At 31.8% G+C, this 72089-nt stretch overlaps 4 protein-coding genes across 9 annotated transcripts; 2 read left to right on the forward strand and 2 right to left on the reverse strand.

The window, feature by feature from the left end:
* Positions 1-2081: 2081 nt before the first annotated feature.
* LOC109806336 (proline-rich receptor-like protein kinase PERK9) lies at positions 2082-15888 on the forward strand. 4 transcript variants are annotated; one of them, XM_083063971.1, is made up of 11 exons: positions 2087-2499; positions 3169-3305; positions 4892-4992; positions 7529-7860; positions 9483-9935; positions 10045-10217; positions 10700-10773; positions 10868-11009; positions 11159-11308; positions 15348-15435; positions 15520-15886. In XM_083063971.1, exons 1-10 carry the CDS (start codon positions 2331-2333, stop codon positions 15417-15419), a joined length of 1803 nt encoding a protein of 600 aa, XP_082920097.1. In that variant the 5' UTR covers positions 2087-2330; the 3' UTR covers positions 15420-15435; positions 15520-15886. The 4 variants fall into 4 exon arrangements, with proteins under 4 accessions (XP_082920100.1, XP_082920099.1, XP_082920097.1 ...); XM_083063972.1 differs by having other exon boundaries at positions 2090-2499; positions 10057-10217; positions 15520-15883; XM_083063973.1 differs by lacking the exon at positions 15348-15435 and having other exon boundaries at positions 2086-2499; positions 15520-15888.
* Positions 15889-29596: 13708 nt separating this feature from the next.
* Positions 29597-32053, reverse strand: LOC109805893 (uncharacterized). The gene is made up of 2 exons (XM_020368167.3): positions 31116-32053; positions 29597-29959 (listed from the first exon to the last, which is right to left on the reverse strand). Exons 1-2 carry the CDS (start codon positions 31898-31900, stop codon positions 29893-29895), a joined length of 852 nt encoding a protein of 283 aa, XP_020223756.1. The 5' UTR covers positions 31901-32053; the 3' UTR covers positions 29597-29892.
* Positions 32054-42852: 10799 nt separating this feature from the next.
* Positions 42853-52952, forward strand: LOC109806548 (small RNA degrading nuclease 1). Of its 3 annotated transcripts, XR_014429546.1 has the most exons (13): positions 42854-43085; positions 44092-44274; positions 44354-44437; positions 45166-45234; positions 45319-45459; positions 45600-45716; positions 45795-45864; positions 46002-46106; positions 46408-46544; positions 46641-46748; positions 46924-47028; positions 47353-47787; positions 48199-52952. XR_014429546.1 is itself a non-coding variant. In XM_083063371.1 (12 exons), the coding sequence occupies exons 1-12, from the start codon at positions 43053-43055 to the stop codon at positions 47716-47718; spliced, it is 1518 nt and encodes a 505-aa protein (XP_082919497.1). In that variant the 5' UTR covers positions 42854-43052; the 3' UTR covers positions 47719-48113. The 3 variants fall into 3 exon arrangements, 2 of the variants coding, with proteins under 2 accessions (XP_082919498.1, XP_082919497.1); XM_083063371.1 differs by lacking the exon at positions 48199-52952 and having other exon boundaries at positions 47353-48113; XM_083063372.1 differs by lacking the exons at positions 44354-44437; positions 48199-52952 and having other exon boundaries at positions 42853-43085; positions 47353-48113.
* A 17236-nt stretch (positions 52953-70188) lies between these two features.
* On the reverse strand, positions 70189-70716 carry LOC145951941 (uncharacterized). The gene has a single exon (XM_083064136.1). It carries the CDS (start codon positions 70714-70716, stop codon positions 70189-70191), a length of 528 nt encoding a protein of 175 aa, XP_082920262.1.
* Between the last annotated feature and the right edge of the window lie 1373 nt (positions 70717-72089).

Consider the following 72089-nt stretch of genomic DNA (forward strand, 5'->3'; position numbering starts at 1 on the left):
TGGCCTATAGATCAACATATCAAGCTCTCAACCATCCATAAATAGTCTACAGTAGCTCTTGGCCACCTTCTCACGCTAATATTTGTTTTCTCCAATGTTAGAGACGATCATCACAGTCAACACACAAATAGTAGGTTAAGTTTGATAACAAGCAAAGAACAAATATATGGAAATGCATAACAATATTAATATAATCATCCATACACACCACATTGAGCATGAAACCAGATCTCAACATCATTTCATCACTAGAGAGATAACAAGCACAACCATAATGTAACAACGAATGAAATGCATACACATCATCACGTGCCTACTTGTGACATGGGTTGTCATGCACTATCAATTTATTTATCTACCACAATAAATGGTTTAGTTAAGTCAACCCTAACAAACCTTAACAACCTTAGTCACTTAGATATTGTCAACTTAAGTCCAAAGGGTTTTGTATCACTATCAGGTATTGTCAACCCTACAAAACCTTAGCACTAGTGCCCGCCAAATGACCACAAGAGACTTATGTGCCAACTTAACATCTAGGTTTCAATAAACATAACATGACCATTTATGAAAAGTATGTAGTGGCTCACTCCATACTATTTTCAGAACATATTTAAAGAAGAACCATTTCCTTTAAACATATCAATAACTTGTACAGTGAAGCTCTAGGATTCCAAAAAACCCAATCATCTAGTTTCTCCGATGAATAACTCAACAAAACACTCCTCTAGGGATCCATAGCATTCCCTTTAAAACCATTTTGAAATCATTTTCAAACCCATAGTGAAGTAGTAGCGCTAACAATGTTGAAGAAAGAGTAAATGGAACACAAGGTATTTTTATATTGATTTGTTTTAAGTACCAAGACTACGTCTAATTCTCAATCCAACCAGATTGGGTTCTACTATCTTAAACAAGATATAAGTGTTTTTTTAACTAACCACTTTTAACTCAATCCTAAGTGTTCTTTGAATAGTCTCTTCAAACAATCTATACCCAAATATTCTTTTTACATAAAGTCTCTCCAAACTTTAATAATAAGTATTCTTTCATAAATAAATCTCTTCAAACTCAAATAACAAGTATTTTCTCACAGACAAACCCCTTCAGGCACAAATAATAAATATTTTTTTTACAAACAAGTTTCTCTAGATCCACATCCAATAATATATAAACTATTTTTCAAGTAAACTCTTATGCAAAAATATCTAAATATATAGTAAAAACAATAATAAATATAATTAGTTATATTAATACTCTTGAGGTTTCCATGATTCCTATGCCTTTTTAACATTTGTAACAACTACCCTTACAGAGTCCGAATCCTAATGTAATGATTTTTAAATTATTACAAGAGAAATAAATGTAATGTTTAAAGAATGTTGTTTGTACGTTAAACACTTAAGGAGTTAGTATAAGGGAAAAAAATGTGGGGAATATGTGCACAATTTCACAAAATCTGGAGGATCATCTATGCACTGTACCCCGTTAGTTCTCTTTAATAAGTAATAAAAACCATACATGTTTTGTTTTCAAATATGAATAAATATATATCAACTTCATTTAATGATAGTCTTCTTGATTGACTCTTTGATTGTATCACTTTTTTTTAAACATTTATAATAATAATAATTTTATATATATATAATATATATATATATATATATATATATATATATATTGATATTAATAAAATTTAAGACAATAATTAACTAATTTTTTAATGTGTAAAATCGGTTTATTTTTATCATGTAAAAGAACCGGAGTAAATTATTTTAAAACAACTAATTAAGAAAGTAATATGATTCCTGAGTAGGATAGATATGGAGAGGAAGGGAGGGTCGAATAGAATCTGGAATATAAAGAGAGGATCTGCGAGTAAGAAAGACCAGGATATCTGACGTGGTTCTCTTACTTGGGACAATCTTTGCCGGCTCATTTCCCGCGAAATCGGTCTTAGAATATTCTCAAGCATATTATCTTAGGAATTTTCGAACGTTTTTCCCTCATCCAATGGAATGTAGAGAAAAAAAAAAAAAAAAAAGTATTGTTATAGCAGCTGACACAAAATTTTGATAGCGGAGCAGGAACCTCCTGTACGTACGTCTTGAAATCATTGGACATTGAGTCTCAATCTCAATCTTTAATTGGCAATTACGTAATTAATAATTATGTACCTTTATGCCATGTTTACCAACCCCGTGTTCTCTAAAATCCAGATTGTACTTAAAAGCCGCGTACATTTCAAGGTACATTGGAAGCAAATTAAGGAGTTCATGATCATGAGTATGATTCGAAATTGAAATACCCAATTGTGGGTTTTGCTTGGTATGGAAATTCCTCTCCCTTCATACGTTGTGGTTGCATGTGATGCCACGAAAGATCGCAATGAGCACGAGATCAAGCATGTCGTTGATCGCCTTCGAAGAAGGGGTGACATTCTCTCTGCAAGTCATAGTCTGCTTGTGCTTGGTGCCTTGCATAAGGTGCCTCACCCAAGTAAGTGTATAATCTTTTGTGATCCATGAAAATCGGTACCAAAAACTTTACAACAACTTATATATCATATTCAACGACCAACTGAACAGGACCTCTTGATATATTTCAAGAATCCAAGCGTATATATATGTGCATGAAAGGACTTCTCCAATGTGCCTTATTATGGAATGAGTATAATGGAAATTTTCCCCAATGTATACACTTAAGGATACTCCTTATATCTTGTTGCAATCGTATCATCTATTATATATTTACATTTCTCTCTTATATTTTTATCTATCTCTGGAAAAATAGGATAAATGGAAATATAGCTAAGTGTCTAGTCCCTAGAAATTTCAGTTGGTCTAAACGTACTAAATGTCTATGTGTCTGTTAGTTTTAGAGTTTAATTACAAATCATGTTGAGATTCATTAGAGCATTAATATTTAATACCATCTAATAATTTATCCTATAGTAGCACGGTGTCCATGCGTCATTTTCCTAATGAAATATCAAATATTGTGTTCAGTGAAACTCTTACTGATTTTTCATTTTGTGTTAGTACCTCTCTCTGGTTCTTTGTCAGAGAATTGCAATGCTATGCGGTCTTTACATATACAGGATGGGTCTTTCTAGAAATTTCTTAAAGAGTTTTAATAAATGTTACTTTTTCACCTTTCAATCGACAGTGGGGTACCAGACACTAGCATGCCCGGAGTCCTTTGCTGGCGCCAATATTCGTGCAATGGAGGAAGAAGTTAACAGAAAAGTTGAGGCATATAAAAGTGTGCTTGCAACAAGTTATCAACAACATGAAAACAAAGGGGTAAGTTCTAAGAAATTATTGCAAATGTCTTACCACGGTGCCATCTCCTAATGAACAGAAAATGCTTATTCATATGCATATACACTACAATAAAGGAGCTTTACACAATATTTAAAAAAATACTACGTTATGTATAAATAATGTTAATTTATTTTTGTGATATATATTATTAAATATTGTATATATTATTAAATATTTTTAATAATAATTTTACATAATTAAGCAATATTTTTTAAATGTTACCAAAATAATATTTTTTTTAACATTTTAATATTATTAAGTTTTAGCTAATTTTATAAAATAATAATTAATTTTAATATAAATGTTATTATCACTTATATTTTATGACTTCTAATTTTCAACAAAGGTTGAAGATTTTGTTAATTAGTCACCGTCGAATTCATATCAAATATTAAAATTCATTTATATTAAACCATTCATTTACTAGATGTGAGATTTTAATTTTGAAAAATAATAATTAGAGATTAAAAAAATACGCTCTTCAAGTAATTTTTTTATTCAATGTGGATTTTTAATTTTGAAAAAAAAAATAATATTGAAATAAAAAAAAAGGCCATACTCAATCTATAGTAATATATTTTTAAAAAAAAAATATTTAACATAATCTATTAACTCAATTTATAGTAATATTTTAATAAATATAACTAAGTAAATGTTATTAAAGAAGTAAAGTAATGATGAGATATAAAGATAATAAATCTAGATTAACTAAATCAAACACTTTAATTTATTGATAAGTTTTTTCATTATACAATATCTCTTTCGAAATTGAGAATGTATCATATTGCATCCTTCATCACTTTAAATTTTTAGACCCAAATGCTACTATTTATCATCTAAGAGTAAGAAGGAAACTAAATGAGTTATAATTTTGATTAGCGGTCTCTATCTTCCTTTGTCATTAAATATTAATTATACAAAATAATTCATCTGTAAAATTGTTTTATTAGTTTAAGTATTTAATTAGCTATTTAGAATAGTATATTCTTGAATATATCAGTCTATATATATATTCAACATATGACGAGCTATGAATATACTAATTGTGGCATAGAAATGCTTTTGTTTCTTTTAATTATGCTAAGTCACTCTTTATCCCGTTAGCTAACAGTGGTGGAGGGATTATAAACAATATATTAATTTAATCAAATAATTCATGGGATATGGTAGCCTTTTTATTGCTACGAACATTCTGCAGAAATTTCAGCAGGTAGAACAGCTTTTGGAACTGAATATTTCTCGTTTCATTCTTCCTTAAATTATGGCAGTATATACATATATATGAATTTGTAGATTAAGTTCTGACGCTTATATTATTACTAGGAAGGTGACAGCACATTACTGATTTACTAAGTTATATAGATTTTAAGTTAATTAGTGTTTATCATAATGTGTTTCCTTCTGTATTACAAATCTCTCATGAATGATGGGGTCACGTTTTCTTTGTTGGGTTTTGGGTATTAAGTTGCTGTAAATCAGTATCACTATAGATCTAGACTACAATTGTTTATAGTCTATAATGACCCTTTTTTTGTTTACCATTTTAATTATAAATTTCTGTCCAGGTCAGCAGAATCGAGGTTAAAATCACTGCAGGTTTTCCAATTAGACAGGTTATTATACAAGAGGTTACGAACTATAATCCATCTTGGGTTATTCTTGATAGGTATTACCTTCCCTACACTTCTAAATAACCATTTCATGTGCTAATTGTTTTCTATAAGGCAAAGATTTTATTAGTTGTCTTGTCTAAGTGGGATAGCATTATATATATATATATATATATATATGAGAGAGAAATGATTTATTTATTTTATTTAAATTTACTTTGTTGAATAACTTATATTTTATATCAAATTTTAACGATTTAATATTGAATTTAAAGTTTTTAATGTATAGATATATAAAGTCAGCAAATTTTTAAAAATTTTAAAAATTATTTGATTCTTTATTTTATTAATTTAAATTAACATATAAAATTATTTTATGATTATTAATCAATACGATTTAATGAAACGAAGTATTAAATAATTTTTAAATATTTTAAAAATTAATTTGTAAACCTTATCTATGTATTAAAAATTTTAAATTCAACAGTTGTATCGTTAAAATTTAATTTAAAATATGAGTTGTTGAATAGAGTAAATTTAAGTAAACTTACTCGCAGAGTAAACAGATCCCTTTTTTATATATATAGAGAGAGAGAGGGAGAGGAGATCCATTTACTCTAGGAGTAAATTTATCTAGATTTACTCCCTTCAATAATTCATGTTTTACATCAAATTTTAATGATCTAACCATTAAATTTAAATTTAAAGTTTTTAATGCATAGATCAAATATGCAAATTTTTAAATAATTTGAAAATCATTTGATATTTTGTTTCATTAATTCAAATTAATAGATAATCATAAAATCATTTTATACATTGATTTGAATTAATAAAATAAAGTATTAAATAATTTTTAAATTTTTTTAAAATTTATAAACTTGATTTATGCATTAAGAACTTTAATTTCAACAGTTGAATCGCTGAAATTTGATGTAAAATATGAGTTATTTAAAGGAATAAATCTAAGTAGCTAGACTCATGCCTAAAATAAACAGTACCATTCTCATATATTTACTAAAACACTCTTTAATTGAAAGTTAAGCAATAAACTTTTGAAATGCTAAAATTTATTTAATGGTTAACCTATCCAAACAAATATTTTTTATATACATCGATTATGGATCAAAAACAGAATAACACCAAAAGTCCTACCCCGTTCTGAGAATTCGACTAATAAATATCATTACACGTTGCCATCTATTGCTCCTAAAAGCTAATAAGAGTTCCTGGCTTGCATGCAATTAAAAGGGGTTCCCAGCTTGCATGCATTGTGTGAGAAGAGAAGGTGACAAGAATCCTCTATGTCGGGCGTAGGGACAAGGATTTGGGCACAATGTTTTCCCTTTTCATAAAGTCCAAGCCAAATAATGTAGCAATGCTCTTAGTTTGTCCCTCAATATTCAGGGGTGTGAAAAAAAATCAAATGAACTGATATGAATTTGGAACTGAACATGCAAATTTTTTTAATAAAATAAATAATTTTCTACCTTATATAATATATTTGTCTATTTAATTAGTCTTCAAATTAAATATATAACTAGTAAAAGTTTTTTAATTTATTTTTAAAGATTGTATTAATCATGACTTTGTTCATAATTTTGAAAGAAAAATATTTTTTTCTTAAGAAAATCAGCTTAAAATTCATTTAGTTCTTAAAACTGGTACCTAAACTACTTTTGAACATGTTTATATAAATAGTTTAATTATGAACTAATTTAATGATGTGATTTAAATGATTTATATACTGATTGAGCATATTTATTTTAAAAAAAATTAAACCATACACACCCCTACATACAGTTGATTATTTGTTCTCCAAGTCTTTGAAGATGTTAGGCCATTGGGTTTTAGATGTTAAGGAGGTGTCCCGGACTTTTTCTTTTCTTTGTTTCTTTCCCTATTTTTTTTCCTTAGTTGTATGTATGGACTTAGCTAGAATTTTAAAGGGTAAATCATCCTTTTAACCATTGAAACTAAATATTCCAAATAAATCTCTCAAAACTATACCAGTCATTTTTATAAGTCCTAAAATTAAACTTCACAACTTATTGTCATTTTAATCTCCAAATTAATATTAGCAAGTATTATCATTGTATGTATTTGTTGGACTAACATCATTCACAAATTATAGTTTGAGCAACTTCTTTTCAATTTCTTTAGTTTTTGGAGCTAAGATGACCATGCTTGACACCTTCAAGGAAAAAATAGGTGATTTTCCCATAACATTAGGAAAATAAAAATAAAAATTGGTCCTCATCCTTTAGAGAGAAATCTGCCCTCAATCTATTTTTGACTTGAAGCTTGGATGTGCTCATGTTCTTAATAATTTGTTGCATAATTTATATTCTTTTATGAAATCCAATTTCCAGCAAAGCAATAAATTAAATCAAATTCTTCCTATTGTATTTCACCAAATTATTTTTCTCATTGAAAAAAGAATATACTACTGGAACTTAAGCTTCTCTAGCATTTGTGTTATGAAAATATATCCAGTTTTGTATTATTTGAAATGAAGAGTATAATTTCACTATATACTTAATTTTCTTATATTTTTCCTAACTATTTCTAATTACAACAAAAAAATTTGAACAGACATCTTCGACGTGACTTGAGATTTTACAAGAACAAGATATCATGTAGAATTGGATTGGTTAAAGATGACTTGTCACTGGATATTTGGAGATCTCATCATATAACTGAAATAGAAGTCACCGAACAAAAGCTTATTTATTCTTTGAACAAGAGTGTTTCACTATCAGGTTCTCAAAGTATTCGAGATGAAGAGCAATCTATCATGGTTTGCAAAAGTTATCCTCCTTCCATTACTTCTGAAAGCTCTAATATGTCAAAGAGAAATATCAAACATTCAAATGCTAATAAGTTAGAAGATCACAATTCTTCAACAGATTTTCGATCTTCTTCAAGTAAGAAATTTGTTTTAATTTTTCTTGTACATTCTTATAGGTATTATTCATACATAATATATTTTTCCAATAGTAAATATATACTCACCTTTTTTCACTGTCGTTATTAATTTCGTCAATAATGTTATCAAACACTTGTCTTTCTTCTTTTTCTTTTTCTTTCATGTGTGTAAAAATTGTTGTATAAAAATACATACAATTAATTACTTTATTATTCATATTGCACATCCTCAACTAGTCTTACCAATTCTATGTTTCTTGCATGCAATTTCCCTTACAATATTAGTTTGTTGTGCAACAAAAGAGACATTTTTTTTCCCCAAGATGCACGGATCATCAATAAAATATATATTCCTGGCACAAATGTGTGAGAATGGATGATTATCAATTAAGGTCCATAGAAATAAATGCTTGACAAATAATAAGACTAGTATAAAGATGAAGAAGAAAATTGTAATGTATATTTTAACTATGAAGTTCTAGAAAACTCTTTACAATGTTACCATGTTGAATATGGATCCTAAGTGCTCTTTCTACGAAGAAGCACACTCACCCCAAGGCAAAGCTTTTCCACCACTACTTGACTTCTCGACTTTCCCCACAAATCCTCTACCTCTCCATTATATGGAAATGATTCCTCTCTCTCTCCCTCCAATCCAATTGTCACTTGCCCTTTATGATATGTCCCCTTTTTACTATGTCTACCTTTCCCTTCTTTGTTGTTGTTATGTTTTCCTTCCTTCTTGCATATACTTGCGGGCCACTCTTACCAAAACCATCCTTTAGCTCACTTTCTCCTTTTGTTCCATTTCTATTCCTTTTGTCATAGACTTTTTCATATTAAGTTTATCAATACCCCCAATGAATTTCATTTTGTCCTCAAGGTGGAAATCGAGAAATTAAATCTCATGATTTGGTAGGTGTTGCCATCTAATGGGCAATTGTTATGAGTCATTGGCCTTATTTTATTTTATTTTATTTCAGAAAACACATAGCCTCGTAAGATTCTCACTCAAAAAATAAAATACGGAGTTGTTGAACTAGTATTGTCTTCATTACAACTTCTTCAATTGGAAAAAGATATATAAATCTAGTAGTTAGTGGTAGAATCGATAATGACATAAAGAGCTTGTAAGATCTTATAGATGGTGATTCGATTAATGAATAAAATATTTTTTCTTATGTTCATTATTCATGTGTTGAATGTTTAGTTTTTGTCTTAGAGGCGTAAACTTTTATGATTCGGTGTTTATTCGTTTTGTTTTGGGAAACTTTTATTCTTCTCACCAACTTATTAATTATCTTCACATAAATTACATGAACATTTTCATTGAGTTGTTGGTGATGAATATATAAAATTTTGGTTACTTTTTTCTTTCTTTCCAATTTTGAGTATTTATAATATGTACGTATTATAATATATTTGCATTGTATCTGCCACTTTCAGCAGTGCTACTTAATTTGTGTCACTACCTACTATAAAACAAAGTGATTTAACCCAAGAGGCTAATTAACTTGTTTGTTACATTGAATGTCCAATATTGTAGGGCACATGATTAACACTCATTTGTTACTCTTATAGAATTCTTTCCACTAAATAAGTGTTTTAAAATATCTTTCAGGCATAAGCATTAATGAAGAATATAAGCATCCCATTGGTTCTCAAATTTACCAAAAGCAAAGCATATATAGCTTTTTACCAAATTCTTCAAATGCTCCAATTCTTTGTACTTCTTGTGGGACACAAACTGCATTATATACCAATGACTTGAAAAGGTTCAGCTATTCTGAGATACAACATGCAACAAATGATTTTTCAAAAGAAAACTTACTAGGTGAAGGTGGATATGGCCATGTATATAAAGGAATGCTTAAAAATGGGCAGCAAATAGCTGCTAAGGTAAGGAAAGAAGAAAGCAAACAAGGGTTTTCTGAATTCAATTCTGAAGTTTACGTGTTAAATTTCGCTCGGCACAAGAATATAGTGATGCTTTTGGGTTATTGTTTCAAAGAAAGGCTAAATATTTTGGTATATGAATATATTTGCAACAAGTCTCTTGATTGGCATTTATTTGGTAAGTAACATATATAGTTTTTTCTTTTCCTTCTTTTTCTTGTTTGTTCATTCTGGGTCTCAAAAATATTTTGTTTAATCAATGATTTAGATTTTATGAATCTGGTAAGACATTTTTGCAGATAAAAATGCTGCAGTTCTCGAATGGCACCAAAGATATGCTATTGCCATTGGAACTGCAAAAGGATTGCGTTTTCTACATGAGGAATGTCGTGGAGGCCCTATAATTCATCGTGACATGAGACCAAGCAATATACTCCTCACTCATGATTTTGTTCCCATGGTAAAATCTTCATTTTTTTATTTTTTTGTCAATTGACGGCTATATTTTACCAATTTCATTTAATAAAATTTACCAATTGTCAAAGCATCATAATGCAACTTACTTAACCGTGTATCTTATTATGCTTTTTTTAGTCTTACATTGTCACATCAAGTTAAGCAACTGGATCACATTTTTAATCTAATGGTAAAATTTAAGCAAACTTTACTAAATATATTGTTGGTTATGATTTATTGGTTTCTTTAATTGTTCTTCTTTTTCTCGATTTGATGGTGGTTAGTGGTGTAAAAATGTTTTTTTTTTTTATTTCGTATCTTATATGCAACTTGAATTCAAGATACCATTTGTCTCACGTAAACTGACTCTAATGGAAAAAAAAATAGATAAATAAGACACGTATGGTTGCTTAAAAATAAAATAGCAATAGGATACTAACTTTGTTGATTCTTTTGTTAATCGAAAGGAGATGCATACCAATGCAGGTAGGTGACTTTGGTCTTGCTAAATGGAAGACTAGTGATAAGACTCTACACACAAGAATAATGGGCACATTAGGGTGAGCCTTTCTTCAAATTTCTTATTGCTAGAATGTAAAACTAATAGTAAACAAATTATTATTATTATTATTTTTTTTTTTCCTTTTTATGTAGATACCTTGCCCCCGAGTATGCCGAAGACGGTATTGTTTCTGTGCTAATAGATGTGTATGCTTATGGCATTATTCTGTTACAATTGATAACAGGACACAAGGCAACTTCTAGTCCAGAGCAACATCTCTCCCTACGACAATGGGTATTATTTTCTCCTATGACTTTTATATGTTTGTAGATATTGCATGTTCTTGGCTCATTATTTTATTCACGTATACACAGACACACGAGGCCCTTTATCACTAGATTTCAACTTGACTAATTTTAAAATATTATTAATGAAAATTTTAGGCTGAGCCCAAGATTGAGAAGTTAGAATTTCATGAACTTATAGATTCTCGTCTAGGGGATTCATATGACTCAAATGAGCTATATATCCTGGCCAAGGTAGCATATTACTGCGTGCAAAGAGATCATAAGAAACGCCCGTCTATTGGAGAGGTAATTGTAACATTGTAGCCATTATATTTATATATGTTGACATGGTTTACCAAATTATGAAACAGTTTTTTTTATTTCTTATTAAGACAAAGGGAGTCTAATATATAACTGAATTGACAAAGAAATGGTGTCTTATTAGCACAACAGAGGCTAAAGTAAAATTGAATAAAAGGGCATATATAGTTGTTCTAATTAGAAAATGGCTTAGGTTTGTCATTGCTACCTAATTATAAATCAAACACATGGCATACTTAATTAATTGGTTGCTCCATTAATTTATTCAAACCTAAGTCATATATATAGTTCTGGTCGGACTTGCACTTAAAATTTTGATATATTCTAATACGTGTGATCCTAGTTTTACCAATACATTAGCAATAACACAATTTTTTTTTATTATTATTGTAAATAATAAATATTACCTAATTAACAATATGCATATTACTAGTAATGGAAATGATTTATCAATGTTATCATGTACTTTGACCAGTGATGTAAGTATAACTTGTACAATAAAGAGATCTTATTTATATCATAAAAAATTTAAGTTTTATGTTAACTAAAGATAAGATAAATAAGAGTAATCTTCACTTTATAAATCGGTTTATATGGTTGATTTAGGCTCATAATTTATTTTCTAGGATGTGTAGTATCAGATTTATCTAGATCCAGTACTTACCATTGATACATACATCAAGTCTAATAATGTTAGATGCAATGGGATGTATTGAAAAAAAATTCAAATTTTACCTATCTTAGATAATTAAAATAAGTCCTCCATCATTTATCTATGTAACAAATTCAATAGTACTAAACATGGATGAGTGTATTGGCAAAAACTCAATTCCTACGTCGATTAGATATAAGACAAATAAAAACTTAATAAGTGAAGAAAAACCATCACTTTATAAGATGTTTTTGTATGGTTGAGTAAAATCCACAACCCATTTTTTAAGACTTCACAAATTAAAATCTAAATTTATAAAATTATAGAATTTGGATATGAATCTAACTTAATTCTAAAAATATAGTTAATAATATCATGGTTGTCTGTCATAATACGTTATTTTAATCACATTGTTAGTTAATGTGAAATCTTTGATGCACCCCTTCATGTTGGAGACTAAACATTACTGAATGAGTAATGGTTTCATAATAGTTCATTAATTAATAGGTGGCGTAGTAAACCTAACAAAAGTTACTAAAGTAGATTCTTAATTATGATTTCTTAAATTTTGAGTTTGAATCTAACATCTAATATATTAAAAACTCACGAATGAGACAAGAACTATCTCTCACTTATATATATTATTTAAATTATTATTATTATTATTATTATTATTATTATTATATATATATATATATATATATATATATATATATATATATATATATATATATATATATATATATATATATATGTGTGTGTGATTACCAACTTTTCTATAGCACAAAAATTTCTAAACAATAACTAAACACATTCAAGTGAAAAACAAATATCTTCAAAACATACCGCCTTGAGGTTTCGACCTTTAAAGACATCATTCCAAACTTTACTAATCATCTGTATCATTAGTTTGACATCCCGCCAATTGCAATATATCTAATGTTTGCATAAAATCTTAAGCAATTTTTATATTTACCAAAAAGAAAATTTAAGATTTTTTGTAAGTATTAAAAATAATATAGAGTTGATATTAAGTAACAAAGTTGTGTTTGAAAGATTTCCTTTTGACTTCAACCATGTTCTAAACTAGATAAGGGGCATGTCGTGAATATAGTTTAAGGCGACAATGAGCTCAGTGTTCTTTTATTGGTGTATTAATCCTGTAGTTTGTTTCTATCTTTTCAATTAAAATGTGTTTCTGACAAACTTGTATTTGAGTTAGAGTGCATCTTATACTTTTTTATCAATAATTTTCACTTATAAAAAAAATATGGTTTAAATATATTTTAGTCTCTATATTATAGTTATTTTATGATTTTAGTCCTTGTAATTTTATTTTTATTTTTTTTTGGACCCTACAAGATTTTATGGTTTTAAACCCTATCATTATTTATTGAAAATATGACAATCATATATTTAAAAAAAAAAAAGGAATAAAATCATAACACAAAATTTTATAACCCATATCAAAAGTTTATAATTTTATAATTTAAAAAATAACATTAGAGGCAAATTATAAAATAAGAGTTTATAAAGACAAAACTATAAACATATTTAAGCTAAAAATTGCTTAAATAGAATGCATGGTAAAACTTACTTTAACAATGTACTATAATTAACTTATTTAATCTTAATACATGCCTTAATTATTGAGAGGGTCTAGCACAGTTTATTTAGAAGGATATGTTGAAAACTCTTATAGTACTAAGTTCGATTCTCATGTATACAAGAAATTAAATAGCTTGATTCAACACTTATAATTAATAAATTAATTAAACAAAAAATATATTAACTTTTTTATATTTTTAATATTTCAACTAGATTTCTTAAATTTAAAAAAATTACATAATATTTACAATATTTTGTGTGTCTCAAAGGAACCATGGAAGAATATTGTAACGCCAAGTTTCTTGGTAGTAGTTTTTAGAAAGAAAAAACAAATCCTTTTATATGCGCTTGCCCTCTTAGTAGGGAACTTAGGTATTTGAGCAATGACAAGGTGAAAATAACCTTGATTTTTTTTTGTGTAACTTATTTTCACTAAAATCTCCACAAGTTTATTAAGAGTGAAATGTAGGTCTCCTATCCTTTAGTCTGGTGAGACACTTGTAAAAAAGACTTTGACGCTAAGTGAAAAGTAGTCTCACAAGCAATAATTAGGATAAAATATATTTAATTTAAATAAGTTGTAACAAATAACTTCAGATGAGATAAGATAAGACAATTGTTTAGTGATTACAAACAAATCTAAGATATTCAGCATGTGTGGGATGACTTTTGTGACACCTTCTACTCCATATATCATAATACATATTATAATATAAAACTGAAATACCTGAATATAAAAAATATAAACTCAAAATCCATATAAGTAACAAGAATCATATTTTAACATAAATTAGACTTAACAAAAATAACAAATTGCAATGAAAATAGAACAACATGTGACTTGTCCTTTGATGAGTGAGGCTAGAACAACATGTGACTTGCCTTCTATGTCTTAGCTCGACACAGCCGAGTTATCCTCGGTTCAGGTAATATATAACTTGTCTTTATTATGTATTCAATAATCTCATAAATCAATTACCTAAATTGAAAAAAAAAACTTAATAAAAATTTCAACTACAAACAAAATGAATGAAAATAATCTAATTAACTTCATCTAAAGCACTCATGTGTCGCACAAAACATTAAAAAAAAAATAATAAAAAAAATATATAAAAAAACACCAAATATTAAATGAAACATATTTTAAAAGCTTAATTTAAACATTTTTTTCGATGTTTTGCTAAAGAGAAAATCTTTTAGCTTAGTTATCAGGTATGTATTTGAAAATCGTTATGTTGTGTCAATATATTTTACAAGCAAATATATTGGAGCAGTAAAAGTTTATGCATATATGGCTTGTAGATGCGTATAAATCATGTTACATGAAACATGATTATATATTGTACCAAAAGGATAAGGAAAAAAGAAAAAGAAGCTTGTAATTATCAAAATATTATATATATATATATATATATATATATATATATATATATATATATATATATATATACAAAGATTTAGACACGAGGGGCAACAGTTGGGGTGAAATTGTGAGAGAGTCGCGTTCTCTAACCTTAATGGATCTACCAAAAGTTTAAACTTTAATATATAGGTATATAAGGTAATTGTGAGAGAATCATAATTCCAACAATGCTCAAATAGTTTTCTAATTGATTCTATGACACTAACAAGACTATAATTTATTTTATGAAGTTTCCACATTATTAGAAATTGTAGGCTTGTATAGCATTATTGACCTTAAATGTTATACCTTCAATTTGTTTCAATTCAGTCCTTAATTCCAATAAACAACTTGTAATTTAGGTTGTGCGCTGTCTTGAAGGACGAAAAGACGTTTTCTATTCCATTAATGCAGAAAAATTCATACCAAATTAAAATATGTGTAGAAAAGGTGGGACTTGCATCTGCTTAATATGTTTATATTTCTTTTAGCACTCAACATTCAATATGTGATTCTCTTGTTTCAATATTGCAGGAATATTGCTCCGATATCTCCCAATTTTGGTAGTTTTCCTGTTGTTATTGTCATGTACAACCTTTCATATATATCGTGTTACTACTTTGACATAGAAGGCACTTTGCCTTACAATAACCTACATATGTGGGGTTGCAAGTAATAGTTGTATATTGTAGGCTAAATTTGAGATTTTAATATTATATGATATAATTTATTCATATTTTAGTTTTATATACAATAAAAAAAGGGTTTAATTTCACTTTTTTACGGACAATTTTGGTTCCCTATAATTTAAATATTTGGTTTCGGTCCTCTATTTTTAAGAATGAACAATTTTAGTTCACTAATTAAGTTGTCATTCAATACTTAATAGAGATACTTGTTGGAACCAGATGCTTGTTATAGAGATACTTGTTGGAACCAAAAGCTTAACAAGCATCTAAAACTTCAAGATAGTGTTTTGGTAATAACTAATAAATAAACTTGATAAATTTTGTGATAAAAGCTTTAAGAAAAGTATTTGTCGAAATCCTGTTTGGTTAATGAAGCGTCTAGGGTTCATCATTTTACCATAAGTGTGGGTTCATCTTTTTATAACATAAGTGTCCAAAGAATGTTATTTATAATGTAATCAATGTCTAAATATATTTTCTAGATGAAGCGGCTCACGTTTTTAAATTGAATATCTTTGATAAAAAAAGTTTTTCTTAAACTGTAGTTCTTTATCTATCAGACAATGCTTTTTATCTTAGGAAAATGTATACATAGTACAAATCAAATGCTCTGGAATATATCTTTATATTTGCATGAAATATCTTTTGGAATATTTATGTATTTATTGATAAGAAAAAGTTTTGTTAATCTCAGAACTTGTTCAAAAATTCCTATCATCAACAAAGGAAAGTAAGTTAAAAGTAGTGATAGTAGGGACATTCATTATGCTGATTAATCAGAAGAGAGAATACCTTGATAGGTATGAATTTGTCACTTGTATTGCTAGGTTAGACTTTCTCATCAAAAGTTATGTGAAGGTTCATTTATACATTGAAAGTATTTCAAACAGGAAGAAAATTCTTTCTCTGAATGGATCTCTCACTCCCATCTATATAATGAAGAATTGGAGATGATACAAGAAGAACTTTTGATGATCAATATGTTTAAATCTATACTCTCTGTATAAAGCTTTATTGGAAGATCCTTACACACTTGTAAAACTTGTTTTATTTGATATCAAGTATTTTAATTGTGCTTAAATTGGAAGCTCACTTCTGTGAGTATCTTATCTTTTTACACTCGTTGTAAGTAATCTCAATTAAGGGTTTACATATTGTCAACTCCCTTTTTATGTATTTGTTTTCACTTTATTAATAAAGAATAATCAATGTTGAAGTGGGATACTCTCAGTTTGACACGTGCGAATTTCTTTACCAGCATATGACCCTAATTTTTGAATTATTTGTGATTGAATCCATTCTAATACACATTTATCCTAAAATAATCTAACTATGACATTTCCCTAAACCTATCATCATTCTAATGTTTTCATCATCTTCTAATACTAACAACAAAAGTCAACAAAGTTAGGAACCAACTTTTAGTCATTAGACCATTAATATCAATCCCCTATATCGTGTTGATTCATATCCCATTCACTAACCAAAAACACAACAAACCTTTTTTTTTTTTTAGATCAATCATACCTTTGTTAGAATCCATCACACTTACCTCTTTGTTGTTTTCCCACTTTTGTTTGACAATTACCATATATATAAAGGTCCTCACCTCATACATGTTTTTGATCATCTTCACCTAAAAAAATTATTGAATAACTATGAAGCACCATTTCAAAGCCAATCATTATTGACATAAAACCCAAAATTGTTTCAATCTATGAGCAAACTCAACACCCTACGTGTAACATCATGTTTCTTCAAATTAATAAATATGAATTAAATTAGAATAATTAGAAATAAAAATAAATATATTTTTTTTATTAAAATAACCATGGAGAGCTCATCAAAGGAGGCTGTAGGGAAATGGTAGATTGATGATAGAAACTATCAAAGGAACATCGCTTCTTGAGACTCGTCACTCCAGGTAGGAGGAGCAAAACCATCAAATCCTATGCATATATGAGGGATAAGGGTAGGGGACGATCCCTAAGCCCCTTAGATTGTACGTCTACGTTGTGGTATATGTATAATGCCTTTATAGTCTTGTTGATATTCTAATAATGAATATGATAGGATTTAAAGTTAGGATTTTATGAATGATTTGAGAATCTAGAGTTAAATGAGATGATTCTTGAGCAATTAATAATATGCTGATATCTTTGAGATACTCGTTAATTGTTTGATCAATTTGATATTAAATTTATGTATTATGAGGGTTAAGATCAATATGTATAAATTTTGAGGGTTTTGGATATTGAAATTTGATAAATTGAGGATGGAATAATGATGAATTGAAATAATTGATGTGTTTATATGAAAGTTTGAGAAAAGGATAATGATTTATTTTTTGTAATTTAAATAATTATTTTTTACGTATTTAATAATTATTTGTACAAAGATTATTGAGGAGTCGAAAGAAGATGTAACATCCTAATTTTTGCAATTAAATTAATTATATATGTTTTATTGTAAAATTTAAGGGGTTGATTTTATAGGATATTTTGATATCGAATTTATATTCTTATATTTGTTTTAGTTAAAGTATTTTAGAATCATGATATAATATATTTTTTATATTATTTTACTATTACTATTATTATTATTATCAGCATCATCATCATCATTATTAAGGGAAGGGAAGGGAAAAGATATGTAATTAGAGTTAAGACTAAGTAATCATGGATGGATTATAGGGAGATTGAGTAGGTTTCAAATTAAAAAGAGAGATGCGTCAGGTGACACCTTCTACCTTGCATGCCATAATACATAAATAATAAAAATTGAACAACATAACTCTTTATAAATAAAACCAAACGTGTTTAAGTATAAAGTATCACATTGTTAACTTAACAAAATAATATAAACAACTTGAATTACAAGGAAATAAAACTAATGTTTTTCAAAATAATTCAACAAACCAACATCCTAATCTAGTTCTAGAAAGCTCCTATATGCCAATGTCACATGTCCTATCAAAGCAAGCCAAAATGAAGCCTAATCCTCATTCTAAATCTTATAGTTTCCTATCAATCGTTAGAGTACCATTAAACTTCACATGGATAGATTCTTCTACCATAGAGGTTCTAGAGTTATAAACTCTATATGCCTTTGAGGTTTCTTAGTATCCAAGGAAGATACTCTTATCCTCTTTAAAATCAAACTTACCAAGTTGATCTTTAGTGTTTAGGATATAACAGTCACATCCAAAAGGAAGAAAGTATGATATGTTGGGTTTCCTTCCTTTCTACAGCTCATAGGGAGTTTTGTTTATTAGTAATGGTCTTATCAATATTTTGTTTTGAATATAAGATGTTGTGTTCACTACTTCAGTGTAGAAGTGTTTTGGGAAATCATTTTCACAAAAAAATGTTTTGGCTATTTCTTATAAAGTTTTGTTCTTTCTTTCAACTACCTCATTTTTTTTAGGTGTTCTTGGTGAAAAGAAGTTGTGAAAGATACTATTTTTTTTGCAAAAATTTTGAAAATCAACATTTTGAAATTCAATTCCATGATCACTTCTGATATTAGTTATGCAAAAATATTTTTCATTTTGAAAACGCTTACAAAATATCTCAAAGACATTAAACAACTCATATTTATGGCCTAGGAAGTATACCCATGTATATCGAGAATAGCCATCCACTATAACAAATCCATACTTTTACCTCCAAAAATTATATATTATCCTAGTTGGACCAAACAGATCTATATGTATCAGTTCTAGTGGTCTTGAAGTGGAAACTTCCTTTTTAGCTTTGAAAGATGATTTCATTTGTTTACCTTTCTGGCATACTTCACGAAGAAGATGAGTTTTCCAAGAAATATCAAGCAATCTTCTTATTAAACCCTTTTTGGTTATTTTTGAAATTTGTTTCATATTGACATGCCCAAGTCTTTTATGTCAAATAAATTTTTCATCTTCTTTGGAGACTGAACATCTTACATTCTGTTTGCTCAAACTAGTTAGATTAATCTCATAGAAATTATGTTTTCTTTGAGTAGTAAAAAACATAGCTTTATCATTATACTTGACTATGCATGTATCTTTGTCAAAGATTATAGTATAACCACTATCACAAAATTGACTTATGATAAGTAGGTTATACTTAAGACTTTCAACATATAAAACATTATGTACAATGGGTACAAAGACATTACCTATCTTACCTATAACATTTATCTTTCCTTTGTCGCTTCCAAAAATACATAGACCTTTCATATGGTTGGAGGTCTAGGAACATAGATCTTTCTCCCATCAAGTGTCGTTAGTAGCCACTATCCAGGTACCAGCTTGAATCCTTTCTTTTTCCCACCAAGGAGATCTACAATGGGAATAATTTGTGTTTTTGGTACCTAGATCTTTTTAGGTCCTCTTATGTTAGTCTCACTAGCCTTAGTTTCCCTTTCATTTGCCTGGAGGTTTTACTCTTTTTTCACTACATAAGTGATAGATTTTGGCCTTTTAGAAGATGTCTTTGGACTAGAATCAAAGCCAAGACCACTTTTGTCAAATGATAGTCTTTTGTGTTTTAAAAGCATGTTTAATTTATAAAACCCATCTACAAATTTTGTTAAGTCCTTCTTGAGTTGTAAGTTTTCAGTTTTTAAAGCTTCTATCTCAGGTAGAACATAACTAGTGATGTCTTTAAGATCTTTGACTTTTTCCTCAAAACTCATTAGATTTTTCTTGAGTTCAAGATTTTCATTTTCAAGAACTTTCTTTTTATTTAAGCTTCTTATACTCAAGAGAAATCATATGAGAGTTGGTAAGTAAAGTGTCATAAGACATTTTCTCTTTTTCAGAGTCAGATGAACAAAAGCTAGATTGAGAGCTCACCTCAATTTTTATCTCAACATCTGCCATTAGACAGAGGTTTGCTTTCTCTTCATCTGAGTTACTACTTTTATTATCAAGATTTTCCCAAGTGGCCATTAGACTTCTTTTAGTCTTCTTTTTGCTTGACCACCTTTTCTTGAGAGAGGGATAGTTTGTCTTTACGTGTCCAGGTTTGTTACATTTATAACAAATGACCTCTTTACTCTCAAAGGATCCAGGCTTCTTGGATTTCTCCTTCTTTATATGAAAGGTCCTCAACCTTTCGTTATCCTTCAACATGTTCTTGAACTTCTTGGACATGAGAGAAATCTCATCGTCTATTCAGTCTTCAAAACTTTCATTTGAGTTGGACTCAAACTTAGCTTTCAACACTTTTCCTTTTTCTCTCCTCTTGCTGGATTCACCACCCTTTAAAGCAATGGTGTTGTTTGCTTTAGGATAATCTCTATTAGTTAAGTGAACCTCATGAACTCAAAAAGCTCTAAGAAGTTCATCAAGAGTAAGAACTTTAAGATCCCGCGCTTCAACAATGACAGTGCCTTTTGGCTCCCAAATCTTGGGTAGATTGTCTAAGATCTTTAAATTGTTCTGAGCTCTTGAAAACTAAGTTCCCATGGATTTCAACCCATTAAGAATCGTTTGGAATCATCCAAATATCTCATCAATGGTTTCGTTCTCCTTCATGGATAATAACTCATAGTGCCTCTGAAGTGTGGTAGCTCATCTAATAAGCTTAACATCTTTAATGCCCTCATGAGTTACCCTGATGACATCCTACATTTCCTTCGCATTTGAGCAGCTATAGAGCTTTTTATATTCAATTCTTGACGAGGATCAAGCAAGTATATATCTTGCTTTAGTATTTAACTGCAAAGTGTTGTAATCATCTTGAGTATACTGACTCTCAAGCATAATGATTGCTTTATCACCTTGAGTGATAATTCTCCAGAGTAGGTACTGGGTGGATTTGATGAACATCTCCATCCTGTCCTTCTAGTACGGGTAATCTTCTCCATTGAAGGTAGGAGGTCTTGTGAGAGAAGCTTTTTCTAGTAAGTATTGTCTTTCACTGCTTCCCATTTGGATCTTTTTCCTTTAGCATGATTAGATGCTTAACCTTGTCAAAGGTTAAGCTCTAATGCACCTATGGATATTGAAGCAACTATGCATACAATGTCACTCAATGTTCCTAATGGAAATTAGTATATGGATACCAGGGCAACATCTCGTATGATGGCATCTTAAGGTAATCTCTCATCTTATTTTAATACAAGCAATTTATATCATAATATTATTATTGGTAATGGATAAAGAATCCCCATTCAAGGATATGGACAATCATCCCTTTCCCCACCATATCCACCATTAAATTTTAAAAATGTCCGACATGCCTTGAAACTTATCAAAAATTTGATTTATGTGCGTTGTTTCTTAACTGACAATAATGTTTCCATTGAATTTGATCCTTTTGGATTTTTTGTGAAGGACCTTCAAATAAGGATGTCAATAATGAGATGTAATAGCATTAGGGATTTATATTCTATCACCTCAACCGTCAGCCGACCAACCACTTTTACAAGTATTACTCCTATTTTATGGCACAATAGATTGGGACACCTAGAAACATCTATCTTACGCTCCCTTAGTAAGAATAAATTTATTTTTTATATTTACACTTATCATCCTCTATTGTTTGTGAGTCTTGTGTTTGGAAAACATGTTAAATTACCCAATTATGCTTCATCTTCTAATACTTTGATACTATTTGACATTGTGCATAGTGATTTATGGACCTCTCTAACGTTAAGCACAACAAGACATAAATATTATATTCTTATTTTGGATGATTATTCTAATTTCTTGTGGAATTTTTCCATTACCAAAAAATCCCAAGTATACTCGATATTTTTATCTTTTAGTGTTTTTATTAAAGACAATTTGAGAAGAATATTAAATGTTTCCATTGTGACAATGGGAGGGAATTTGACAATGAACCATTCAAAAAATTTTGTGATAAAAATGGTCTTATTTTTTGTTTTTCATGCCCCCATACTTCTCCACAAAATGAAAAATTCGAACAAAAAATATGAACTATCAACAACTCAATTCGCACCATCCTAGCTCATGCTTCCATGCCCCCATCATTTTGGCATTATGCACTAGCAATAGCAACATATCTTTTGAATATTCTCCCAAAAAAATCCCTTAAACACAACTCTCCAACTCAAATTCTATATCATTGGGACCCCACTTATACACATTTACAAGTTTTTGGTTGTTTATACTACCCTCTCTTCCTTTCTAGTACAATAAATAAATTACAACCTCATTTTATCCTTTAGGTGTTTTGGGGTTACAAATGTAATCATAGAGGATATAAATGTTATGATTTGTCAAGCCAAAAAATCTTCATTTCGCTGCATGTCATTTTTTATGAGTCTCTATTTCCATTTCCTAAACTACATATGCCTTCTTCTACTACATTTGATTCTTTTAGTGATGGATTAAATCCATTTTTTTTACATCAATGGCAAAATAAATCAATGCAGCCACCAACACAACCAAATTCTTCTTTTGCAATTCACACCCAACGTGCACATACTACACCTCCAAGGCCTAGCCCAATTCCTACATCTGCCATCCATCCTACCTCTCCACCCAGGCCCAACTCACCAAAACTAAAACCCATTTCTCCTCACCACCAAATAAACCTCCAACCACCCAGCCAATAGAAGGCCCAACGACCCATATGGAGCATGACAACTAGAAGCATGCATGACATTTTTAAACCAAAACAACCATTAAATTTGTACACTTCAATTACCTGTGTTACTCCATCTCCTCTTCCTACAAACCCAAAATTAGCCTTGTCCAACCCGAATTGAAAATCTGCTATGTAGGATGAATACGTTGCTCTTATTAAAAATAAGATATGGGATTTAGTACCACGACCTTCCGATGTTAATAGTATTCGTTCTATGTGGATTATTTGGTGTAAAAAGGAATCTGATGGTTCTTTTGAGCGACATATGGCCCATCTTGTTGGTGATGGCAAGTCTTAGATGATTGGAGTAGATTGTGATGAAACTTTTAGTCCCATGGTGAAACCAGCAACCATTTGATCTGTTCTTAACATTGCTTTATCTAAATCATGGTTGATTCATCAATGGGACGTCCAAAATGCATTTTTGCATGGTTAGATAAATGAGACCATTTATATGCATTAGCATATGGGATTCAAAGATCTGGTTCATCCAGATTATGCATGTCTCCTAAAAAAGTATCTTTATGGCCTGAAACAGACCCCTTTGTGCCTTGTATCAACAATTCGCTGACTTTGTATCCACCATTGGTTTCTACCATAGCAAATCAAATCATTCATTATTTATCTATAGCAAGGGTAATGGCATGGCACACATTCTTTTATATGTTGATGATATCATCCTTACTGCCTCTTCTAATGATCTTTGTAAGGTTTATTATGTCACTCCTAACTCCATAATTCGCTATGAAACATTTGTGCCCCCTCAACTATTTTTGGGGCATTAAAATCACAAGACATATAGGTGGTTTATTTCTTTGCCAACAAAAATATGTTGAAGAGATGATAGATAGAGTCGGTATGACCTCTTGTAAATATGCTCCAACACTAGTGCAATAGGTATGTTTACACATGCATGCTCTTAAACGAGTATTATGTTATGTACAAGGCACACTTGACTTTGGCTTACATTTGTATACCTCATCGATTTCTAGTCTCGTCTCTTACACTAATGTTGATTGGGGTGGATGTCCCAACACTAGATGGTCCACTTCTGGTTATTGCATTTTTCTCGGAGATAATTTGATCTCCTGGTCCTCTAAATAACAACTCACTTTGTCTCTTCAAGTGTCAAAGTCAAGTACAGAGGGGTAGCAAATGTCATTTCTGAGTCTTGTTGGCTTCGTAATCTGCTACTAGAACTTCATTGTCCAATCCATAAGGGTGCAATTGTGTACTGTGACAATGTGAGTGCGATATATCTCTTTAGTAACCCTATACAACATCATTGCACTAAACACATTGAGATGGATATACATTTTGTACGTGAGAAAGTGGCTCGTGGGCAAGTTCGTGTCCTTCATGTTCCCTCCCTCTATCAAATTGCTAACATTTTTACTAAAGGGATTTCGCGCATACTCTTTGATAATTTTTGAGCCAGTCTTAGTATACGAGAACCTCCTACTTTAACTACAGGGTTGTGATAGAATCTATAAATAATATTATTGTAAATATTTTTAATATCTTTTGTAATCTAGTTAGTCAATATCCTTAGGCAAGTTAGTGTGATTGTGTCACCTAATTTGTAGTCTTGAATTGTGCTTATACTCTTGTATATTATTTACTGTTTGAATAAAATAAGGCATAGAACAATTTCTTTCAAATTTCAATTTCTTTCTTTGTTCTTCTATTAGTTCTATAGATAAACTTTGTACAGGGTAGTGCTGATCACTTTTTCTTTTCTTCTGTAATTAGAATGTGATTTACATAAGATACTCCATGTCTAGTCATTATGCGAGTAGTTACTTTATTTGAATGATGTGATTTTTATAATACATGGGGTTTTAGTGATACGATTTTTATTTGAAATATAAACTAAGGAATGAGATCAAATGTTTATTTTATGTCTAATGCTATCCATCATTGAAAGAAGAAACCAAGATGTATCGATATGATTTATAGTTTTCAGCCATAGATTAAGTGTTCCATTAGTAGTTAAATCTTGCAGTTCTTGACTTGGGAAGGGCAATTTTTAGTTGTCTCTAACAGTGTGGATGGCCAGCATCACCTCTTACAGCACCTTGAATCTAAGTTGATTTCTGTGAAGCATCTAATTACTTACTGATTACATTTGAAGCGAATTGCAAGATATATAGTTTCTTCATTCTAGTGACCTCAAAAATTCGTCTGGAGATTCTTTTGAACCACCACTTTTGCTAGATTACTATATTTGTCCTCCTTAGGCACACTAACAGTATCTCCATACTTTTTGTGCAAATCTTAGATTAATACTTTTCATTTCATTAAAAATTTCTATCTATTTCTTTATGTACCAATAGAATTGGATACTCATATTGGTAATGAGAAAAATGATATAACAACTTTATGGACCATAAGTTGACAACATATATATATAAGTTTTGTCTTTTTCTTTGTTGGTTCTCTTGAATGAATGCTTGTGATTGGTTCAAATTCAATGGCTTTCATGCTGATGGTGGAATTGTGTAGAATAGTGTTCAACTATGGATGGGCGAGCATTATTCTCTACTTCAACTAAAATCGATGATGGAAGCCAAAAAGCCAAAAGGATGCTTCTTCCACCATTGAGTCAAACATAGTTCAACTATGGATATGTTTTCTAATTAGTTTTACCTATTTTTTTATGTATGCAATGATATATACCAAGAGTTAATCACTTATACACTGTCAGTATAAAGTTTTTTCATACTGACAACCAATTATATCTTTTAATTGTGTCATGTCACTGTTAAAAGTAAATGTGTTTATAGTGATATAGCACAATTAAAAGATATAATTGGTTGCCAATGTAAAAAAACTTTACACTGACAGTGTATAGATGATTAACTCATTTACCAATTAAAATCCTTATGTTTGCTATAATCTAAATGCTTTTCAAGATGAGTACTGCTATGTGACTTGCTCTAAGCTTGGAGAACCTAGAGTATCCAATCAATCAGTACTAGTCCATTATAATTTGTGGGTCAAATAACAAAAAAAATTGAAATTTCTATTTTCTGTTGTATTATGCGTACTATATATTAACTGTTTTTGGTTTTTCTTATACATATTTCTGCATTAGGTTGAGAAACATAGAGCTGCTAATTAAAGAGCCAAACAAATTTTACATATGCTTGATGGGTGATTCTGATGTTGCCAAGAGTTAACTTCTTAAAAACATCATCAACGTAGCACGTACAAGGGTGTACACCACTGGCACAAGAAATAATAAGTGGCATCAAATTACTTCTTTAGCCCCTGTATCAATACAATATATGTTACTTCTTATACACAGAGTTTTAGTTTATTTTATTTTATGTCAGAAACTCTTATTAATAACTACATATTCTTTTTAACTTGGTGTTTATTAAAAAAAATACAAATTCCACATCGACTAGCAATTAACTAATATATAAGTGAAAAACAACCCTAAGATAGTATCAAAATCATCTAGATCCACTTTAAATGGGTCACCCACCATTTATCCACGTATCAAAGTGGAAAACAATTCTCATCTTAGAATAATGAATTTGAGTCTAACTCAATCCTACAAAATCAACCTGTAAGGTGAAGGTTACTTTTCACTTATATATTATTAATAGTCTAATCTCTAGTCGATATGTGACTTGGATTTTTTTCAATCATATTTTTGCCTTCTAATATATTTTGGCCGAGGTGTATAAAGTTGGCCATTAAAATTATATATATTAGTTAATTCTTATACCGGTATAAGCTTGATTTTGTAATTTAAACTTTTAATAATTATACTAAGGGGGGTGTATTGGATTAGGATTTTAAAGGACTTTTTTAGTTAAAAAAAATCTTGCGAATTTTAAAAGACTTTGCAGGATTTTCATGACTTTTAAGATTTTGCAGGATTCTATAAGACTTAAAATCAGGATTTTAATGGATTCTGCAAGACTTTTAAATCAGGATTTTAATAGATTCTGTGGGATTTTGTAGAATTTTTGTGGAGTTTTGACATTTGATAAGATTTTAAAAAAAAATTCATACATTCAAATTTAAAAAGAGTCAAAGACAAAAATAATTAAAAAAAATAATGTCTAGATAAATAATAATAATAATAATAATAATAATTGTCCATAATATCCTATCCTTTTTATATAGCATCTACTATCAATTGTAACAATTCATCGGAATCCTCCTTATTCCAAGCTTCATATTTTTTCTCTTTTCCTTTTCCTTTATTATTTCCTTGTAAATCTCCCATTTGAATTACTAAAACAATATATGTTGAAAACTAGTTATATAAATAATTATGGATAAGAGACAAAATCAATAAAATTATATTATTATTTTTAGAAGCACACCAATCATACAAGATCAAATATATCTTGGCTATCCCAATGGATCAAATACCTCAGCCATTATAAAAAAAAAACATGCAAAAACAGAAATATAGAAACATAAGATAATTTTTTATATAAAAAAAATCAGTATATTTGATACTGGGAAAATATTTAGATATATAATTTTTTTTTATATAAACAAAAGTATTTAGATATAGAGAATATATATATATATATATATATATATATATATATATATATAATTTTAGTTATATATTATATGATAATTTTTAACGATATTTATAAATGTAAATTATTCTAACAAATATTTTAACAATATTTCCTTTTATTAAAAAAAATAAGCTAATGAAGGCATAAATCCTAAACCCTAAAAAATTAGATACTACAATGTCTTATGTTAATTTTCTTTTTTTAAAATATAAAAAAAATCCTAATTTTACAATATAAAAATAAAAAAGAAAAATTCATAGTAAAAAAAATAAAATAATTGTTGAGTCATAAAATGAGGAAGGATAAGAGTAACAAATTAAGGGAAGGAGAGAGATCGCAATTTTTATGCTGAGAGGGTTCTTCTCCCAATTAAGATCCATTTTCATCTCATTCTACTCACAGAAATCCTAACAAATTCATCTTATATATATATATATATATATATATATATATATATTGTAGAGATTATGATATCAATTTCATCTTTCACCTTTTTCTTTTCTTGACGTGTGTTATAAAAAAAATTATCACTTGAAAATTAAAATTTCAATCGTTTTTTTGTGTTATATAAAGGAACAAATTCAACTACATAGAATAAAATAAAGCAAGTCAATTAAAGAGAACTAACAGAAAAATATAACAAGTCAATGACACTATCATTTACATATCAGAGTTTCACAAAATAGGGGAATGAGATGAGAACAATACTACAATATTATATATGAGCAATGAATAATAGTGTAGTATTATTAGTAGAGAAAAAAATGGAGAAGACAGGAGCATAGAAAAAAAATATGAAAAATTCACTTGAAAATTCTTGAAACACTTGAAAAGTCACTTCAAACAATCCTTCAAAATCCGATGGGTTTGGATGGGATTGTTTTATGAATCTGGTATTTATAGATAACACTAGAAAGTCCTTCAAAATCCCTCTCATACAACAATCCTTTAAAATCTTTATATTTTTGAATACCAATGGATTGTTTTTAAGTTGTAAAAAATCTTAAATGAATACCAGTGGATTTTAATGGACTCTTTGAAAAATCTTGAAAATCCAGATTGAATACCACTGGATTGTTTTTAAGTGACATAAAATCCTGATTGAATACCAATGGACTTTTTTACTCAAAAAAAATCTTTTAAAATCCTACGAAATCCTAAACCAATACACCCCCCTAAGTATTTAATGATGAGTTGTAGGTTATGGGCTGAGAGGAACGATGAGTATGGGCTTCCTCATAATGGGTAAAGCTTTTTTTATTTTTTGTTTTTTCTACAAGGTAAATAAGTAAATTAAACAACAATGATCGTATTAATAAGAAGAAGAAGAAAAAAGGTTCAGGCAATATTAAATGTTAAAACAGTTGAGACATCTATGATATATATTTCAAATCGATGAATAAAAAGTTTAACCAAACGTCAAATTTTTAAGAAAAATCATTTTTAAATCTATTGTATCCATTTTTTTTCTTATACACATCTTTTATAACGTGCTTATTAACATCATCATTTTATAAAATTATAAAAAAAAATTAATTCAAAATGTTAATTTAACATGAAGATATTTTATATATAAAAATCATTTCTCATAAAGACCCTAATTAGAAAAATCATTAATTTTTTACCATAATATGGTAATTAGTTACAAAAATCATTTCTCATACCCCAAGTAAAAGTAAGTTAAGCCTTAAACGGCACAAAGTGTAAACATTTTCATAGTCGACCTAATTTATTTTGTCTCTAATATATATAATACGCAAAACTATTAACACTGTAACTTTAAGCCTTTAAGCTTCATATTTTTCACACTGCGATCCAGCTCATCACAAAAACGATATCTGAGGCAGATCTATGTTCATCTTTACATAAAGAGCATCAAAAGAAAAGGGAAAAAAAATTACTACGATGTTAAAATTTCTGAAGAGAAAATATACATGACCACACTCCTGGCGTTACATACTAATTTTATGTGCCTCGTCATGTCTATAAACGAATAAAACTATGATTTCATTGCATATATGTATTTCATAGTTTCATACAGTACTCTGGATCACATCTGGCTTAATTTTGTGATAGGCTTTCAGGTCTTCGTATAAAAGGCCAACAACTACTAGCACTCACTTCATGCCTGCAATAAAATAAATTGTTACTTACAACTAATAATAATATAATAAACACATCAAATTATAACATAATATTAAAGTGAATCTCGTTCTTGAATAACATATGTTATCTTTTTGAAGAAAAAAAAAATAGTTGTTGTTTATGATTTGTTAGGTAATTTTAGCTTTCTGATTCATTGGGTCAATAAAACTTGATTGTTACACAACAAATTAAATCAACGATTATTGTTGTTAATTTGATGTGTGGGATAAAATTGTACCTAGTAACAAACAAGACCTCCCTGTATTACTTTTTTTTTTCACCCACCACTAACAACTAAACGCATTTTGATTTGATTAAAAGTTCTTAAAAGTTACGCCAGAAAAACTTTATCAATTAAAAGACTACAATAAGCCTTTAACCTCCGTGAAGTAAGGCCAATAAACCCGACAATTGGTGCATACTTTTGTCTACCTTCATTGACTATGTCATTTACCAGAAACAACGTGAAATCGTGAAGATTTCAAGCACGTATTTCCCAAGAAAAATTATGAAAGAGAAAACAAACAACCACTGTTCTAAATTTATTTATGAATTTACAGAGTTCAAATAATAATAAGAAACCATGGATACCACATGCCAACAACTTTTGCTTTTAAATTAAATATCTGCTTCAAGATCAACACGAGGGAGAACTTCTATACTTAGAAAAAACAATTGAGTGTACTGAATAGAAAAAGAATCAGAGAAGCATCTGAAATCTACAAAGGTTCAAAATATAAAAGAAATCATGGATGCTAATTGTCAATAACAACTTTAGCTTATAAAGTTATAAATAAACTATGCATCTCTTTCAAGTGCAACCAAAGGACTTCAATTTGGTTGATAATATGAAAGTCTTTAAATTAATTAACAGTGAATCAAAATCAAATTCTTATTCAAACCTACCAAATACCTTGCAAAGTAAAACCAAATTGAAGATTTCAATTGAGTTTACTAATAAAATCCAGACCTATAGTAACTTCGGTTCTGCATTTCAAAATCTTATTAATTAATTAGATCATCATACTAAACAAATCAAAGCCTACCATTTTGAGAATCAAATGCAATTAATTAGCTTATTGATTTCATATAACTCCATCACATAAACTTAAAAATCATTGACTTTAGTTTGAGCATACCTGCTATTACTTCTTCTGCTACTGTTACTACCACTACTGCTGCTGCTACCAGAACTCTTCATGCTTCCACTATTAATGCTGGATACACCACTATCACTCTCTCCACCAGAAGAACCTGAAAGACTCTTCTTCCACCACTCCTTATCAAGGCCTTTGTTGGATCCATCACAAACCGATGTTCTAGGAGACACCTTGTTGGAACTATTAGACTCATTATTCTTGGTTTTCTTCTTAGACCCCAAAGAAATTGGAAACACCATTTTGAGATAAAACCCCCCACTATCAATATTCACATGACCCTTTTCTCTTCTATCATCAACCTTTCTATTAGGCACGGTTTTCTTGCTGCTCAATTTCCTCTCTTCTACCCTTTTCTCTTGTGCAACAACATGGGGGTGTTCCACGAGATCTTTGAGAGAAAGCTCGTAGCTTGACTCAGGCATGTTGTTAACCATTTCCATGAGTTCCCTTTGGCCTCTTGCAATGGCTTGAGTCTTGGACGCAGGGGAAAGGCACCGGTAGTAGTTTCTGCGTTGATGGGGACTCTTTGGTGGGCTTGTGGACCACAAAGGAGGGGAACAAATACCAGAATCATCTTCCACCTTCGATCCTGCAATTCCCAATTGCACTTCCATGTCACAATTCTTGTAGTTTTTGGGTGGTCTCTTTGAAGCAACCAAACCAGTGTTTGTGCCTCCCCAAGTGTCATAACTATGACTAATGTGTTCAACTTCATTGGAAAATGGAAAAGAAATTGTGGGGTGGTCTCTTTGTGCATCAAGCATTGTTTTTTTTTTCTTGAAGGGAAAATGATGAGTATGATTGTGGTTGTGTGTGTGTGGTTGGTTTTGAAGTGGGAGGGTTCAAGGGATGTTCTTTCCACTCTACACGTTTAGCTTCAAATGGTGATAAATGATAATGCTCTTTCTTTAATTTCTTGGTGATTAAGATTTTTAAAGGAGAAAAAGAAAATGATTGGGAATAGAGAGTGAGAGCGTGTCCTAAAGTCAAGGAATTCTAGATGATGTACTGCCACGGTAGGACCATTCCCCTCCTCGTTTGTTTTTGTCTTTCACCACGCCTCTGTCTTTTGCTTTTTTTGTCTAGTCAATAAATGCCTTAAAAATAATTCATTAACATAATTAAAACAAACTTAAATATGTTTTTTAAGTGAAATAAATTTATTTTTAGTTCGGTAAATTTAAAATCAGTTTTTTAATTTGTAGTTAAAAAGATATTTTAGTCCTATGCTAAAATATTACTAGTGAGTTTGCAAGAAAAAATTCAATTACCATTAAATATCGCACAAAATTATATAAAAATCAGTTGATAATTGTATAATTTTAAAATTTACAAAGAAAACAAATTTATCTTAGAATTAAAAATATTTTTAAATTTTAATAATATAATATTATTATGAAAAAGTATGTTAAAAGCAAATTTAAAATCAGACAAAGATAAATAAATAATAGTTTCAATAAAATATCTTACTTAGAATATTTTCTTAAAAAAGATTTTACTTAAAATTCTTTAATTATTATTTTAAAGAGACCCTTTAACATTTGTCTTTTATTTGCGTGGAGGAAAAGGCGGTAACCGCGTTTGTCCGTCATCGTATGGTTCCAACTTTGTTAAAGAGACAAGACATGACGCACGCAACTTTGCTATTCATTCAAGTATCAATCAATTACACATTTACAAATAAAAATTAGGATTGTCATCAAATAAATTATTAATTATTTATTAGAAAAATGTTAATTGAAATAACTAACAAGGTTTAATTAAGACGGTCAGTAAATAACTAAATTTCTTAAACATATATATTAATATTGATTTGATTTTTGAGGGTGAAACCTATTTAGTGATTTTTAGTCTTGAAAAGAATTAACTTTTGGTTATTAGTTGGAGGTATTCGTAGTGATTAAAAAATTGACTAAAATTAAATTTTTTTTACAGCAATAAAGTTACAATTAGATAAATGTATAAAAATAGATTATATAACATCTTATTTTAACTATTATTTTCTATACTAATGGCTATATTTTTTACTTCAAATTTTGAAAGTTAATTTCTACTTCAAAGAAACTAAATCTAAAAAAGTTAAATTCTCATATACAAGGAAGACTTGCGAGCCACATAATTGAGTCAATCAGGCTAATATAAAAGATTTAGAAGCTTATTGGATCAAAGGGTTTGTGCTCTTTTTAGTAGGGACTTTGTTCTTGTTGTGTACCTTCTTCTCCTTTGGCTTTTTCAGGTTTATTATTCCTTTTATTCTTATGAGATGTTACAAAGAAATTTGATGAAAGCTTTCCTCACGAGGATCTGGTTGTTGGAATTAATTGCTTCTATGGTAAACGTGTCAATGCTTCCAAATTGAAAGGACCACAAATAATTATTGCCATGGCATCATCATTCAGGAGCTGCACTAAGACGTGGAGTGGATCATAAAAGCTATGATCATAATAATGTTGTCTCTCTTTCATTTCCGTGACAAACAATAATGGTTGCTTTTCCCAATTACGAATCTGTGTTTGGTAATCATTGTCACTTCGTCAAATTGGTAATAGTAACAGATACTATTGAATGTTCTCCAAGCAAGGTAAATAGTGGGTACCATCATGGAAGTGTAGCTGCAAAGAAAGGTACGTAGTTTAGATGGTAGCTGTAAAAATCAGTTCTTGAGGTGTGAGTGAAGTACCAATCACGATTGCTTTAAGTTAAAATTATATAAAAGTAAATTAGAGCTATAGATGTACCTAGTAAATAAAGAATGGGTTAGAATGTGGAAAAAATTTACATGTATAATTTCTTAATGTATGATCTTTAATTAAAATTAGATGTTTATTTTTAGTAATATGTGTATGTATGATCTTTAATTAAAATTAGATGCTTATTTTTAGTAATATGTGTAAATATATATTAATGAGTTTTATATTAAATATAAATATATATTATTGAAGTAAATCTTTAATTATAATTGAAGAAAAGTATTAACTACATACTTAAAAAATTGCATCTAAATTTTATTCTTAAAATTATTTTTAATTGATTAATTTTTAATATTTTAAATCCTTGAATGAACTAAAAAGTTTACGAGTTAAGTTATAGGTCATGACGTGATACTGTGCAAGTTAGAAAATATTAGTTATTTATAATTCAAAGAAAAAAGTTGGCATAAGTTAGAAAAATATAGATAAAAAATGTATGAGTGAAAAAAGGTTTATAAAATCAATTACTTTAAATCTATAAAATTGATTGCACAATCAATTTTGTTTTGTCGATGATGTATCTTGACATTTTTAAAATCAATCAATGCCTGATTTTAAAAATCACATGCAAAATTGGTTGAAACAATTGATTTTGTTTTTAGTTTTTATGTCCACTACACTACAAGAAAAAAGTGTTTAGTGATAATAATTTTTTCCATTAAAAACTTAAAAAAAATCATTAGATATATTTAGTAAGAGTTTTTATTTGTCATCACCCTGACTAATATGCAAGTCATTGATAAATTAGCGAAGATTTTTTAAATATCAAAAATAATAATATTTATTGTAATGAAATTATAGTTATTAATATTTATATATAATAGTGACAAAATTTAAGTTACCACAAATATAAAAACGACAAAAGTAATGAATTAATTGACACAATTATTAGTATAAAAGAAATTGCAACTAATTGTTATTGGTCATTAATTATTATCATTTTAACATTTATTTTTTAAATAGTTTTTGTGTGTAATTATTATTAAATTAACTTTTAAATATCATATTTTTTTTCTCATTATTAAAGAGTATTTCTACCGAATATTAGAATTAATCTCTTTTAAAAATTTAATAGGTATTAAATAGATGTGCATTCTTTTTTAATTTAAGCTTTTTTACTTGGAAGAGCCAAAATTTAAATATCATAATTGATTACATAGAAACAATTTTTAAATGTTAAATCAATATCATACAAATTTACCATTACGTTTTTATGTATTGAATTGTAATGATTATAATTAATATGTTAGTAGGTCAAAATTAGGTTAGAGGGTGAATTTCACTTTGGATGACATTTTTGGTGAATTTGTGTTTGATAAAATTTGGTTTAAAATGCTTGAGTGATATCTAAAAGTTTTCTGATAGATTTGTATCCATAGAAATTATTCATTAGTAAAATTTGTCGAAAATATAAATTTTTTTTCGATAGATTTATATCCATCGATAATATAACTTTTTTTATAATTTTTTTTCTGTCAAAAATATAATTTTTTTGATAAGTTTATATCTGTTAAGAATTATTTGTCGATAATTTACATTTTTCTTGTAGTAAATCAATAAAGTAATATACTAAGAAACTAACTACCATTGCTGATAGGAAAATTTTTCGTAGTGAAATTTTTACCGCAAATTTTGAAAGCAAAAAAAGAAACAAAGCATAGAAAATATAGAAGTCAACAACAACAGTACATGGAAATCGATGTTACTTGCTGCTATGTCACAAGCAAAACATAGAAATGATAAAATAGAATACAAGACAACTTCATTGATAATTTGATATTGAATCATTGATCATGCATTTGAGGTTAGTCTTTATTGCGGCACCGTCGCTTCAAGGCTGATAAATTGTGTCCACTGGCAATTGCCAGTTTCTCGGGTTAAGTTGATTAATTTCCATTACTCTTCCTCGACAAAGAAAGATATGATTTGTTGTATTTGACTTTAGAAGTGGTTGAGATTTTGCTTCAAATAGAGTCATAGACTCATAATATTCATAATTTACTACATTTTCATTTTTCATTATAGAACAGTGCATGTGTACAACTCGATTACGATATCTGAAAATTACGTATGCTCAGCTGAGTTAATTTCTTTGTTGAAGATTGAAGTTTCTAACTATGCATCACATCAATAATTTTGTGAATTTGTGATTAGAATCTTCCTAAATGTCTTCATAACCACGATGGTGTTTGACGCTATCACGAATGCTTGATCTTTTTATAAGAAAAACTATATATTTCTTTTTTATTGTAATAATATTCGGTAAAGAGAGGAACTAAGATTTTGATTTAATACCAAAAACACATTTGTATGATAGAGAAATCTAAAAGAGATAAAATTAAACAAATTAAAAGATTTTATATGTTAGTCTTGAAAATATTATTTAATGTTATATAGTTTTTATTTTAGTTTCTTAGATGATGACACTTATATTATCCAATTAAATTAATAACTGGTGGTTATATAAAATAACATTATGATGTAATTGAGGATAAGAAAAAAAATGACTGATTTTGACGTTATTTCTTTCTTATCCTACTTTTCTTCTATAGCATTCGGTCTTCTAATTTTAATTGTTAATTAAGTAGTGCTTTCATGCCACCTAATTATCTCATACCATTATCACTAAATAAGCATCCTTTAATTCTGACTCTTTAATTCTACTAGAGAATGTTTAATGCTAAAATTTGGTGAAGTTCGTCATTTAAAAAACATTTATTATCAAGAATTTTTAAGAAAACATTTCGACGATAATAATTTTTCTTTGTTTGAATGGATCACATTTTTTTTGGAAGACAATCCAATTAGTGTTATGTTCGACTATTACTATTAAAACTCTCTTTTCGTGTATATAATGTATGCATATTTAGAATTTTAACTAAAAGTAAATGTTGGACTAAAATAATTATATGCCAATTGATTCATGCACTCTGTGTTCAACAAATTGTATATATCTAACATAAAACAAATACGCATCTTAAAAAAACACCTACGTATAGCAAAACTATTTGCGATACTTTTACCTTGTAAATTGTAATGTAACACACCTATTAGCTTAATTCGAAAATTTTTATAAAAAAAAACCACACAAATAAGATATATGTCTATTATGTTTGTTCAAATTATCTAATGTCGTCAAATCACAAATAAAAAATATACTTTTAACTGTTTAATACAAATGTTTCAAGAAATTTTAATGAAATATTTTCATCCTATAAATCTAATGAAAATTTAAAAAATTGATTTTTTTAAAATAATCATAACAATAATTTTTTAAAATATAAAATTATAATACATAATTTTTTTATAATGTAAGTGTTGTACAATAGGGATATAATTTCTATCATACAAGACTTGAATGGACATGCATGGTATATATTATGCACGCAATATCATCTAATCATAACAAAGTTTAAGTAGGACTTCCTTGAAAATGGTGGGTGGTCCTTTTTTTAATGATCTAGGATTTAGGGATCTAGAATGGTTCTGATACCATCCTAAAATAGTGAATTTGAATCTAACTCAATCCTATAAAATTGGTTTGTAAGATAAGGGTTACTTTTTTACTTATATATTATTTAATTGTCTAATCTCTAATCAATGTGAGACTTGAATTTTTCCTAATAATAACTAAGTGGGAGATAAACAATGTGTGTGGTTATTGCCATCAAAAATCCAACCGAACTAGTTGATTGAATAAGTTTGATTAGAAATTAGTTTTTATTGGTTTAATTGGTTTTTAAAACTGTTTGGTAGAGAAAGAAATAAGGTTACTAGGTATACAACTTCACCAACTCTTTTTCAAGTTTAGGATTGGATTAATGAAACACAAAATAAGTTTATATGACCATATGTCAACCAATTCTAGTTCAAGGGTTCTTTCTAAAGAATTGATGATCTCCCATACTAGATTCAACTCTTTTCTCCTCGTGTTATGGTATCTAGTTTGACTTCTAAAGGTAGTCTCTCATCCTTTCTTAGTTTTATATAACCTTTATAGTAGATGATTTCACCTCTTCAAGTCTTAACACATGATTTTCTCTAGGTTCTAACTAGTTCAAGGCATTACATGTTTCTGTTGGGCACTTTGATAATTATCTTAGAATCTAAGAATGTCATATATATCATCTCAATACCATCTTCCTATCTTGATCTAACTCTAAACTAAAACTAACAATTGGGATTCAACCTTTTTGCCTTTACTAAAATCTTATCTGCCAAGCTCTTGGTTCTCTTTAACATATTTAATTTATGATGTTCTAAAGGTCACTCACATGTCAACTAAGGTTCAAAACTAGTGCTAACGATTCATCTCTCTAATCCTCAAGGTAGATGCATTAAGAATTTTCCTACTCAAAGTTTCAAAATCATAATCCTTAAGAAACTCTAACACTCTATCATATTTTTTAAAAAAATTATCAAAAGGTATCTAAGATCTTTGCACCCACCAATACTTCCAACTTATACTTCTAAAATCATTTCTTCTAATCAACTAGTTCATCTTACCTCGACAAGGGATACTTACTTATCAGGTTCACTAGTCTACCTAGCAGTAACTCATACGTACTTAATTTCATACTCTTCTACCTTCCTTAATTATCAACATAAGTAGTTTCCAAAAGTAGCCCACAAGGCCTAGTAATTATTTTCTACGAGTTCCTCTATTTCTTCCTTAAGTCACCCAAACACATAGGCATCACAAACACCACAAGGTTTGCTAGGATTAGGAAAACTACAACATGCATGATATTCAACTTACACTAAGCTTTTTGTAATGATTCATACACTTAACCTCTCCCTCAAGGAATAATTCTAATCCACTTATAAAAACTCTATCTTTACTCAAAATGATACTAGACACGTCTTCAAGGAAAACCTTAGGACTTCTCTTACTAAAGGGAAGTCACTTAGCTCACTTATATTCTCAATTCTTAAAAAAAGAGGATCATGTACACTTGAATATTTCAATCAAAGAAATTTTAACTTGGTTAACAATTATAACTCCACACTCTTATTTTCATCAAAGATAATATTTTATCAAGATAGACTAATAGGACATGGTTGATAGAAAACCAATCTATACCAATATTGTGTTTAGTTAACTAAGAGAAAACAAATCAAATCAACTAGAAACTTCTTTTTTTAGAAATTACAATAAGATACTTTAAATAGATGCTAAAAGTAGTTATGGACGTGGGAGTCTCCACAACCAAATCCAACTTCAAACAAGACACAAACATATTTAGCTTTTTAACATAGGCAAGAGAAATGAAGGAATGGATTGTACCAAAATCAAACAATACAACAAAAGGTCACTCAACTATGAAACATATACCTTGTATCAGATTTTTAGATTGAGTAACTTCAACACCACTAAGAGTAAATAGTCTTCCAATAGCCTTCAAACGCTTAGATTAAGAACTAGCTTTAGCACGTCATGGCCATGGCGCCTACAGACATTACGTACTAATATGACCCCTTCCACGACAATTGAAACAAGTAGTCTCCTTGTTAGGACAATCCGTGTGCTTGTGCCTAGTACGACCACACCTCTTGCACCTACTGAAAGGTGTAGAAACAGATACCCCACTAGAAGCTCCACTCACAACAAAAGATACAAAAGACTTACTTCCACTTCCTCTAGCTTGATTCCCTTGGAACTTAGTGGGTGTATAGTATGGATTACTCCTACTCGAACCTCCAAATCTACCTCCTCTAATCGGACCCACACTTTTGTAGTGTGTAGCATGTGCCTGATTATCATGATCATATACCTTACACTTGTTCTCTAATGTTGGATAATGATAAATCTCTTGGTAGTTGATCATCACCTTCACCTCAAGATGAAGGCCATTTACAAACTTGATGCACTTCACTGTTTCACCACCCTCACCATGGTAGTGAGAACAATAATAAACCAACTCATCAAACTTATCAACATACTTAGCCACCATACCCTCTTCTTGCTTCAACTCTAGAAACTCTACCTCTTTCAGGCTTTACACATAATCAAGGAAGTACTTCACCAAGAAAACCCTTTTGAATTTATCTCAGTTAACAAGTGTGCTTTCATCCATCATCCTTTGAAGAACACCTTCCCACCAAAAATATGCATCAACAATCAACATAAATGTAGCTAGATTCACCTTCTGATTAGTAAGACACTCCATAACCTTAAAGATCTTCTCTGTATTAGTCAATTGGATCATCACACTTTTTGGATCATATCCTCCCTTAAAAAAGGCTGGATGTTTACGCTAAAATTTCTCCAACAAGCTAAGAGCAACTCCAACTTTATTGGTCCCTATAACTAATTCTCTAACGCTTGAAGAACATCGATGATAGCACAATCATTATTACCAACCATAACACTATTACACAACAACAAACAAGTTAACTATTGACACAATATATCACATCAATCATCATCATAGTACACACGAAATACATAGTTAAGACACATAACACTCACATCTAGTTTGAATCAACCAGGATCTGATATCACAAAATGTGACACCCTTTACCCCACATACCATAATACTTGAAATAAATAAAACTAAATCAAAAAGTTTATCATAATAAAAATTTATCGTGTTCAATATAGAAAGTATATCATATTTTAACAAAACAAAAAACAAACTAATATTCACATGAAATCTAATACAGTAAAATAACCATTGTTCAAAACATAACTAAAGAAACACTAATTCTAACCAAGCCCCAATGTCACTTCCTATTAGAACATAACTAAAGACAACTATCAATGTCTTGTGCAGACACCCCTTCCCTCTTAGATTAAACATTCGACGCATTTACGAAATCGATCAAGAAGGTCAAATGAGCAAAAAACTAAGTTATAGGAAGACAATAATGTATCTCACACAGGTACATGGTTAATTTCATCAATCAAACTAATCTTGTAAATCTTTGATTGCTCATGGGTCCTTATGAGAACCTTAAAGGAACCCATTTTTGGTGTTTGTATGAGGAATTGAGAGAAACATGTGAATATATGTAATTAATAGCTTAATGGATTGTTTTAGATTTTTAATCTACGATTCTATCGATTGGATGGCTAACTTTTATGAATTTTGGTAGTGAGAGGAGACACGAGTTCGAAATAATTGAAGTTGCTTCTGTTGGAATCCGTCATGGGTGTGAATGGTCAATCATGGACATGACTAGTGAGTCATGACCGTGACATGCCTTGATCTTGACTCTCATTTTTAAATTCCCTGAGCCAGTCACAAGCATGATTGACATCGCAGTTGTGACCGGTGAGTCATGGCTCACCCTGTTGCTTTTTCTTCTTCTCATTTTCCTTATCTTTTCTCCCTTTTATCACCTTTATTGCTTATGAGTTATATTTATGAGTTTGAAATATAATTTATTGCGCTAATGGATGCATATAATTATGATATGATGAATGAATATTGTAAATGGAATGTGATTGATAAATCGTTGAGTGTGTGTAATGCATTATGATATGTTAGAGAGTCAGTTGTGACATGTATCATATGCACATAAATTGACAAATCATTATATATGTATTGAGCATATCTTGTGATTGATACCACAAGCATTCAAATCAAGAATTCGTGTCTATTACATTCCATATCGCATTTAATTGTTTATTGTTGTTGAGAGTATTTGTATGATGTGTTAAGAATGAATTATGAATTAATTATATTGTGACCATGTGGAATGTGTGTCTATTTGTAAAGTGATTATTTTATAGGTGCTATGTTGTGTGTGTGATTATCTGTCTTTTATCGTATGTCATGAGCTACAGTGAGAAGTTTTTCACTCCCATTGTTTCCATATCTTTGTTATTATGTATATTATTGTAGGCAATGCTCATCAAGATATTGATAGTGTCGATGATTAGGCTTAAGCATTGTATTGAGAATGCTCTGATAATATATGTGACATCAGAACTTAGATTAAGATTACTTTTTATGTTATGTTTATAATATGTTTCATGTTGAGATTTGAATTTTTGTGATTTGTAATTTTGTTTTAAGAGATTATTATGTGACTCTCTTTATCTTATATTGAATTTTATATTTGGTTAATCATACATGAATTAAGTTTTATTTTTATATCCATTATTTTCTTAAATATATGTTATACATATTTGCTGAATAGAGGATGTTACAATGACTATTAACAAAAGTCAAGTCAATTTTTAAAGCATGTTGGAGTATATTTTTCAAACCCATTTTTTTTCATGGTCAACTATATGTAACAATTTCAAGAGTTACATCAAACAATGAATCAAAAAATGTAATTATTGATAATAAAAATAAAAATAAAAATATATTATAATATTATTTACAAAGAAATTTTCAATAATTTATAATAAATTAGTGCATATTTATTTTTTAATATTACTTTTAACTTATTCTTAATATTATTATACTTTATATTCATTATTGTCATAAATTTTATCTATATAATCAATTAAATATCAAATCATCAAACTTATTAAAATAAATGGTGCATCGCACCTGTTACTTACTAGTTAATAACTTAAAAAACATAAGTATAAAAGTATAAAATATATGATTAATGTTAAAATTTGTTATAATTAATAGAATAATATTAAAATATATCATAAATATTTTATAATTAGAATTATTTTATATTTTATATATTAAAATTTATAATAAAAATTCTTCTATTTGAATCAATATTTATTCAATTTATAATAAATATTATCCTAATATTAAATTTAGTATATATTAAAATCAAATATTTGTATTTAAAAAAACTGTTACAGATTTTATATTTTATTTACTATGTTTTATAATAGTTTTAGATTTTAAAGATTTTATTTTCAGATTTTAGATGTTATTTATAATTTTATAATAGTTTTATTTTATTAGATTTTATTTAACCGAATTACAGATTTCTGAAGTTAAAAAGTAGAAAACAATACGTTGCCGTTTTCTATCGTTTAGAATTAGGGTTGCCTATGCATGCACAACGGATATAACTCTAGTGATGCTCCGACGGCCAATTTTCAGGATTTTGTCCAGAATCGTGCGATTCATCAACAAGTCGCAATTTTCCGATTCCATAAGCGATTCATGCGATTCGTATCGCTTGCTCCGTGAACCGCATCGTATCGGAGGATACGAATCGTGTATCGTACAATACTAATATGGAGGGCAAGATAGAGACTGCAGACAAAAAGGTAACATCCGAAGCTTGTTTTTTTTTGAAGTGTTGTTCTCAGCGAGCTCAATATTTTATAATATAGGGAAGTATAAGCTTCAAAAACGCACGTTTGTTAGTTCTCTGGTTGATTCCAACGCCTTTGAAAAACACTTCAACTTATACTGCTTTTGTTTTTAGTTTCTTTAGATGTTTAATGTTTTGAATCAGTAGAATGTTTTCCAATAAGGGCTTTTCTAATTTTTGGACTGTCAATCAATATGTTTAGCTACGAACCCTTGATATTTTTGATGAAGAGTGAGTTGAGTTATAGATAATTGAAAAGAAAAAACAATTATTTGAATATTTTAGGTGGGGAATTTTAGATTCATTATTCACATAAGTACACATTAGTTGTGTTTATTTTGTTCTTTTTAACAACTATGCTTGCTGGTTTAAGTGGCAAGTAGTTAAGTAAGGTCTTTGATTCAAATGTTTTGATGGAGAAAATAGGCACTTTGGAGAGCTATGTCTGTGAGTGGGTTCATCTGAGTCCTTGAATTGACTTGGATGAGTAGAGGCCCAAAGTGACTTCAAGATACTAGGTTTCCTACAGTGTGACAAATGATAATGGGGGTTTAATAATTGTGTTGTGCACTCTTAGTTTAGCTACAAAGCAGCTCACGAAGATTTGCTGTGTGTTTACTCTTAGTTTTAGTTATTTGTTTCTTGTCATAGTTTCAATAGCGATGAGGAAAAGTCAGTCATCATTGGACTAATGCCTATGCTCTAGTATTTATATTGGTGAAAGACTACATTTGCTATGAAATTCCTGAATCCGTAAATAGAGAAATAGGGATTAGTTTTAGATTCATGTCATCACATGTTTGCACAAATTCCTTATAACTTTGTTGTTTCCACGTGATGATGATCAAACTAGTGACATCATCAATAGTCATATAGATAAATTATGATCTCATGAGTGTTAGTTTTTTTTCCCCTTTCCTTCTGTTCCAGCAAGATAACTAGTGCTTCCATGTGGATAGGTACTGGTTGATATTGTAAAATTGGCACAAAAAAGAGGCCTGAAGGGTAAACTGGGAGGCTGGAAAGAATTCTTGAACAGTTATGACAAAAAGTTTGGGGCAAGTATGAGTGATCCATCAAAGAGATCCCATGAGATATTGGCTGCATTTCTGAATACATTTTCAAAGGAGGAAGATTTGAAGGTAAACAACTTTTCAGTTCCTAGTATCATACATACACACACAAAAGATGGAGTTTCATCTATTTCTCCTCTGTGCTCAGTTTTTTGATAACATCATGCGACATCATTCAAATCAATACACATTGGAGAAACTGAAAGACAAATCTCATGATTCTCCTGAGCAGGTGTGTTATAACTGTGATTGTTTTGCTAAAAATCGATTTAAGATTTGTGGTTAAATCTTCTTTCATGGATTATACAAGTACTTGTATTAATAACTAATAATGTTGTTTCACTTGACATAACATATTTGTTTAAAGCAATTGAGTTATGACTCAAACATTAATAAGCATTATATTCTACATTTTGTAACTTGTCTATTGAAAACAGAATTCCCTTCCCGTGAAAGTCATACTCACAGCATGTGTTTTGGGCTTTCTACCAAGTACCAACTTTATTGTCATATCCTTAAGTGATTCAACATTTTTATTCAATTTTATATGGTAATTAACTATTTCAATTGTTTTTTACATGTACGTTATGCCATATTTCCTAAATGACTATTTACATAGTTATGAACTTTTAATTTTTTGAGTTCTTGTTTTCCTGGTTTATATTATCTAAATCATCATGCCAATTTTAAATTGGCTTGCAAGTTGAATATGTCTTCTTATTTGAATCAAATCTGAATGTAGAACTAGATCCTAAAATTGAAGAGACTGCAATTGATAATGGCATAATGCATAATCTCTGTGATTCAGCTAAGACATGTATTCTGATATTACTTTTTACTATTAATTATTGCTTTCCTTCTTGCTGGGTTTTGTGATTGATAATGGAATGAACATGATTTTCACATCAACTAGTAAATAATTTTACTATTTTTTTTAACCGTCTGATGTTGGCAACACAGAGGCTGGTCCAACTAACTCTGCAGCATCCATTATATCCATTGGATTATTCATTTTCATCCATTGATGAGGTTTGTTGCCACCTTCTGTACTTGAATTTATTGATAGTTATACCGATTCATCATTTATGTTACTTATTTGGTGTGGATTTGAAGGAGTGGATAGTTATAAACCTTAAAAACAAATCTAAGGTGATGAAGTCTACTGCAATGGTTGCTGTTGACTGTGAAATGGTTCTCTGTGAGGATGGGACTGAAGCGTTAGTTAAAGTCTGTGTGGTAGACCATAATTTAGAGGTAATTTGTGCACAATCTTCCTTGTTACACCCCCCCTCCTTAAATAAATAAACAAGTAGGTTGCATGTAATTTTGTTTCTAATCACTCTCCTTTTTTGAGGTTATAGATATATAGATAGATAATTTCTGATACTTTTCAGGTCAAACTAAATCAACTTGTAAAACCCGACAAGGAAATTGCAGACTACAGAACAGAAATCACTGGTATCTCTTCTCAAGATCTAGAGGCAGTGACTTGCTCCTTGGCTGATATACAGGTATCTTGTGGTTTCCTTTGTCGTTTTTCTATATCATCATTTCAAGTGCATAATGAAAGATGTGTTGTGCTTCTATAGAAATCCATGAAGAAATTGTTACCAAAAGGAACCATATTAGTGGGACACAGTTTGCATAGTGATTTACGTGGTAAGTTTGATATACACTTCAAGTTTATTTTGGTCTCCTTAAATCTACTGTTAGTTTTCGAGTATATGGAAGAGACTACTTTTGTTGAATTATTTTTTGAGGTTCCATTTTATTTACTAATTTCAGTTGTTTTGCAGTGCTGAAGCTTGATTATGTTAGAGTGGTTGACACTGCATATATCTTCCAATCATTGGATGGATCTATTCACAGGAGACCTTCTTTGAATAGATTATGTCAGGCAAGTATCAAATACTTTAATGCAAAAATATTAAGGTTCTCCATTGCTTGCCTTTTTAAGTTATGAAAACATTACTATTAGAAATTACCACTTAATCATTTCTGTAGAGGAATCATATTTTTAATATAAAGTCTTTTTCATGTGCACTTGTGCTTTTGTCTATATTTTAAGTTCCAAATATTTCACCATAAAATTAACAAATTTCAATTTGTCAAAGAAAGTTATGGAAGGATAAAAGAAGGAAAACTGAATGGCAAATACTGAGCTTTGATTTATACTTTATCACCAATTGTTGTGACAGGCAGTGTTGGGCCATGAAGTTCGGGAAAAGGGTGCTCCACATAATTGTCTAGATGATGCACGTGCAGCTATGAATCTTGTTCTTGCGAGGATCAAACATGGAGTCGATAGGGAATTTCCAATTCCATTGATTGAAGAGCATGTAAGCTGACATACACATATGCAGTACTACATTATAGTTTGTACTCATGGTGGTTGGTAACTAAAGGTCAATACTATTACTGTTATCTCATTTTAGGTTTCAGAAAGTGAAATGGCAAAGCTTCTTCTTCACAAGATACCAAACACTGTAGACAATGAAACACTGCATAAAATTGTTCTCGGAGACTTCAAAATAGAAGTGAAGGTAATGTGTCCTATGAGTATCTCAATGTTTTGATGAAAGGATTGTTGGTTTTATTGAAATAGTATGAATGTCGTTGATTTGAGGACATTTAGGTTTGTCTTATTAACTCTTGTTTGCAGTCTGCCACTTGGTTATATTTCATGTTAGTTCTAACGCATTGTAAAATCTGCTGCAGCCTTCCAGGAAAGGTCAAGGAGAATATTATACTGCCTTGGCTGTTTTTAGAAACCAGCAAGAGGCAGATGATGCCTATGAAAATGTCCAAGGAAGCAAATTAAAGGTATGATATACCAATTTCAAACGAGGCTACTTGATATCACTAAAATTGCTTGTTGATTAGCAGAACTAATGAAATGCACAAATACTTGAACCCATTTGTTCCACTATAAATGTTTTAAAGCCAGACCAGACATGTATTTGATTCTCATGTCAAAATCTGATGAACTCTTTTCCTCTAACGCTTGTTCAAAACGAGGATTGTTTTCTTGACAACTTATGTTGATAAACTGATATTGCAGTTGTATATCACTGAAGCATATTTATTTGCTATAGAATTGCTGATCCATCCATCTAATACCTACTGATGTATATTACTTTATGTTAGGATACAAATGGACTTCCACAAAAACGTGTAACATTTAGGCTGAGTTCAGGCATGACTGTCAATATATTTGTTCGGAAAATGGCTACCAATGAACCCAATGACCGTACTCCATCTAAGAGGGCTTTACAAATGGATGAGGCAGTTGATGCTTCCAAGAAAGCAAAGATGGATCCAAAAATTGAAGAGGATGCCCTGACAAGCTTTGGCAAGGGTGACACTGAGGCCCATTTGAATGAGATTGAAGAACTGAATCAAAGATTGAAGCAAAGTGAGATGGAGATTGAATCATTGAGGAAACAGTTGACACAAAAGGATTTTGAAATTACCATGTTGCATAAATTGGTATCCTCCTTAAAAAAGCGATAGTAACAAAGTATAGCCCTGACATGGTTGGTGGATTGTCTGGTCAAATGAATTCGAGGGTGTGGTCCTCGGGTGAGTCCTTATAAAGTTATGGTAATTTCTTAAAATCCACTTGGGGTAACCCTGGACTTTTGATACATCTTTTATAGTTGTGATGTTAACTACTGATGTTCCAAAACTTGCGTGTTTCCATTCCAAATTTGGAATTAAAATTTTGCCTCAGAATGAGTAAGTGGACTGAAGAATGCATGTTGTCCACAATGAACGTTTTACCTTGGTATCATTAGTCATTGCTGCAGTTAAATTTTTTATTGGTAGTTTGGCATGTGCAACAATGTTATTTGTTTGAACTATTTCTTTTAATATTAAGATCGTAGTAGTAACTTTTGATTTGCGCATCTTTTAGCTGTAGATGTTATAAATTGGGTTTTGTATTTTTTTAGATGATGTTAACTCTTGCTTTTCAAAAATTATGCTTTGAAGGTGTTGGGGGTACTTGGAAATTTCATCTGATTGTAAAAGATGTGTTAGACGCATTTAAAGTGTGCAATTCACCACAAAATCTCACGGTGACGAGATATTCAGTAGATTTTGACAAGAGAAATGGTAACAGCACACTTTTAACAAATATAAGCATGTAATAACATCAACTATTTATTTATTTATTATTAACAGGAAAGGTTTGTAATTTTAATATTTTTTTTCCAGAAATGAATCACTCACCTTTAAAGTGTAAAATCCTAAGATTTTACCTTTTCAAATTTATCTATATAATAATTCATATATAGAAAGGAAAACGAGACAATATAGGAACTATAATCCAAATATATGGTTATGCTCCAGCTGGTTCTTCTTTTGGAAAGACTTGTCTAAAGCGAATTTCAAAAGTACTTATAAACAGATTAACTTGTCAAAAATTTGAAACTAGAAGAAATAAGTAAATAGACAAAAATAAATACAAAATACATAGAAAATCAACAAATAGTTAAATACGTAGAGGATCATAAATGTGAACAAAGGGAAACATAATGTAAATAGGCAACATTGCAATGTTTCATGTTCAATCATATATTTTTCACCATGTATAGCAATTTTGTTAACATTTATAATAATTGCTTTCAAAATTATTATAATAGTTAATTTTTTACAATACCTTTGTATAGTCATCAAACTCTTATAAGATGTAAAGCTTAGGTGTGTGTATGAATGTTCCAAGAATCCTCTCTTGGTTCTTGTTCTTCTTCTTTCTTCCATGGTAACGCATGGACAAGGCCTTGCCTTACTATTTCATCTCCTTTGATTGTCCACAAGCCGTCATTAGCCCAGGTTTTATCTTTCTTTTTTTTTGGATGATGTTCTGGTTCTTTTTTCGTTTTTGTGGCCTTGCTAGAAGGGTGATGTTCTTGCAATCAACATCCCTGAGGAGGCCAACCAAGAAGGTTTGGCTAGATGTAAATTTCATCTTCATGGTAGAAATCTTCTTAACAAGGGTTAAACATTGATCGAAGTTGCAGATCTTCATGTAAAATTGTCCAAGATTTGGGCTAAGATTGTTGGTTGGAAACTCATCTTTTAGTAGAGGTTTCTTAGAGTTTGAATTTCAAAGAAATGTTGATCTTCAAGTTTTTCTTGTGGTAGGTTTTTTGAATTTGGATCCTGGGATTCTATGGCAATCTATATGGAAGCAAGACTTTAATCCCCGACTACATAGAAACTCTCATGTTTAGGCTTGGCTGAGGATCTTTGATCTTCCTTAAGAATATTGGAGTCCAAGAATTATATTCTCCATTGACTCTAGTGTGAGGATTTTGATTTCTTTAAATAAAGCCATTTTGGAGCATACATACAATCATCTTGCAAGAGTTTTGGTGGAGGTGAATCTTGAAGAAAGCCTTTTTGACCAACTTCTTGTTGAGAGGGAAGACTATGCTTTCTTTGTTTCTTTATTCTTTGAAAAACTTCCTAATTTTTTCACTTCATGCCATAATATTGGTCACATAGTTTCCAATTATAGAATGTTTCAATCAGATGGAGAGGTTTGTAGCAATCTTAGAAACTTTTCTGAAGTTGTTATAGCTCCAAGAGAGGTTCTTGGAAAAGTTGGTTCAAAATCTCATGCTGGGGAGCCTAGTTAGAAATCTAAGTCGATGCAGACCCTGTTGGTGAAAATGTGGTTGTTGATAAAGACAAGCTTGGGGTACTTGATGCAACAATTGATACGGGTGCTATTAGTGGGTTTATTGTTTCAGCTATTCGGCCAATTTTGATTTCTGGTTCAAATATGAGTGCAAGGGTACATGCTGACTTGTAGTTAGCTTATGTTCCTGTTGCTGATATTGCTCTAGACCATTCTAGTGTGGATCAACCTTCTTATGTTGTAGTTGTTCCAACTTTGATTGCTAGTTCCAAACCTGTTGTTGATGCAGTTTGGCCTGATTTTGCTGTTGGTCCTCAACATTCTAGGGTTGCCTTGGAGCGTGATTGATATCAACCTCCTATTAGGAAGGTGTATAACAGGAGAAATAGGCAGGGAGTAGGGAATTAAATTGTAACAAAATAATTGAATGTATTAGCTAGAGAGTTATGTGGTGTATAAAAGGGGGAATAAGGGTCTCTATGGAGATTTTTTGGGGATCATTGATCGGAGGAGAGTTCAAGTCTCTCAAATACCTAAAAACAGTTAGTTGAAATAAAATTCATAATTCATTATTTTTCCTTCTATCAACTATTATCAAAGCTTTAATCATGGAGTAGTGGGTATCATATTTTAGCAGACTTATGGCATTGACAAAAATGAAAACCAGAATTGACAGTTTAGAGAAAGCAATTGTGAGTTTGAATCGAAACCAAGAAAGCATTGATGAATGTTTCACACAGGAAAAATGTCGTTAAGAGTAATGAGATGAAAGATTGAAGAAGATGGAAGGCATGATCAAACGATTGGTTTCAAGATTGGGTGAGAATACGAGTGGCAGAATTACAATACAGAATCAAGATTCTAGAGCAGTAGCAGGAGACAAAAGGTGGAAATTAAAAATCCTAATCTTTGAAAGTGATGACACATATGGATGGATAAGCAAGGTGGAACACTATTTTTGATTAAAAGGAGTGATAGAATTCAAAAAGATGCAAACAGGATAGTGGTTTTAGTAGTAGACGTTTTTGGTTAGTTCTAGTGGGAGACTTGCAATGGGAATCCATCATGGGAAGGGTTCAAGATAGGCCTAATTAAGAGATTTTAACCAATAATGATGCGAAGTCCTTTTGAATTTTTTTCTTTCCTTGAAACAAACTCAATCAGTTAATAAGTTTATCAAGCAATTTGAGAAATATGTAGGGGCAATGATAGGATTAGAGGAGACATATTTGATGGATGTATTTTTGAATGGGTTGAAGGAGGAATTCAATGCCAAGATGGAATTATATGAGCCAAGAACCCTATCATAAATAATGAGTAAGGCTAGGAAAATTGAGGAGAAAAATGTTACCATGACAAGGATAGGAGGTTATTTAAGGAGAATTCAGTAGGACCTTACAAGGGGTTTTGTCATATCAAGCACAATAGAGAGTGGAATTTCACTGTGACTAAGCTGTTGGAGATAGGCAATAGGGGACCCTAAGCATCTTCAAACATTAGTAACAACATGGACACCATGACAACAAGGGAGATTCCAAGATTTTAAAGATTGACAAATGCAAAGGTGAAAGAAAAAGTGAGGAAAGAGAAATGTTTTAGATGTGATGAAAAGTTTGGCCACCATATATGCAAGAATAAACAGTTCAATGTAATGGTGCTAGGAAAATTGGAGAAAAATGATGAGGAAAAATGGGATAAGAACTAGAGAGGGAAGAAAACACTAAAGCCCAAATATCTATGCACAATATAGTTAGCTTAACAACTAGGAGATCCCTCAAGATATGGGGGCGAATTAGAGTCTCTAGAGTAGTGGTATTGGTGGATTGTGGGGTTACGCATAGCTTCATCTCCAAGGAATTGGTAGAAAAGATGGGACCATTAGCCAAAGATACTTCTCCTTATGTAGTGGAGGTGGGAGATGGTCACAAAATTAAAAGTAATGGAGTATGTGAAGGAATCAAACTTGAAGTACAAGATTTTACCATTATACGAGATTTTTTCTTGTTTGGATTGGGGGAAGTAGATGTAGTCTTGGGACTAGAATGGCTTGTAGGATTAGGAGATTTTACGGCAAACTTTGATAAATTGACCTTCACAATCAAGGTAGGTGAGAAGAAACAAACATTGAAAGGAGAACCTGAATTAACTAAGTCTATTACTTTAATGAAAATCATTTAGGGGGCATTACAAGATCAAGGTCAAGTATTTGTGATAGGTTGTCATATGATAGAAGAAGCTTAATGTTAAAGTACAATGATTCCAGTTAGGGTATAGAATGTAATGGATGGATTTGAAGGAGTTTTACGAGAATTAGAAGACTTACCCCCTAATAAAAGACAAGATCGTACTATTATGTTGAAACTAAGAGCTATTACTCTGAGTATTCAGCTCTACAAGTATCCCCACTATCAAAAATTAGAAATTGAGAAACTGGTAAGAGAGATGTTATCAATTGGAATCATAAGGCCCAATATTAGCCCATATTCTAGCCTTGTAATATTGGTGAAGAAAAAAGAAGGAAGCTAGAGACTTTGTGTGGATTATAAAGCCCTAAATAAAATTACCATTCCCAATAAATTTTTTATTCCCATTATAGATGAGTTATTAGACGAGTTGGAAGGGGCTAAAGTCTTTTCTAATTTGGATTTAAGGTCTACTTATCATCAAATTCGGATAAGGGAAGAAGATATAAAGAAGACAACTTTCAAAATCCATGAGGGTCAGTGTGAATTTTCGGTGATGTAGAGTATGAGGAAGGAGAGTAGGTATATCTCAATTTGCAACCTTATAAGATGAAGTCATTAGCTAAACAACCAAATGAGAAACTTCGACCGCGTTTCTATGGCCCATTTAAAATCATTCAAAGGATAATTGTCACCTAAGATTGTTAGTCTCAATAAACAATGACATGTAATGAACATGAGACAAACTATGTGCTTCGTCTGATTTACATCGTCTTACAGATGATCTGCATCTTACATTTCATCTAATGATCATTTTCAAAGATATATTTTAGGACATCTTCTCTTGTAAAGTTTTGTTTGTTAGCATTAAAACTATAAAGCTTGAGGGACTCAATATCATTTTTTGACTTAACAAATATTTCTAAATTTGTATGTGTGTGTGTGTGAGGGTTCTTATGGTTTTAGTTGTTATTCCTTACACATATATTATTGCATGAATATTCAAGAATTGTTTGCATGATAATTCTAGGTTAGATTATATTTATGTTTTTTGTTACTTAGTTGTCGAATTGTAGTAAGTGTAGGACTTGGCAAGTTGTTATATATAACACTAATTTCATGTTGATTTTTTGGCAAGCGTACCAAGTTTGTTTGTAATATATTTTGAAGTACGGGTTCTCGTATTCTTAGGGACTTGTCAGATAAAATAATAATTTACAATTGTACATAAGTTTGTTTTTTTGGAGTTGGAACATTAAACAAACAATCCAGTACAAAAAGCACAAATACAAATGTAGGTGTGTGTGTGTGAGGGTTCTTATGTTTTTAGTTGTTATTCCTTACATATATATTGTTGTATGAATATTCAAGAATTTTTTACATGATAATCTTAGGTTAGATTATATTTATGTTTTTCATTATTCAGTTGCTGAGTTGTAATAAATATAAGACCTGTCGGATGGTTACGTACAACACCAATTGCATGTTGATTTTTTGGCAAGCATACCGAGTTTGTTGTAATACATTTAAAGTATGGCTTCCTATATTCTAAGGGACTTGTCAAATATTTTATAATTTCTATCATCTTAACTAAAATTTATAAAATTTACAATTGTACATAAGCTTGTTGTTTTGAAGTTGGAACATTAAACAAACAAACAAACAAACCAACACAAAAAGCACAAATACAAAATATACGAGAAGGAAATGAGAACAACTGTTGGAATTGAATTTAGTATATTGTATTCCTATATGATCCTAAGATTCTATACACATGATTCCTATAATTCAATGTTATTATATTCTTTACATCATTCCAAGTTAATTCTTAAATTTGGAAATTCTAAGAATCCTAATTTATAATTATCAATTTTCTTAGTTTACCAAATTAGAATCCTTGTATTAAGATAAAAAAATTTAATCAACCAAACAATATTCCTAGCATTTAGAATCATTAGGTGATTTCTTCAAATCCAATTTAGATGGTATTTTCCAATCTAAGTCTAAATTTCAAATTACAAGATGAGTGATCAATTTATCAAAAGTATTAAGCACGTAATCAAATCACTAATATTGAGTATCAAGAAATCATATATATAAATCAAAATGATCATAGAAGAGTTTGATAGACTTACATTCAATCCCAACAAAGAGGAAGTTTAACTATTATAGATGGTGAGAGAAATCCTTATAGCAATGAAAACATAAGAAAAGAAAGATGGACTCGAGATCTTTCATCTCCAAAGGTCTTGAATGATTTTGTTCTCTTCGTTCTTCATTATCTCCCTCCAATCGCATCTCTTCCTTTTTGAATTCTCATTTTGATGGAAACCTACTTTCCAAGAATCCTTTTATAAGAGGAAAGTTCAAGAAAGGTGAAGGTTAATAAAGTTGGTTTGAAGAATTGTAGGGAACTTACCCTTATTTTGTATGGTACCATACCTTTAGAGACATATCCAACCTTAAAGGACTTCTATTGTTGTCATACATTTTTTTTACTTGTAATTCATTTTAGTAGTGATTGTATTGAAATATTTTTGACCTTATATTTTGGGTCAAGTAGTGTAGGTAATTTTGTCCTTATATTATTTGAGGGTGTAATTAGTAGACTATGAGAGGTGTAACTAACAAAATCTTATTAGACTTATTTGGGTTTGGATGACCCAAATCTTTTTATGGCTCATAGGTTTGGATGTCCACTTGCTCATGCAAGTGATTTGGACGTCCAAACCATGCCAACTTGTCATCCAAGCTATAAATTAAGTCACATTACTTTGATAGTGACATCTCAACTAGTTAAAAGTAATCATTAGTCTAGTAGTTATAATGATTAGGTTAGTTAGTTAGAGTTAACTTAAGCTAATCTAGGTTATTCTTAAATTAGGAATAACTTAACTTGTTCCATAAGCTTCTAGATAATTAACTAAACTTGTAGATATTTAATTACAGTTAGTTAGTTTAAGTACAAGATAGTTAATCATAATTACATTTAATCATGGTTAATCTAACTTATACCATAATACAACTAAACTCTATATATTGTATCTTTATATCCCTTTTGTGATAGTTTTGAATATTATACATGATTTGAACAAAATTCCTCTCCAAATTCTCCCTCAAAGCTTGTTTCTCTCCTTGAATTTTTTTTTCTCTTATCTTTTCTTGAGTGTGATGAGAATTTGAAGAGACTTATCACTTTTTAAAAGTGTGGTATCACCTAAGAGAGATCCTATATTTCCTTGTATGTTAGAAATGACTTCTAATATCAATGAAAGTCATTGAAGGAGCTTGAAAGAGTTCAAAAAATTAAAGATCTATCCAAAAAATTTTAAAGAAAAACTACACCAATTAAATCTTTCTTAGTGGAAAATATAGGCTTTTAAAATTGGTTGCAAGACCAATTTTATTTTGGCCGATGTTGTGGAGGACAGAACTTGTCGCCACCCTCCTCACGTCCACTCTAACGACAACCGACCTCCTTAGCTACGCTCCGACGGCCTCAGCTGTCTCACTCTCCTTCCTCCACGTCCCACGCAACAAATCTTAGAATAGTGGATTTTAAAAGTATTTTCTAAGTCCAATATTTTTTTACATCCAATTTGAAAAAGGTTTGTTGTAATTACAATTTCATCGCTGTGATAGATATAAAATCGGTTACATTGGAAAAATTAGTGGTACCCTTTACTATCTCCCTGATCTCTATATATTTCAGAAATGTTTGTTTAATTGAATTTCAACGTTGATCATTAATTGAATTGTTCTAAACCTTATTTCACTTGCTCAACAATTCAATTATCTATTCTCTTGACTTTAACATGCCATATAAGATTGAAAAAAGCATATTCTTTTTTTTCAAATGACCAGCGTACTTAATTCCAACAAGTGGATAATTTCTCCAGGGTACAAGATGCAATGAATTCCTATTAGCTGCAATATTGTGAAAACAATTGCATGTGAAACATATCCAAGTGGACATTGGTCGTTGTTCTCGCCTACCAATAGACAGTAAGAATGGAAACAATACAAACTAGAGGAATTTGGATCCTCTCTCTAACCATATCTAGTAATATTAATAATCATTGGATATATTTAATGTTTCAAATTTAATATTATAAAAATTATTTAAAAAGTTACATTAATTATAAGATTAAATTTGAGCCATTAAATATATCTAATGATTATTAATATTGTTAAAAAAAAGTCGGAGAAAAAATATTACAAGAGAGGATCCAAATTTGCTCGAGAGATCGTGACATAACCTATATAGACTTATATATATATATATATATATATATATATATATATATATATATATATATATATATATAGAAAAATAAGTTAGATAAGTTTTTTTATTAAAGTTTATTTAATCAAAAAGACTCTTCTTTAGGCCATTTAAACAACTTATTAGGTTTATTAGGCCTATCAAACTGACATATTTAAATAAAACAAACAATAAATATTTATTATATTATATAAAAAAACATTATAAAGTATATTAAAATCATACATTTATTCATATTTATAAACATCCAACATGTAGACTTATAAAATAAAAAAAACTTGTAAGTTAAATTATCAAGAATAAATTTATGTAGTATTAAGATATATTATTAACAAATAAGATTTAAATGTTATATTAAACTTTAAAATATAATTAAAAATATATCATGAGTGTCAAATTATATCTTAAAAATATGCTAATATAGTATAAAAAAGTTATGTTTGATTTTATAAAGCACAATATATTTATTTATTTTTATTTCTATGTTGATCTTAAATTATTACAAAAAATACTCTTGAAAAAATGTGTAGGTCAAGTTATTATGTAGGCCATCTTATTTCACCAAAGCTAATTCCAAGCGTGTGATTCAGCGGTAGGGGTTGATTCACGTTTAAGCAAGATTAGAGGTTTGAATCCTGCCTTGTGTATGCAGTCGCCTTAAATCTTAAGGCTAGCGACCAACTATCCCATCTTTTGAGGTACCTCCAACGCTATCTGGACTGACAAAGTCTAATGTGAGCGAATCAACGATGGCCAATTGGGCTTTGTAAAATTTTTATAGCTTTGCATCATCAGCTCAACGTTGTTAACTGTCAAAGGTTGCCTATTACATATATATAATTAAAGTCGCGTCTAAGTTTGGCCTTAGTCTATGTCTTACACGTGTTTGGATGAAGCATATATTTTATTATGATTTAATTAACTTTGTAAGTAGGAGCATTCCGGTGGCTGAACGGGTCTCTGAATTTGTATCTCCTTATTATTACGTGGCTAACTTTTTGGCACGTGCTAAATAATTTAGCTATTTTTTTTAATGTAAAATTGTACTCTTCTAAGCTGGTTGTTGATCCTAGTACACTATAATCTAGAAGGGGGTTAAATAGATTCTATCCTAAGATAACTCTCTTTTCCACAATACAATTTGAATAACGAACAATAGTAGATTACAAGGTTTATTATTAACGTAGCAAAATATCAAAATTTGTACATCGAATCAATCACTTGTAATCAATGTTGATTTTGTATTACCTTCTTTTAATCAAGTTCAATTACAAGAACAAAGATTAGAGTTGGTATTGTAATTGAAATTTCGTTTTTCTCAAATCTTTAAAACAAGAAATCAACAAGATTCTTAAAGATAAAGGTAAGAAGATAAAGAACACAAAAATTTATACTGGTTTAGCCATCCACTTGGCCTACATCCAGTTTTCCTTGATTTAGTACCCCACTAAATCAAAGATCATTCACTATAATATTTTTTACAAACACCTTGCACACACAATATTACAAGAATTCAAACACACATCAATCTTGACACCACAAGATTGAAAACAATCAAGATTTCTATACCCTACAAAAATTACTTGAGAAACCCTACTCAAGATTTCACCATCTCTTGTTGAGAAACCCTATCTCAAGAGATACATTAGTCAAAACGAAAATACAAGTTTAAAGATAAGAGTAATATCACCTAATTCTGTGAAGATGTTGATCTTTCACTCTTGAATACAATTCTTGAATTTCTTCTTTCAAGAATTCATGTTCTTTCTTTACACTTCTTGAAATTTCAGAAAATTTCTTTTGTAACACTTTAATCTTGTTTTTGAAAAATATTCCTTTTCTCAAAAGTGTTTTCTTTCTAAAAGATTTTCAAAAAGTTCTCTTGATTCTCTTTTTTAATTTCAAAAAGATTGATTTTATAGAGTACAAGACGTGATTCAGTTACAAAGAGTAATAACAGAAGTACTTTATTACCTATGATGGTAATTTGTCACTTGCTCTTTAGAATTGAATCAAAAGATAAAACTGTCCAGGGTAATCGATTATCTCAAGTGGTAATCGATTAACCCGAGCTTGAAAAGTCCCAGATTTTCATTTCATTTTGTAGTAATCGATTATTTATATCGGTAATCAATTAACACGATGAAAACTTCGTTTTTTCAGCCTGATTCCAAGTAAGAGACTCTGTTTTAATCTATTACCAATTTTGGTAATTTGTTACCTTAGAGAGTACTTGAAAAACATTTTTTCAGTAACAAGCTTGGTAATCTATTAACACAAAGGACATTTAAATATCCTTTTCCAGTAACAAGTTTGGTAATCTATTACCTTGAATGGTAATTTGATTAACAAAGTTACCTTGAAAACTCTTGTTTGAATCAAGTTCTATTTCTATGTTTAAACTCTTGGTTATAAATTATCTTTTTCAAGATAATCTATTACTTCATGTTTACTCATGGAAATACTTAAAAAAAACAAATTCTTGGTTTCTTTAAAAACTTGATAGGTTCTTGAATTAAGCATTCATTATCATCATCAAATATAAACAAACACACACACAAGCCTATATCTATTACAATCAATACAATATCCTTTTGCAAAGGTTCAAACATCATTTATACAATATCATCAAAACTAAAACTTCTTGAGGAGTCTTCTTGTCATCTCAATGATCTCTATCATCTCCAACACTCGTGACTGACCTACCTCTAGGCTAATATTCGACCTCATTTTTAGGTCTGTGATTGATCGACTTAAGGCAATAATCTTAATAACCATTAGCCTACAATAAATCTACACCTTCTCAAGTTTATGAACTTAGGTCATGAGACTACAATATAATATACTTATTGTACTGATATAGGTCAAAGATCAATCGATCATATTATGTTACCCAATGTTGACAACCACTATATGTTGTCCGGTGCCAATCGATCTCGTCTTAGAAAGAGAATTGTTTGACATGTCCTGCCTATAATGATGGGTCACTTAAGGAACTAGATAGGGAGTATAAATCATTATTTGATAAGATAAGTATACCTAGGATATGTAGAACCCAAGGATCATGGGCATATCAAAAAAATAATAAGTTCATGATGAGGAAATAAGAAAAAAGATTAAGGTCACAAAGCCCTATTACTAGGTTAAGGAGAAAGATGCCTCTCTAAGTAAAAAGGACATTCATTCTATAAAGAAAACACATCTAAGGAGAATAGAGAGAAGAAAACTATTGAGCAGACTCCTAAATGAGAGCTTTAAGCATCCTGTATTTGGACGGGAAAAAAATGGTTAGAGCATTAAGAAAACCATTATTGACTTTGGCTTCTATTACATTAATAGTGCATGCTTTCTTGTCTCCGACTATCACTAAGGAAATTTTTGTTAGCTTCCATTTTTTATCCCCAAATACACTAGTATAGTCTTCTTCATCTAGTAGGCCTACAATTATTAGATTGAGACACATGTTAGGAACATGTCTCACATCTTTCAATGTTAGGCAATAACTAGTGTTTCTTTATAGGGAAACATCTCCTTTATCCATAGTCTTGGATCTATTATCATTCCTCATCCTCACATGACCAAAATCACCATTTTGTATAGGAGGAAAAGAAATTTCGTCGTTAGGTTACATGAAATGATGCACCAAAGTTCATGACCCAACATGTGTCTTGTGATGTCAATTAACATGACCATAATTGCAAACAAAGATTATCTCATTTCCATGAAAAATGGTAGCAACTAAGTTACTCGCATCACCATTTTCTTGTTGCTCTCTTTTGAGCATCCTGCATTCTCTCTTCATGTGGCATTTCTTGTGAAATTAGTAACATTCTATGACTCTTCTTGTCCTCGACCTTCCTTTGATCTTATCTTTTGACTTGCCCCTTGACTTGTCTCTAGTGTTGAAATTTTTGTGGGCGCTTCTTCCATGATACTCTATGACTAGTGTCTCAAACTCTATTGACATTCCTTGTTCCTTTCTTTTTGATTATTCATTGAAGATGCTATCTTTTACTATGACCAATGTTAGCAAACCTTGTGGTGTTGAGTTACTCAATGCAACCACAAGTGTGTCCCAATTGTTGGGAAGGAAATGAGTAGAAATAAAAATGCTTGCAATTCATCATCAAACATTATCTTCATATTGGTGAGTTGATTTACCAATCCTTGAAAGTTGCTCAAGACTTTGGAAACACTTTGAGTTTATCTATACTTGAGGTTGACCAATCATCGAATAGTAGAGACTTTATTCTAAATCATCTTTCTCTTGTACAATGTTTCTAGTTTTGTCCATAATATGAACACAATTGTTTCTTGCACCCCATGATGAAAGACACTTTGATCTATCCATTGTCGAATTTGTTCAATAGTTTTCCTATTCATCAAATTCTAGCTATCATCAAACTTGTTGACTAGCTTGTCCTTTTATTTTGCAAAGGCTGATAGAAATCTTTACAAAAGAGGATGTCCTCCATTATAGGATTCCAAATGGAGTAGTTTGAAGGTTAACTTAATCATTGTTTCTAATGATATCGAGGTTGACTCATCCATTGTGAATAACACAAGTGAACCTGTGTAATAAACCAAAGTTCTGTTATCACTTGTTGGAAAAAATACCAAATATAATCATCTTATACAAGGCTAGTGGATAATTGATAATCACAAGATCAAACTTTTCTTATACTCTGTGTAATCACAATGAGGCAATAAAGTGAATAACTTCCATTTAAAATATAATGGGGATATAATATAATAATAATCTCACAATTATTGTGGTTAAACATTTTTTTGCACTATAAGAAAAATGCAAATTTTCGACGGACATAATCCGTCGGAAAGAAGGAAAATCCGTTGAAAATAGAGAATTTCCAATGGATTTCTGACGGATTTGCATCCGTCAGAAAAATGGGCATCGGAAAAAAAAAATTTGTCGGAAAAAATTTAATCAGTCAAAAATTTCTGACGAATATATCTGTCGGTAATTATCAATCAGAAATTACCAATGAATACATCCGTCAGAAATTGTTTAAAAATATTTATATGATTCCGACGGATAAATCTGTCAGAAAATATTTTTTGTTTAATTTTAATAAATTTATTAATGTAACAACCCTCATATTTGGCCTCTCAAGGATTCTATTTCACGACACTTCATTTTTCAACGTGTTTTGCCCTTACTGCACAGTTTCTAGGAAACTTCCCAAAAGGTCACTCATCCCTATATTACTCCAAGTCAAGCACACTTAACTGTGGAGTTATGATGAGATAAGTTACAGAAAGGCAGATGCATGTTGTCAGTATAGGTAATACAAATTAATTCATTTAAGTCATCCTCAACTATACAATCTCATACTTATACTATTTTTGGATCCCTCTCGTTTCGGTGTACTGGATCGTTATAAAAATATAATAATATATATAATAATTATATTACTAATAATAATAATTATATTATATTTAATTAATCTTTATTGATATATATACTTACTTTTATAATTAACAATCTCCTTATTTCTATTTCAAATTAATATTATGATACAATTTAAATTATTTATTATAAATTTAAAAGTTTAAATAATAATTTATATATTTTAAAATGAGAATGATTATAATAACACCGATATAACCTTTACTAAGTATTACACTGTTCAATAACTTTATATTAAATGTGAATTTTGTAAATCCAACCGTGAGATTGAAAGTTCATATCACTTTATATGTTTATATCAAATTTTGTTAAAATTGAACAACAACTTGAAGGTAATCAAAGTATTTATATTTTAATATATTTCAAAATATATATATTACGTCAATTTTGTGTTACAAGAATGAAGTATCAAATCATCTTGAATTAATATAAAATTTTGTATATATGATCTAAGAGTAAAAAACTTTCAATCTAACGGTTGAATTTCTAAAATTCACATTTAATATAAAGTTATTGAGCGGTGTAATACTTAGTAAAAGTTACACTAGTGTTATTATAACCCTTCTCTTTTAAAATATTATTTTTATGTTAAATTTTAACATTTTAAATAAACTATTAATTAACTTAATATATTTATTTATCTTAAATCTAAGATATAAAATCCAAAAAATGTATTTATCCTTGTTTTATTTTCTAATTATCAACCATTAATAAAATACTAATTTAAAATCTTATCTAATTATATCATATAAAACCAGATATTATTTATACAAAAATATTAAGATTATATAGTAAATTGTCAATAAGATTCTAGTTAAATAATTTAAATAATTAAATTTTCAACTATATTGTTTGCAAATAATTTATTCCAAAGCTAATCAATTTTTTCTATATTAATTATTAGTAAAACTTAATAACTTTTAATTTAATAATTGGATCGATGAAATTCAACATACACCATGAGTTATTGAGCGGAGTAACTTTACTAAGAATTACTTTGTAAGTCATTTGATTCCTCCTCCTCCTCTCTCTCTCTCTCTCTCTCTCTCTATATATATATATATATATATATATATATATATATATAATTTTATTGATGATCTTTTTTAATATATGATTGTCAATTTTCGTTAAAAATTCTTACATTTTTGACAAATATAAATTTGTCAAAAATATTCCATGAGTAATATAACTTTTCCTACAAATTTTTTTCCATAAGAAATATAAATTTTTCGATAGATTTATATCTGTAAAAAATTACTGACTGATAAATCTATCAAAAATATAAATATAAATTTTTTGACAGATTTGTATCTGTCAGAAATTACCGACGGATATATCCTTCGGAAATATAAATTTTCCAACGGATTTGTATCCGTAAAAAATTATCCGTCAAAAATATAAATTTTCTGACGGATTTGTTTCTGTCAGAAATATAAATTTTTCAACGGATTTGTATCTGTCAAAAATATAATTTTTTTGACGGATTTTACCTATAGAAAAATAATTCGTCGAAAATATAAATTTTTTGATAGATTTATATCTGTCATAAATTTTCTGTCAAAAATTTACATTTTTCTTGTAGTGTTGATAATTTTTCTCAAAAACTATATATCAAAACAACATAGAAATACGCTTTTATAACTAAAGCTGATAATTAATGAGTGCTCTAAAATGAAGGAGAGTTTTTTTCCTTTTCTTTTGCATTGAGTTTCTATAAAAACTCTCATAACTTCTTTCTTTCTATTTTTTATTTATCCTTTCTTCTTTATTTTCTCGTAAAGAGAAAATCCCAACATAATAATATTAATGATTCATGTTACTATTGCGTTGAAAGAAACTTTTTAAAATTGAAATTGTTAAAATGACATTTGTGATCTACTATGTCACAAGATAAATTAAATATTCTTCCTTATCGTAAATAATTTTTTAAAGAATCTTTATTATAAATGAATTATTGACAATTTGAAATAAAAATATATAAAAAGGATGATACTCAATTAATTATGAGGATACCTATTTTGATTTGACCAGAGTTGAAAAAAAAAAAAACAATAATTTCCTATGAATGAAGTAACATTGTTGGACATGTGTGGTCCTATAACACGAGTATTTATTTGTTTTCAAATATGAAATATTTACCAGATGAATCAATCACGAGCGAGATTGATAGAGAAAAGGAGAAAAAGGGTGACTGGCTCTATCCTCATCGGCGACTTAGCAATTTTTTAAGACATTTTCTTTTTCATTGATAGAGATTAGAGTGATATTTAATTTCTCGTCAATTGTTAGTTGCAATCTCCCTTCTAGATTACTATGAGCAAGTCCTCGACTATAGTTAATATTTTACTAATAAGAATAAATTATATTATACCATCTTCATTAAGAGATATAATATTTTATTATTTTTATATTAAAAATTATAATCTTTTCTTCAACAAATTCTAATGTATAATATTTTATTAATATTTTATCCTTTTAAAAATTTTTGTTAAAATTTCATTAATTTTTGTTAAAAAATAATATCACCAAAACACCATTTACACTAATATCCCTAAGAGATGTAAATATTACATCATCCTCTCTTCTTATAAGTGTTGAGGTATTATTTAATTAATATAGTTAATGTAATATTTTTTATAAAAATTTAAATAAAATAATATTCTGATTATATAGTATTAGCTATATATATATATATATATATATATATATATATATATATATATATATGTTCTTACCGGAAATCTGCCGTAGGGATGATTCTCCGAGTAAGATTGGTGAGCCTCCTTCGCTGATACACTCGTGCTCCAAGATGGGGGTGATACCTGCAAAAGAGACTCCGATGCTAAAGTTAGTTTTTGTGTGAGTATTAGTCTCGTATATATAATGCACGTACCTTGGTGTGATTTAGGGTTACCTTGGGCCTTGGGCCTGAGATAAGATATAATATGATTAGATAACGGACCTCGTCTGGGGCGAGATCCTCGGGAATCAGTTATGATTCACTTAAATGCCGAGCTGATGCCACGCGGTGCGCGTCCGAGGTCGGCTTGCGTTGTGGTTAGGGATGGCAACGGGGCGGGGCGGGTACGGGTTTCATGATACCCGTCCCCGTCCCCGCAAGTAAAACTCATCCCCATCCCCGTCCCCATACCCGTCGGGTATGGATTTTCATCCCCATCCCCATCCCCGTCGGGTATCGGGTATACCCGTACCCGTACCCGTACCCGTCAATTTTTTTATTTTTTATTTTCTTTTTAAAAATAATATTTTTAAATTATTTTTTTTTTATTATATTATAATTATAATTAGGTTATTTTTTATCTCACATTATAATAAATAATCATACATAAAAAAAATATTAAATTTTTTTAATATAATTAAATTAAAAGTGAATATTAAATTAAAAATGAGAACGGGGACGGGTACGGGTACGGGTACGGGGCGGGTAAGTACATACCCGTACCCGTACCCGTACCCGATTCAATATATCGGGTTTTACCCGTACCCGTACCCGTACCCGGTCAAACCGGGTATTCCCCGTCAAAGTCGAGACGGGTTCGGGTATTACCCACGGGTACGGGTATATTTGCCATCCCTAGTTGTGGTGTCGAGCTCGGAGCTCGGCTTCGTAGTACGGATAGTACACTAGCCCCCCGAGCTCCGAAGACCGTAGGTCGAGAAGTTAAGACCGAGCTCGCTGGAGGGAGGTGACCTTTCGCTTACGTCTGCCTGTTGAGATGCCATGTGTCGTAACTGTTCATTTCCCGAAAACGTGCAAGTGACACGTTAATGAGAGTGACGGTTATGTAATGATGGTTTGCCTTTGTCATAATGGTTTTCAATTAATGTGTCGCCAGGCGTGCCCCTTGGCCGACATGTGGCGTGGCGGTTTTGAAATCTGGGGAAAAACCCTTTTCTTTTTCTCTCCCGCGTCTCTTCCCATTCATTCCGCTTTTTTCTACTCTTTGGCTTCTTGGGTACGATAGTCCTCTATGCCTTCTCGTTCCTAGCCTTCTCGCTTCCGTTCGTCTTTCGTCTCCGTTTTCATAGTCTTTCTTCGAGTCTTCTTGCTCCCCTTGATGGCTGGTGGACGTGGCGCCGGTTCTTCTGCGCCTGCCAGGGGCAAGGCGCACGGCAAGGCGGTGGCTACCGGGAGGGGCGCCGCCGAGAGGAAAGACCCGCCCCCGCCTAAGGACCTGGAGCCAGGTGTTCCTGGTTACGACTGGGTTAAGCGCGAAATGGGGGGGATCCAAAGTGTGTTCAGGTCGCGTCTGGAGGTCAATGCGGTTTGGGAGACGCACCAGATTTGCGACCCCTCCATATCCCGGATGATTCAGCTCGAGCCCTGTCCGGCCAGTAAGGGTGTGTTCATGGGGAAGTCTACCGACCCCCCTCATTTCTATGTCTATCAGTGTTTCTTCAGGGACCTGGGCATTTGTCTTCCTTTCACTCAGTTTGAGTGTGATTTCTTGAACTACATCAACGCGGCCCCTTGCCAGCTGCACCCCAATAGCTGGGGTTTGTTGAGGGCGTTTCAAGTCCGGTGTGCGGTCCTAGGGCTAGAGTTGTCCCTTCGCGTTTTCCTTCATTTCTACCAGCTGAAGCTGGGCGTTCCGCCTTATGGCATTCTTTCTTTGAACGGGAGTAAAGAAGGTGGTTTATTCACTCTTTACTCCCAGTCTTATAAAAACTTCAAAACCGAGTTTTTCCGGGTAATCCTCGTGGACATTGACCCTTTAGAGGATGGGGGTTTCTACTTCGGTGGACTGCCGAAGTTCCCTTTCTACTGGTGCCCCAAACTGTCTAGGTTTCATGGGGTGAACCCTTCAGAGTTGACGGCTTCGGAGGCTGCCGTCGTTAAGAATCTCTTGGCATTTCCTCGCCCGTTGGATTGCAAGTCGATCTTGTCGCTTGCGAACTCGGCGCACAGGGAGAGGGTCCTGAAGGGTGAGTATCTTGCATTTTGGTAGTTTGTTGAGGTTTGTGTAATTCTTCTTTGCTGATGTGCCTTATTTTCTGTCTGTAGGCCTTATAGGAAAAGACTTGTGGCTTGAGCTGAAGCCCTGCTTCAACGTGACTGAGCTCGGGGTTTCCAAGCCTCCAGAAGAGGAGGTTTCCCCTCTGAAAATCAACCGAAAAAGAAAGAGGGGTGGGAGAGAGGTCGGGGGGACCTCTTCCCCTCGTGAAATAGGGGAGGTTGCCTCCCAGGTTGCTGAAGCCGGCGCGGTGGACCTTGCTGGGAGTCTGCCGTCGGAGGGGGTCGTTCGTGTGGCCGCCGAAGAGGTGGCGTCGGCTGTTGAGCCTGTCGTTCAACCCGGCGAGGTGCCGGCCCAAGCTGCTGAGCGAGTTACCAAGGTGAGTATTTTTCTTTTCTTAGTCTTGTTTCTATTTTTTTCATTTTATGTTGTTTTTTCACCTTTTGACTTGAGGTTGTTTTCTATAGGCACGGGATGCTGTCGAGGAAGTGATCTGGGGTGCAGTACCTACTGCTCCGGTTGGCGAGGTAAGCCGTTGGCCCTCCTGTGGTATTGGCGTTTTACCCTTCTGTTTACTTTTGTTCTTAGAAGAGTATCCTTACTTCTTGCAGGCGGGGAACGACATCGGGGTTTCGGGTCCTCCGGGTTCGGGGGCGTCGGAAGGGGGCCCTTCCGTGGTGGTGCAGGGGGTACCTGCGCCTACTTCCGCAGAGGCTCGTAGAGAGGGATCGAGCTCCGAGCTCCCTACCCCTGGTTCGGTGCCGAGGCCGAAGCGGCCGTACCTTGTGTATCGCTATGCGCAAGAGGGCGCGCCCATGCGGCTGGAGCATTTGAGTGCGTCGGAGGAGGTCGAATCTCTGTGGAGCGCCGCGGTGACTTCGGAGAAGTTTTTCCCGAAGGGGTCGCTGAGTACGGCTGATCAGGCGATGATCGAGTCGGCCGGGCCAATGGGGAGTTTCGATGCCGCCCAGATCTTCCTTCAGAGAGGAACGACCATTGTGGATTACTGGAAACACAAGTGGTCGAGGCAGCAGGAGGAGATAGCGAAGCTGAGGAGCCTTGTTCAGCCTCTGAAGGATGAAAATAGAGTCCTGAAGGAGGAGAACGGGGTTCTGACTGCCGCCCTCGGTGAAGCGAAGATGTAGGGAGCCGAGCTCCAGGCGGCGAGGGGGGGCCTTGCCAGGGCCCAGAAGTCATTGGAGATCGCCCTACGCTCCAACGAAGACTATGCTTCTCGGGTGGGTGAGCTGCAGGGGCTTGTTATCTTGTCCCGCGGCAAGGTGATGTCTTCTCGGGAGCAGGTTCGCTCTTTGGAAGATGAAGTCGCATTTTTGAAGAGCGAGCTGGTGTCGGTAACCGAGGAGCGTCTCCGCGATGAGGTCATTATTGGTAGCAAAGAGCAGGAGATTGCTGCCCAGAGAGTAGACCTTTCGTCGCTGGAGGCCGAGAAGGCGGCGTTGGAGAGGAGACTTGAGTAGGTGGAGCGCTCCATCGTGGTGGAGCATAAGAGGGGCTTCCTCAAGGCTGCTCGTCAGGCCAGACTCCTTGCGCCAGGGTTTGACTTCTCCGGCATGCACGTGGAGAAGGTCTTTCGTTTTGGGAAGCTGTTCAAGGAGGACGACGCTGAGGATAGCTCCAGCGAGAATGCCTCTGTGTAGGCCAATTTTGTAATCGCAATTTATTTTTCTGTTTTGAATTCAAGTGTTGAATTCTGGGAACTTTGCTTGTGTATATATATATATATATATATATATTTGCCTTTATGTGTTTGTGCTTGGTTTTTGCTTTGTGCGCGTTTTGAGACATACGTTCGATGTCTGTTGTATGTTCTTATACTTGGCAATAGCTCGCGCTGGGGTTCGAATTCGGCCTTAGTTTGAAGTAGTTTCTCGTGAAGGTTCGAACTCGATTTCAATCAAACCGAGGTTCGAACTTGACCTTAGATTTTCGTGATGGTTTAAACTTGACCGTAATAAAACGGAGGTTCGAACTCGTCCTTAGATTTTCGTGAAGGTTCAAACTTGACCTTAATAAAACCGAGGTTCGAACTCGACCTTAGATTTCCGTGATGGTTCAAACTTGTCCTTAATAAAACCGAGGTTCGAACTCGACCTTAGATTTTTTGTGAAAGTTCAAACTTGACCTTAATAAAACCGAGGTTCGAACTCGACCTTAGATTTTTTGTGAAGGTTCAAACTTGACCTTAATAAAACCGAGGTTCGAACTCGACCTCAGTTTTTGTCTAGTAGCGTGTTGTGAAGGTTCGAACTCGACCTTAAGTGGGGGCGGAACAAATTGGTTCGGACTCGGTCCTCCATTTATCATAAAACATAAAATGATGCGAAAAAGGTGTGAGTTGAATGGGATGAGTCATTTTATTAATTATGTAAATGTGCCTCGTTAAAAACCCTCTCAGCCAAAATCCATCTTTCATTTTTTTGGGCAAAAAAACCGAGGCGGGAAAAGAGTGCACAACTCATTCATACAGAGTTCAACTGAAATAAAACTTGAGATGCATAGCATTCCAAGTTCGCGGTATAGGTTTCCCGCTGAGTTCTTCCAGTCTATACGCTCCATTTTCCAAGTCTTCTGTAACTCGGAAGGGGCCACCCCAAGTGGGTGCGAGTTTCCCATCTGATGTGTCTTTTCTGGCTTCGCCTAGTAATCGCCATACCAAGTCACCTACACGGAAAAAGCGAGGTTTTACTCGGGTGTTGTATCTTCGGGAAGCTCGGAGCTTGCAGGCTTCCTCATGGACTTGAGCTTCGTCTCTAAGCTCGTCCAGTAAGTCGAGGTCAGCTGCCAGTTCTCGGGCATTCTATTCGTTGTTGAAGACTTGGCGTCTGTGGGATGCTTCTCCGACTTCTACTGGGATCATTGTGTCAGCTCCGTAGGTCAGCCTGTAAGGCGTCTCTTGCGTGGTTGACTGGTGGTGCAATAATACGCCCAGAGGATGCTAGGGAGTTCATCAGGCCACTGTCCTTTGGCGTTTCCTAGTCGTTTCTTGAGTTCCCAGAGGATGACTTTGTTGACAGCTTTGGCTTGGCCATTGGTCTGGGGGTATTCCACCGAGGTCGAAAGGTGTTTGATTCTGAGTTCGTGGAGGAAGTCCTCGAATTCCTGTGCGATGAACTGTCGGCCGTTGTCAGTAACGAGGGCGTGAGGGATTCCGAACCTGTAGATGATATTCTTCCAGGTGAATTTCCGCAAGTTCTCAGTAGTGATTTTGGCGAGTGGACATGCTTCGATCCACTTGGTGAAGTAGTCGATCGCCACCAGGAGGAATTTCAGTTGGCCTTTCGCAGGGGGAATGGCCCGAGGATGTCCATTCCCCATTGGGAGAAAGGCCACGCCGACATCATGTAGTGGAGAGCTTCGGGCGATTTCCGGTGTGCGTTGCTGAACTGCTGACATTCTTTGCATTTTTGGATGTGGCTTTGGCAATCCGACTTCAAAGTGGGCTAGTAGTACCCAGCTCGGAGTACTCTGGTCGCCATTGAGCGTGCTCCGGAATGTATGCCGCATATCCCCTGATGGATTTCCTTGATGACGTAGGCTGCCTGAGATGCTGTCAAGCATTTGAGTAGTGGAGTGGAAACACCACGTTTGAATAATTCGTCCTCGATGATGACGAACTTAGCCGATCTCATCCTCACCTTCCGAGCTTCGACCTTACCCTCGGGTAGGGTCCCGTCTTTCAAGTAGTTCCAGATACCTGCCATCCATCCCAGGTCTTCATTGTCACTGACATTGACGGCTTTTTCGTTTAGGCTGGGTGAGTGTAGTGTTTCCTGGATGATGGTTCGGTGTTGTCCAGGCCTGTTGGTGGTGCCGAGTTTTGATAGGAGGTCAGCTTGGGTGTTTTGTTCTTGAGGCACATGCTGTATGGTGAATTTGTCAAAGGATGAGATCTGGTGGGTTGTGATGTGGAAGTACCGCTGCAGAAGAGTGTCTTTTGCCTGGTATTTTCCACTGAGTTGTTCCACCATGAGTTTTGAGTTGCTGTTGCAACTCACTCTTCAAGCTCTAAGGTCGCGGGCCAGCCTTAGTCCTGCGAGAAGTGCCTCAAACTCCGCCTGATTGTTGGTCACCTTGAAGCTAAACTTGAGGGATTGCTCCAAGGTGACTTGGTTTGGCCCTTCTAGAATGATGCCTGCACCACCGCCTTTAGAGTTGGAGGACCCGTCGACATGTAAAGTCCATACCTGGGGTTCCTCGACGGAAGTAGGCGTGAGCTCGGCTACGAAGTTGGTCAGGCATTGGGCTTTCAAGGGTCTGCGACTTTCGTACTGGATGCCGAACTCAGATAATTCTACTGACCATGCAATCATCCGTCCGGTGAGCTCGGGCTTTCGCAGAATTTGCTTGATGGGGTAGTCAGTTTTGACTACCACCTGGTGACTCTGGAAGTAGGGTCGGAGACGTCGAGCTGCGGTGACAAGTGCTAGTGCTAGCTTCTCGATCATCTGGTATCGCTTCTCCGCATCTTGGAGGACTCGGCTGATGAAGTAGATTGGTGTCTGCGCTTTCTGGTGCTCTTGTACTATTACCGCGCTAATAGCGCCTTCTGCTACGGTCAAGTAAAGGAGGAGGTCGGTTTTGTGATTCAGCCTCTGTAAGATCGGCGGGATTGTGAGGAAGGTTTTGAAGCTTCGAAAAGCTTCTTCGCACTGATCCATCCACCGGAAATCTTTGGGCTTTCGCAGTAGGGAGAAGATGGGCCCTGCCTTTTCCGCGAGTCTGGAGATAAAACGGGATAATGAGACCAATCGTCCAGCTAGGCGTTGGACCTCTTTCACCGTTTGTGGGCTCTGCATCCGGATGATCGCTTGACACTTCTCGGGGTTGGCCTCAATCCCTCTGCTGGTGATCATGAAACCAAGGAACTTGCCTCCCTGGATGCCGAAGACACATTTCTCCGGGTTGAGGCACATGTTGTGCTTTCTGACCTGGGCGAAAACTTCGACAAGGTCGGCAGCATGGTCTGTCGCCGAGGTAGTCTTGACTACCATGTCGTCGACGTAGACTTCCATGTTCCTCCCGATCTGTTGGTGGAAGACCTTATCCATCAGCCGCTGGTAGGTTGTGCCTGCGTTTTTGAGGCCGAAGGGCATCACCCGATAGCAGTAGTTGGCGTGGTTGGTGATGAAGGACGTATGCACTTCGTTAGGCGGGTACATCATTATCTGGTTGTACCTAGAGTAGGCATCGAGGAAACTGAGGAGGGCGTGTCCGGAGGCTCCGTCGACCAACCTGTCAATGCTCGGCAAGGGGTATGAGTTCTTGGGGCATGCTTTGTTCAAATCAGTGTAGTCGACGCACATACGCCACTTCCCCGAGTTCTTCTTTACCAGGACCACAT

The sequence above is a fragment of the Cajanus cajan genome, chromosome 9, assembly GCF_000230855.2.
Source record: "Cajanus cajan strain Asha chromosome 9, NIPB_CcT2T_4, whole genome shotgun sequence".
In the NCBI taxonomy this organism is placed as follows: domain Eukaryota; kingdom Viridiplantae; phylum Streptophyta; class Magnoliopsida; order Fabales; family Fabaceae; genus Cajanus; species Cajanus cajan.

Bases quoted from the DNA above. Each gene is read 5' to 3' on its own strand.
- LOC109806336 (XM_083063971.1), top strand. From the start codon at position 2,331: ATGGAAATTCCTCTCCCTTCATACGTTGTGGTTGCATGTGATGCCACG. The intron at 3,306-4,891 runs GTAAGTTCTAAG...ATTTCTGTCCAG, and splicing joins AACAACATGAAAACAAAGGG to GTCAGCAGAATCGAGGTTAA. The intron at 10,774-10,867 runs GTGAGCCTTTCT...CTTTTTATGTAG, and splicing joins AGAATAATGGGCACATTAGG to ATACCTTGCCCCCGAGTATG.
- LOC109806548 (XM_083063371.1), top strand. From the start codon at position 43,053: ATGGAGGGCAAGATAGAGACTGCAGACAAAAAG. The intron at 45,460-45,599 runs GTAATTTGTGCA...GATACTTTTCAG, and splicing joins TGGTAGACCATAATTTAGAG to GTCAAACTAAATCAACTTGT. The intron at 46,107-46,407 runs GTATCAAATACT...TGTGACAGGCAG, and splicing joins GAATAGATTATGTCAGGCAA to TGTTGGGCCATGAAGTTCGG.
- LOC109805893 (XM_020368167.3), bottom strand. From the start codon at position 31,900: ATGCTTGATGCACAAAGAGACCACCCCACAATTTCTTTTCCATTTTCC. The intron at 29,960-31,115 runs GTATGCTCAAAC...ATTTTATTGCAG, and splicing joins AGCAGAAGAAGTAATAGCAG to GCATGAAGTGAGTGCTAGTA.
- LOC145951941 (XM_083064136.1), bottom strand. From the start codon at position 70,716: ATGGTGGAACAACTCAGTGGAAAATACCAGGCAAAAGACACTCTTCTG.